Source organism: Pezoporus occidentalis, unplaced genomic scaffold (genome assembly GCF_034315485.1).
Source record: "Pezoporus occidentalis ecotype Australia unplaced genomic scaffold, CSIRO_AGI_Poc_V1 ctg322, whole genome shotgun sequence".
NCBI lineage: Eukaryota > Metazoa > Chordata > Aves > Psittaciformes > Psittacidae > Pezoporus > Pezoporus occidentalis.
This window is the reverse complement of record NW_026915181.1, coordinates 270,172-342,260: the sequence shown is the minus strand read 5'-3', so window position 1 is coordinate 342,260 and position 72,089 is coordinate 270,172. Positions and strand designations below refer to the sequence as shown.

The 72,089-nt window shown below is 38.4% G+C and overlaps 1 long non-coding RNA gene across 4 annotated transcripts; it reads right to left on the bottom strand.

Annotated features, from left to right (window-relative positions):
- Window positions 1-18,905: 18,905 nt before the first annotated feature.
- Window positions 18,906-69,016, bottom strand: LOC134168742 (uncharacterized). Of its 4 annotated transcripts, none has more exons than XR_009966653.1 (3): window positions 68,992-69,016; window positions 48,516-48,590; window positions 18,906-19,602 (listed from the first exon to the last, which is right to left on the bottom strand). It is a non-coding gene; the product is annotated as an uncharacterized LOC134168742 (long non-coding RNA). The 4 variants fall into 4 exon arrangements; XR_009966652.1 differs by lacking the exon at window positions 68,992-69,016 and adding an exon at window positions 63,024-63,134; XR_009966651.1 differs by lacking the exon at window positions 68,992-69,016 and adding an exon at window positions 56,515-56,665.
- Between the last annotated feature and the right edge of the window lie 3,073 nt (window positions 69,017-72,089).

Genomic DNA, 72,089 nt, shown 5'->3' with positions numbered 1-72,089 from the left:
AGTCTGGTATTTAAGTCACCAAGAACCACTTGTGCTCATGCGAGTGGCAGGATTCACAACATCCAGCCTGGTTCACAGGCACTTTAACATCACTGGATAGAAGTACAACTTTGTACATACAAGATGTATCATGGATATAACCATGAATCTCAACTCTCCTGAGCCATGCTGTGAAAAACACATTTGCACCTGTAGAGCTGTAAGTCAGCACAGAGATGAAACCTATTTTATGTTACAAAAGTTTTGTAAGCAGAAGCCTTTTTCCACCATTACCCTGCATACACACATACACAAATTTGATATAATTAGCAAGTGCCAGCCTACCTGCCGCCTGAATAAAGGCAATTCCCTTAATAAACATAAACTCCAATCAAACAGATAAATGTCAGCAAAAGGAAAGGGGGAATGTAATCCAGCGCAGACACACCACATCCTTGAGGAACACATCAGGTTACCTTCTGCAGTGAAGCTTCTCACAGTGGGCATACACAGCAGCATCTACGCAAACATGAGCATTAATAACTGAGGAGTACCAGCAGCATTAAGCCTCCAGAAGAGTTAACTTAGTTCAAATATACCTTGGATGAAGAATAGGAATCAAAATGAGTAAAAAAAAATATATATATACATATTTTAAATGGTGATTGCAAGAAGAAATTTATTCAAAGAGACTGTCTTTTCATGATCTGTAACACCAACTGAAATACAGCAAGAGGCTCTGCTTCTGAGAACCATTAACAGTCAATGAATACGACTGCACTTGAATGCTGACTGGAGAGATGCCAGTGATGCCAACGATACCCCAGAAGCAGCTACGGCAACATCTTTTCCTCCTTTACAGAAAGACTGTTTGCCTGACAGGATCTGTAAAAAGTCTTATAAAATAACGGAGTGAAATTTTTTTACCTCTGACCCCAGCATACACGTCAGGGACTATGTGCTTCATCTCTCTTACAGTAATTACACAGCATGATGATTCAGAACTAAGCTGATCTGTGCTTGGGAAACATTCATGTTGTTGTCCAAGAGTTCCAAAGTCTTTCCTACATCTATTTCATACAAATTAAAAAAAAGGTCAAGGCTAGTAATCAGTAAAAATCACTTAAGAATTAGGAGGCCAATGGCCTGGCTGTAGAATAACAGTCTGTCCTTTTGTCTGCTCACACAGGGTGTATTTGGGTTACATGGTTGTGCCTGTGCTACGTGGCAGGGAGTGAACTCTGACGTGCTATGTCACCCAGCCTGCACATTAAGGTTTCTTTGATGTGGGAACATGGACACAGAGGTGTGGAACAGGGGAATGAAGGGACTGCGTGCAGACAAATATAAATACGGAGAAGCAGGACACAGCCCCAAGAGAGAACTGGAAAATGTTCCTGGGGTTCTGCAGTTTAGAGGGATCCTTTTGTATCTCGTTATTCCTCAACTTCAAAGGGAGGGAGAAACACTTCTTTGTTTTAATGGTGCACATATAAAATAAATCATTCACTGAGAAAGAATTTCAAAGTACAGAAAGAAATCTTTAGATTCCAGGATCAGTTATGTGCTTGATCAGCCAACTTTTCTATCCTACTTAGGATATGAACACTCTGGTATTGTATCTGTCCAAAGCAGAGCAATGAGCCAAGTACTCAAAGCTTTCCACCCATGAATGTGGCCTGTACAAGACACATGCCTTGAATTTCAGACCAAGACCCAGCTGTAGAAGAAGGAAACATCCCATTCTCCTATCAGCTGAAATCTTCTCTCCATGTCTATAAGAATTCTTCTGCTTCCCTTCTCTTCTTGCCCCATGCAGGCATAATAAATCAACCACTGTGTCTCTTCTTTCAGCATACAATAGGATATATTCACCCAGAGCAATTTAAAAATGAGTGGTCTCCAAAAGTGAAATTAAGTATTTGTATTGCGTAGTTACTGCCTTAAAACACCTCCCCCTTTGGAGGGGGCTTTTGCATGTCTTTCATCAAATTGCTTTTATAGGCAAACACTGATAACTGTTAGCAAGCAAACTTTCAGCCTTGTGACTAGTACAGCCAGGTTGTTTTGGCAGTGAAGTCTAATGGAAATCAAAAGCAAACAAGCCAGATGTATAACCACTCTACCCTGGAAACAGGCTTTGTTTGAAATGGGTTGTGTATGGAGGAGCTGGCAATAAAGCGGCGGCTGTCAAGTTCTGCTGTTGAACTATTATTGCTAACTTAACCAACCATTCCAAACAGACTGGAAAGTTCTCAAGGAAAAACAAGAAAAAGCCCCAAGTAGTGGCAAATGATCAAATGAGCCCTTAGCCAAGTGAAATTGCATGTTACAGACAGCTGCTGTTTAAGGGTCTATGTCCATTTAACCATCTCACCTGACTGTCCCCAGTATCTTTCTTAAGATACACAGAGCTAGGGGCTCTACTACCAGCAAAACTGGAAATGTGTTGTCAGTATTTCACCTGTCAGATTAGAGCTCATATGCAGTCTGGCATCAGTTATTTTGACCTTCAAGTTTTCCAAAGAAAACCCTGTACAAACTCTCAAATGTCAACAGTTATTTCACATCTCCAAGTTTCCAGAACATGGTACTGACATAGTGATCATTACTAAACTTGCATGGTCTGGATTTTTCTAGTCCTTCCCTTCCATTTACAATTTTCTCCTTTGAGACTAATCTGTGAATATGAAAATGATTTAGGATATACTGAAGAGCTCACCTCTGTTCTTGGTTGTCTTTGTTATTTACAACACCGACAGGTCATGATCTTTCTGATATTTTTCCCAGAGTATTTAAAAATTCCCTTTGGGTATTTCAGAAAATCCATCCACAACATAGAAAATGCCTGCTTAACAATTTTACATCTGCTTTTTATTTTGTACAAGTTTCATTCTCTAGCACATAGGGTAATGTGCTGTTGATTTATCATACATTTTCATATGCCTTTGGGTTTGTTTTTTTTTAATGTTTTAAATCTGAAGCAAGATACTAACACACAGGACTCAAAATGATTAAGGAAAAAAAGGTAGATTCAGACAATAAAACTTCTTGTCTACGTGATAAAAAATTCTCACAGCAGGACACCAGGAAAACTGGCTGTGGTATATACCCTCTGCAAGGTAAGACAAATCAGAACAATTTTCCCATCTCTTCCTTGGGACCACAGTTATGCAGCATTTTGTTGCTAATTAACCACTTGCTTTTGGATTTACTATAAGATGTGTTTGCTCCATCAGGAGAAAATAAGATTGAGAAGGGAGAAATGTGTGTGGCTTTTACTCGGCAAGGATCATAAAGCACAGTTTGTAATAGGCTCTTCAGCATGTGATTAGTAAACCCATTAACAGTGGTGCAAAACTTACTTTGTGGTCTCTAAAATTTCTGAGTCAAAACCTGAGAATTCAGTGTCCAAGGCACCTACAGGAGTAGGCCTGTAAGTTGAATAAATATAACACTGATAGAAAGAAAAGAATATATGACAATGCATAAAGAATACCAAATCAAGTATCAAATTTACACACTCCCATTGCCAGCCTCTGGCACTCCAACAATGCAAACTCTAAAAAATGATGTGTTTCCCAAACAACGTTGCAGCCAACGATCATGGTCTATTCTACTGGGATGAGCTTGTAGAAGGAGAATATTACCAGGCTGTCCTACAGCATCAATGGTATTGTTTGTGTGAATGGTCCCTGTTAAAGACAACTTTGTTAGTGACCTGCTTTAAAGTAAAGCAGAGTTTTATGTCAAAACTTTAAAGTTGGGCAGAGTAATTCATCCCAAAGAGAGCACACTAAAATCTTGAATTCTCTGAAATGGTGCCTCAAACTGAGAATGCAGAGAGCATAATTATTTGCAAGGAAAAAACAAGCGTAAAAATATCTTAAGCTCAAAGCCACTCCTACCTACTTGACATCATGTACTTCTAACATAAAAATTGGTTTAGCCTTCATTGTAACCCATAATAAACTACTAAACTTCTACTGCAAGAGACTCTGCTTTGATAAAACCTAGACTTCGGCTGTCTTTTTAAGCAAAGTAACACAGGAAATTCACAGCAATCACTTTTCTTTGAAGAAACGTTTAATCTTTATACAGTTGAACAAAGATCTTGTTAAATGAAGTGGCTCTTTAAAGCCTAGGCTACAAATGTCTCCATCTATTTCATACAAATGAAGCTGGAAGCACCTGTCAGCCCGATTCGGCTGGATTAACAGGACTAAGGGACTCTGAAGCAGAGCAGGACATAATACAGAATAAAGCAGACAGCAGATGATAATGGGTTTTTCTGACCTAGTAAGGGCAAAAGGATAGGTGACAAACAAGATGCTTTACAACTCCTATCAGAGCAAAAATGTCTCTCAAAGTAGTAGCATCAGCAGGAAGAGCTAGTGAGGACAGATTCCAGACACAACAACAGGTCATATTTGTAATCTAAGACTGAGATGTATTCCCTTTCCTAAAAAGTTCAGACAAACCTGAAGCATAGATAAAAGGTATAAATACAGAAGTAAAAATGTGTTTCTTGGTCTGAAGATGGTAAACTGGCACCATCAATCTAATTAGCAGGGAGAAAGGGGGAGGCAGTAAAACTCTAACAAAAGGAGTACCAATATGAAGTATTGGAACCCATTTCAGTGGCTGAGAACTAACAATTTTGTTAAGGTTATACTCTTTTTAAAAAAGATTTTAATAGGGTGTGGACAGTGGACAAAAAAAAAATAAAATCAAACAATGTAAGCACCTGATCTGAATTTTAAAGGAATGCAATTTACCATGTTCTACTTTCATTATCGAGAAAGAAAAGATTAGGCAACATGAACATCTAAAACCACAGAATATACTTACATTTATTTATTCTACTACAGAACAGTAGTGGAATACTACTGCATAACTGTGCAACACTTGTGCATCACAGAAATAAATGTTTGTACACACATACACAACATCAGAAAATCTTGGCATTTTTCTTGGTTTTCAGATATAAAAAAAATTCAAACCCAGTATGAACTGATGCACTTAACATTTTTAGAAATTCTTAGGTTAGCCAATTCCTTTGCCTTTCAAACACACACATTCAACCAGGCAAAGTTTCTGAGTCAATGTTGATTCTGACTTAGGCCTCAAATCCGGTTAAAGACTCCCTGACTACAATGACTTCCATCAGAAGAACAGTATAATCTGCTAGAAGAAACTCTTCAGAGGAACCTTCTTTTTCAAGGACATCCTGTTGCAGAAGATGTCTCAAATCTTGACTTGAATTTGTTACTATAGCAGAAGGGCCACAACAGCCTCGATCAGTGCTATTAACCCATGTCATCTCACCAATATTTACTTGTGCAAAGTTGGAATATTCACTAGCACATGCCTTGCAGTGTCTCACACACTGCATATATCCTGTCAGTTTACTACAAATAAGGAAGGCATTTGTCTTTTTAAAAATCAAGAAGAAAAAATCTAAGTAACATTTCATTTGACCTTTCACATATGACCTTTTTTTTTCCCCTTTTTTCCGATGTTAGGGATACAAGAAGAGAGATGGACTAGCTAATACTCTGTAGTACAGTTGTAGTAACAACCAGATTAATAATCAAGAAGCTTGTCAGAAAGAGAACTTGGAGTGTCTGTGGGTAGAGTAGCTGCTAGAAAGCAGCTGAGGTAGATTATACTCCTGTCAGTAAAGGAGGATCATCAGAAGGAGGAGAAAGTAATGAAGAAAAGGAAGGAACCAACCAGATGGATGAATGCAAATGCAACTAAAGAAGGGAAGAAGAGCATAGGGGAAAGTCTGGTGGTAAGCCAAAAGCGGACAACAGCAGTAAAATAGCATAGTCACACACTGGTAACAAGTCACACTAAATAGGAAAAAGACTAGGCTGGAGAAATGACCCAGAGCATAAGAAAAAACACAGTCAGTGGTAGTACAGGTTCTTTTTACACCAGGGGGATTTTTAAACTGATTAATTCAAAGCAGGCAGGCCAGAAAAGGGACTGAAAAAAACCAAGCACCAGGCAGGTAACCTTATTTACAAAAATCTGTGTGAGAATACACAAATAATCTTGAACACTTGTATTCATATGCAGCAGCCTATTCCACTAATAGCAGAGACCTGGCAACAGATCACACTGCATTCCTTGACTGCTGAAGTGTTTCAATTTGAGAATGTAACAACAAGGTAACATACAAACTCTGACTTTCCTCCTCAGAAAGCATGGCAACCATAGATCCTATTGTGCTTTGTTGCTGCATAATTGTTAAAGAAATGCTTTCCGATGCCCTGTGAGAGGGGGTACTATCTCGAAAGCTCAAAGGGATTGTTCATTTGATCACTAAGCACAGTATTATTCTAACCACTCATGCACGCAGAGAATGCCTCTATTCTTATGTTCCCCTGAGAGTTGAGATCATCTGAGATATGTTGGCTATCACATATATAAAGGCTGAGGTAGAACTGCTGGCAGGACGTTTTAAGGGAAGGATTTTCACAAACGTAGAGTTTCTCCTCCACATTTCTGGACAACAGCTGAACTTACTGACCACTGGGCTAATTTAGAACATGCAAATATAAAAGCAAATCTTTAAAAGCTTTACAAATCTTTACAGGCAACTTTAAGAATGGTAAAAGATACAGAAGTATTTCTAATTCCAGACTCATGTCTCTTCCGCAAGGCTGAAAGTGAATTTGATCCAAGGCTCTCAGCATAGGCAAATACTAACACAAAATCAGAAAAAAAACCCACCATAACAACCAAACAAAACCACAAACCCCCCACAAATAACAAACAAACCCACCAAAGCAGGCCCACTCCAACACAGAAGGAAAACCCCTACACTCGCCCCCCACCAAAGACAATGCGATTAGCAAAGAACAAGGTTACTCGATGCTGTCCTGTCCTACCATCTCCTAAGAATATGTGAGTTTTTATTTCTGACAATATTCGAGTCACTCAGATATTCTTGTGATGCACTTTAATGATTCTTCAGTTGCCTTGTTGAAAACATTAATCTGCCTACCAGTAATCTCAAAAATGAAATGCCTAGCCTCTTACCCATACATATATTAATTAAAAACAAAAAATCACCTCTAATTCATGCCACTTTAGCACAAGTAGCATATAGGCAAGAACTCAAATCAGTATTACGTCCTAAAATCTACAGACTAGTGCACTTTTCCAATTTAGGCTTGAGAGGGACAAGGAAATTGCCTATGCATCTCTACAGCGTGCACAATACTATTCTCTGCATTAACACGATAATCACACAGGCTTTACTATGCATTAAAGATGCATGTACAGCCCACAAAAGGGCATAAATAAGCTGTATCAACTTCCTCCACTTAATCTGAGGTCTACAGTTTTTCTTCCCTTCTGTGGAAAAGATGGCTTATTAGCATGACTCCTTATTTCTGTGTGTGAATAATATCCTTAAAATAAATGCACAATTGTAACCACGATTTTTTTAAGGAGGTCTGAAGGATTCTAAAATCCTATACTTCATGCAAATAAAATGCAATTTTCAGAAAGTTCCACCACCAAGAAATGTTAGGACATTTCACTCAGCTGCAAATGTCACTAGATATTTTTAATTCTAGCATTGTAAGTAAAAAAAAAAAAATAAACAAATTACACCTTTACACATTCTGACTGAGATCCTCGAAATCAACCCCCTTTTTAGTCTCTACTTAAAAAAGAAAAAACACCTAAGTGAAATCATCATAAGGGGTCAAATATTTCTGTTCTTCCCTCATAAAATCTGTTAAAGGGGTTATATTTTTATTTAAATCAGACCAATTGAGTTATGAATCTGACCCTTAAAATACAAGTCTTTAGGCTGCAGTGCTGCATCACAACGATGTCAACATAAGCAAACTACTATAGGTGGTGGAGAAAATGCTCTAATTTTTAAATAGGGAGCTATTTCCAACTAGCTCATATTCAGCCTTTTCCCACATTTGATTCCTGATAAACAACATAATTAATATACTCCAAATAACACAATGAGTGGACTAGAAAAGTCAGGTATTTGTGTATGTCAGCAGTGCTTTATTACAAAGAGGTCGGAAGTCATGATGACTAACCAAAGCACTGTGCAATCTTGAATAACATGCTGATTTTAAGACATTCAATTCCATCTTCTTGTGAAGGCAGCAATTTTTCTTATTTTCTTTTTATTGGAATCTTGAAAATAACTTGGAAGAACATTAAGACTCAGGAATCCTATAACAGTTACCGTAACTTTAAGTAGAGCTAAAAAAGGTCCTTTTTTTTACATGAGAACTGAGAAAAATGCACTAGAAAAGGTCTCATGTTTTCACTGCAGGAGATATTTGTATCCAGCACATATGTTAAACAAAAAAAAAAACCAAACATGGGTGGGAGGAGTGTAACTCAGAAACTAGGATGACATTTGTCACGCCTTATAATTATTTAGGGGTGAAAGAAAATTTACAGGTCCATATAAAAAGATTGTTGATGAGAAGAGCTAGAAAGAGAAATAATTTAACTGCTTGCCTTCATGGAGCAGTCACTGACAGAGCTATATTGGTACAGGTGTGACATTTCAGCTCTCTGTCCAGAACAGAAATGGTATGCAGAGAAGGTGCTAATGAAGCACCCATCTACATAGAATAATTGTGGTATTGTGATTCTGATACAGAGTTTTCCCAAGCAGAACAGGCTTTAACATAAAACTGCAGTTTTATCTGCAAAAACTACAGCAATTTGGCTCTTGTTAGAGAGCAACAAAATGCTTGGTGCAAAAGTAGTCTGACTGGAAGTACTTACTTTGAGAAACAGGAATGAGATGGGCGCAGAGCAACTTTGTTACAGTATTCCCATTCTGTTTATAGATCAATATAAAGGAAAAATAAAATCCCAAGCACATAAGCATTTAAAAGTCTCACCTCCTGGACTTCTCAATTCCAGAAAATCCTGTTAATTAGATTCAATCCCACTTATCACTTCAACTCACACACTAAAATCAGGCCACATAATACAAGTTACTACAGTCAGGTGAGCGCTGATTCTGGAACAGAAGCCAGATTTATTGTTGCTGGCATATGGAAGCAGAGGTTAAGAGTTCTCTGCTGGAGCCCAGAACAGAATTTATTATGGAAAAAGGGGAAACCAGTTATTTTTCCCAATCTTCTGATTCTCACCTTAAACCCAGACCCATCAAAATATCTATGTCAAAATCTGGATAGTGCTTCAAAGTGTAAAAGCACATTACTAATTCTGCTGAAACCTAAGAAAGTTCCTCTATTAGTTCCATTTATCATTGTCGCTTTGTAGGCTGTGCAGTTCACGCTGATGTTGCCCAGGCACTTATCCCTTACAGCAAGAGCAGAGTAATTCGGTGGACAAAGAAGAAGAAAGCTTTAATTTTTCAGGGGTCTTGGCACTTTTTGATTGAGGGTTTTCTTTCAGCATGGATCTTGAAACAAATTTGCTTTCAGGTCTTTGTAACAGATTTATGTATTTTGAAATGGAACAGCAAAATTATTTCAAGAAATTTTGGCACATAAACTGAAATAAGTAAACTTTCAGAATTTATATTTAATGCCAAGTAAGAGATTCAGACTGAAATTAGGCTTGTTGTATAACAGGCATCCACACAGCTTCAGTTTTCCATTTCATCCTATTTTGTAATAGATTTCCTGTGTTGACAAATGCAGAGGATACTACAGCTATAAAATCTGCAGACCAAACAAGAGCTTCTTGTGGTCATTTTAAAGGATGCCTAGTTTATATACAAGACTGAAGATAACACACAAAACAGGGGCAAGAAAGAAAGTTAGAAGTTCAGAGAATACCACCACCGATCTGGCAAAGTCCTGTTCATGCCATAACCTTACCTTACAAAAATGAAATATTACAACATTTTAGACGTGATCAATAGGTAGAGCAAAAGGAGGCAAAAACATGCTAGAACTAATCCTGCCTGAAAAGGTTTTGCAAACAGTTCGCTCTGCTCATGACAGTGACTGTCAGAACTGTGTTTTGCATTTAAAACTTAGCCCTTCAGCTCAAGGATAAAATTCTCTACCTCTCCATTTGATTCTGCATTGCAAGACATCTACAGACAAGAAAATGGAAATGCTTCAGACAGTTTCTTCCTCAGTGGCGTGTGGGATGCCTGATGCAAAAGATAGCTTCCTCAAGCCTGTGAGCTGAGCCAAGGACTTCCTGTACCACAGACCTAAGATCAGCATCCTTCTTGATAGAAAACTTGGGCATCACATAGGTCTGTTAAAATCAGTAGAGCTACTGTGCTCTAGTAGGAGGTCCTGTGTAGATAAATCAAGGCAAGTAGAGTCACCACATCCTGATAAACATTCAGGGAAGGCCACTTATTTCAAGGAAGGAATACTTAAGTGTTACGTATATATTTTAGAGGTATCAAAATTTTCATCTTGTCTCCACTGAGTTTACTGAAACCCAGTCTATTTACAGTAATGTTGCGTGGAGGCTTAGTTAAGGGTCTAAAACCCACCACTTTTGTTTCAAGAGTGTAGTCAATCACTTTTCCACAAGAAAAGGTTCAAAAGAAAAACCTATCACAGATCTTTCAGAACAGAAATCAGAACTCTTGTGAATTTCTTTTATCTGTAGCCCATTTCTATTGAAATCACTTGAGATAAACAGAGATTTGGAAGTATTTTTGCAACAGCATCCTTAGATGTGTTTGTTTAAACACAGAGTTAAACCTTTAAAATGATTTCTGCTGCAATCCTCCTTGTCAGCACTACCAGGGACACTGATAGCTTTCCATGGTTAATATTGCACACAGCAGAAATTTTAAGTTGCTACAGCAAGGATCAAAAAGGAAAAAAGAAAAAAAGACATCACAGTGAATGACAGTTAATAGAAATCACTGAGACTAATTTAAAATTCCTGTTTTGATCGAGATATTTCACATCCAGTAGAAAAATGGTTCCTTCTAATTAAGTGGGAATATTAAAAAGCCGAGACAAAGCCAAGTTTTTCATTGGCAACAGGGAAGGGAACCATAGGGAAGGCTCTAAAGAGGGAGCCTGCTCTGAACAGCACTGAAAATAAAGAGCAGCATTATCATGGCTGTTCTCTGCTCCTTGCAAGGCTTGTAAGCGACTGCAGTCTTGTCGCCACCAGGATGTTTTTGTACAAGTACCAGTGTGTGCACACCAATAAATACTAGTCCTTTTCACTTCTATTTTCCTCATCAAAAATAAGATACCTCAGATGTGAATTTCTGCTCTGTGCCTCCTTGGTAGCACTTAAAGGGACACTGTCACACCCATAAAACTGAACTATTGCACAAGCTATGTATTTGAAGGAGTTAACCCAAACAACCGTTGGCCTTCTTGAACAAATGTGTAACAGAAAGCCATAGCTTCAAGTGTGGCTTGGATTTGCTGCATGACATGGTACTGAAGCCCTGGAGTTTCACAGAGCTCCAGGGTGCAGAGATGGGAGTGCCATGGGGAAGCTGACAGATGCCAAGTCCTGCAAATTTTCATTCACTCATTCAAAAGCTCTGCATTCCTTCTTGCAGCACCATTAGATTCATTTTCAGTCTTCAGGACACAGTTGCAAAAGTCATTTGTGCTGAAGCACAATTTAGATTAACTCAGCATAGAAATAAAAATATTTTGTCAGGGTCACCACCAGAGCAATGTGTGTGGTGTTTGCCATACACTGACATTCTCTACTGTCATAATTCTTTCACGGTGCACTTAGTGCTTGGCTCTCTCCTTCCAGAGATACACCCATCACATACCAAGTCTGGTATTTTTGCAGAAGAACTGCTGCTGGACGAGAGGATGCAGTTACAAGGACTTTCTTGCCACCTTTTCACGCTCTTCAGACAACTGGAACATAAGAAGATCCACAGCTCTTTTCATACTCCAGCCCAGCCATTTAATGCTGAAAGACAGGCTGATGGATTTTTTACTTTTAAGCTCTTTATAGTTCTGCCAAAGTAAACAGAACTACTTGGAATACTGCTGATGAATGAGGCTAAAATGGGGGCATAAGTGGGAAATACAACCAAGAAATCCAAGCCAGAATTTCTTAAGCCAATCTGATTCTGACAAGGAATTAAAATTTCACCTGATTGGTAGCATATTGGATGGTAAGCACCAATTTAATACTGACTCACTGTGTTTATGAGGGAAGGCTTTTACCTCTGTATCCCCTTTTCTTCCTGCTTTCTGTCTTCTGCATTCAGGTAAGTAAAAATCTGGGTTAGGATCTCTCTCTTATGATGTGTGCTATAAGCAACTGAATGGAGACCGATAAAACAGAGGTAATTAGGTGGGTTAAACCATCAGCAAAGGGCTTCTTTTTAACCAGGATAACTGACCACTGAGGAGAATCCACTGGGTTTATACAATTCTTTCAATAGGACATTATTTCAGCTGAAATCATGCATTATGGATTTGGTCCAGGAATTACCCAAATTCCATAATTCTGATTATGCAGAAAGCCAAAGTAGGGGACTTTCACTTCTTTTTTTTTCTTTTAAGCCACAAAAGGCTTATCAATCTCAGCTGGCATTTCTGTATTCTCCTAATAGCTTGCACTAAACCTCATTCCGGTTCTTTTCTAGCCAATGCATTAAGAAGTGAGTCACATCATAATAAAACTTTAATGACAACATCTGTTTCAGCAAACATGACAGAAGCGTTGCTGGCCCACGGAGGACTGTTCTGCTTCTTCACTCAAACAAGAGTTGAGCATTTATTCAGTCTTGGCAAAACTGGAAATAGGGCAACAGCAACAGATACTTTCCCCAAAATAAAGATCTTTCAGAAGCACTTCTAATTTAAAGATAAAACCCTGCCTTAGCCAAACTGGGTGGTACATAAAAAAATCAGTGACAACAGTAAGGACTCTGTTTCTTCTGTGCAATCAGAATATTTCCTTGGGCTGCAGCCTGCTAACAGGACAAAGATGACAAAATAAGCTGGGAAAGGAGTAACTTGTTTTCATGGCTAGCTAATTAGCCAAAGGCTAATATCACCACCCAGCAACATGTGACATTAGACCACCCTTAGCCATTCTCACTTTTACAGTCAGCTACAATGTGTGCTTTGGATAACAATAGGATAGCAAATGCCTATTGTGTTTCCCCCCATCTCCCACACTGACTGACTCTTACTGATTAAACAAGGAGAAAAAAAAAAAAAAAATCATCAGATCCTGTACACTGTATAGCAAGCATTAAAATAGTGAATAAGTCATTTCTTATACTGCCACTGTGCTGATTAATTACAGCAAGCACAGGCCTCTAGCCCTGCCCTGCCCCAGTAAAAATGCAGCAGGCAGCACATGATCAGGCTCATGTCTATGCTAACAAATCTAGTAACAACTCCAGTCCCTATGGAAGAAGGAAAACCCAAACCTCTGTTACACACACAGCTTGCATGTGGTACAGACAAGAAAAAAAGAAAAATTATACCACATCAAACTTGTTAAAATGAAAGGAATATATAAGGAAGATATAAGTTCTTTACTGTCAGGGTGGTGAGGCACTGCAATGGGTTGCCCAAGGAAGCTGTGAATGCTCCATCCCTGGCAGTGTTCAAGGCCAGGTTGGACAGAGCCTTGGGTGACATGGTTTAGTGTGAGGTGTCCCTGTCCATGGCAGGGGGTTTGGAACTAGATGATCTTAAGGTCCTGTCCAACCCTAACTGTTACATGATTCTATATCAACTAGGTAGACGTCCAAGAACTACTGTTACTGTTTAAAGCACCAGAAACCTGCCAGGAAAAAAAAAAAAGTTATTGCTATTGTTAAAGAAAATCCATAAAAATGAGCCATAATCAAAGAAAACACAGAATTAACATTAAAAAAATTGCTAATATCTCTATGTCAGAAAAAGCTTCAGACCCTAAAATAACAAAAAATCCCACCAGTTGGCCAACTGCTGCCTCTGAAATCCTGTGGGTCTCAGTTCTCCAGACTTCATCTTATCTTGTCCCTATGTAAACTACATATTGTTTGGAAAAAGCATTTTATGATAAAATACATGAAAAAGCAAAAGCTGCGAGCAGTACATCTGAGATCCAACAACTGCACAAAAAATGCCAAGCATTTTTTTTATTAAAATGTAAACCTATTCTTCCCATCTCAAAAAACTAATCCAGTCTTCTTGTCATTTTGATAAGCCAGTGGTCTCTGGCTGGAAGCAGACAGGCCAAGTCTTGCAGGAAATTGGGAAAAGGAGGAGACGGTGAAGGAAAGTGGATATATGTTAATAGTTAGAAAAACAGAATCACTACTTAGCTTATCATGAAAAATTACAGGAGGCTAAATTCCCCCATTTACCTCTCATGCAAGAGGGAATAACTACACTGTGGTAATAACATTCATTTTAAGACAATTTGCTGTCTCACCAGATTCATTATTTTGTGAAAATTTGCCATTATTTTGCATTAAAGTAATAGCTTGTGTTCCACAATCGATTGTGTTTACAAGGAGAGAAGCCTCCCAGTAAGGTCACTGAACTGCAGTAACCCTCAGCTTTTAGCAAAAGCCTGACTGGACCCCATCACCTCCTGATAAAGTCATTGCGCAGCCAAAAGCTGCTAAATGCCTTCCAGCTCCTTCTTTCGTATTCTCCCTCCACCCTTTTTTAAACACAAATCCAAAAGAAAAAATTGATGGAGAATGAAATCCATACAGATGTAACACACAGTGACACATATTCCTATGTTAACTTGTGAGAGATCAACACTGCCTATTATTTCAGGAGAATGGGTTCATGTATCATCATTAAATCCCCAACTGAACAAAAAACCCCAAGAACTGGTATCCAATACACAGCATCCAAAAATTCCTAGGTGTGGACAATGGGACTGCAGCAACTGCAGCTTCCCTTTCCTTACCATGTTAACGGAGGCCAACAGTGAGCATGACTATGTTTGTCAAACTATTAGAGATGGAAATCTCATGGAGACAGTATTTCTTCAACCTGTGTGGGATTATACAACTATCCACAGGACATTCTGCGTAGCACACAGCAAAACGCATCAGCATAAGCAATGAATTGCAGGGCTGCTGTCAAATTGTGCTGAATATACAGTTTCTAGTTACATCTCTGAGCTCTGCACACAAAGATACCTCCTGATGTACCAAGTGCTGCAATTAGAAATGGCAGAATGACGGACTGATGGATGGTGCTGTGTTGTGTCACTTTGCCATACATACCTTACCTCTTGCCCAGTGAAAGAAAAGAAAAACCTCCACAATTCTGATATTTTTTTCTTTCCTCTATAGGAAAGATTCACTTTCCCTTTTATAAAAAAACAAAACAAAACAACAAACCACCCCAAAAAAACCCAAAACCCAAACACAAACAAAAACCACCAAACCCAAAAAACAACAACAAAACCCAACACCCCACAGTACAGCTACAGCCACACAGCACATATCGCTGGAAAGCATTAAGCCATGAAGAACCGCAGCCACATGCACAGATACAATTCAGACCTGATCTGCTAAATAGATCTTCCTTCTTGAGAAGATCATAACTTACTGTGTCTTGAAAAGTTAGTACACTTTGATTTTGAATTGCTATCAAAAAAGGGAATATGCTTATTCAACCCTATGAGGGTGGGAAGTATCAATAAAAATCTTCATTTATCCTTTTTCCAAGTTAATGCAATATGGGACCAAACAAAGGTACAATCCTCCCAGGAGCCAGGATGACAGGAATTTTGCCACCTTGCTTGTGCCTCACAGATGCAGAGCAGTGATGGATCTAATAAACTTCTGGAAATAATCTCTGGAAGTAACACCAGCAGCCACCTCCTGATCCATTTCTTTAAACACACAGCACTTTACTCAGCAATTGTCTTCTCTCACTTGGACTGAGATGTCATTCATGATCCTTTTCTGACTACATACTGGTTGCAACAGAGACCATGTTGACTACGTGCAAGTTCAACAGAAGATTGTAGCAAGCAAGACATTCTAGTTCCACATCACAGATGCATATTCAGTATATATCACACAACAGAACTCTGTTGGGTGTCACAAGAAAATCCTTTCAAAAGACAAACAAAACTAACTCTTGTTAATTCAGAAATTCATAGTTATAAATACCATTACTGTGCAGACTAGATTTCTCTCTCATATTGTTACCCTTCTGCTCCATTTATCCACTCTATCCTCTTGTATAAAAAGTTCATGACCTTTGAGAATTACGTCTCTGAAACACAAGGCATACCTGATTTGTTTGTTTCATAAAGCCGCTGATACAACTTGCCTTCGTTGTTCGTAAGGACATTTCAGCTATACTATTTTTACTATTCAGTGTGAAAATAAACACAAATGCAAAAAGACCCTCCAGAATGGTAACTCTCAAATCCAAATCATATGAAGAAGAAAAGTAAGACATTAATGTTCACTCACCAGTGGCCCTCCACAGTAGTGGATCAGTCTTTGCTTCTATATACAAAGAATGCTGTTGGGTCTATCAGACCTGAAGGAGATATCCATACTTGGCTCCTTAGCACAATAACATTTTCTATCAGTGAGAACATGCTTGCCTCCAAAACTGTACCCAACTGATAGGGTAGTGTGCAGGCACCACACTTACTCTGGGAGCAAGTATTTTGAAAATAAAAAAATACACTGTATTCAAACAGCACAGCTTCCTCAGATATCTTCTGCATAACACCCTTGGATACCTTCTGTGTAACAATCTCCGACAACTGCACCTATTCCATGCTGTTCACAGTACAGGAAGTTTCCTTGTCCTAAAGGATCATACTGTCACCTGGTCCAAGACAATACACTAACCTTGGAGAGGGGGGAAACCAGAGCAAAAGAAGAGATTTCTGTCTCCTCTGCTGAAGAGCCTTTGCCCTGGCAGTCCAGGCACTCCAGTGGCTGCAAGGACTGGCAGTTGCTGCCACCAGGTGGCTCAGGAAAGAGGGACAGCCAAGGCTGTCAGGGGGACCGGACCTCCCCAGGCATCCACTGCACACCCATGCACCAGGACAGAAAGAGTAGGCAGCAATCAAGGGGTGCTGCCGCCTGCCCTGAAGGGGGCTCATTGGCTACATCAGGCAGCAATAAACTTCTCTGCTGCCTGGGCTAACCTTTCTGTAGGGGGTGGCACTGTCCAGAGAAAGCTGGGGAGAGTGATCTCTGTGAAAGAGAAGACAAGAGTTCTGTGTGAACAGGGGAGGCTGTGCTGCACCAGCTCAGAGAATGAAGGCTATTTAAAATTCTTCAGAAGAGGGATCTGAGTGGAAGCTGAAGCTATAAATTAACCAAGTGCTGGTGCATTCTTGAGACTCGTTATAATTAGCATCAATGTGGAAAAGAAAGCAAAAAGAAATGACGGACAGCTTGACATAGATTAAGCCAGAGGAAGAGTAACCGAGAAGGGTCTGCAACCTAATCATTTAAGTCACAAGAGAAAAAATAACTCGCCTATGGAAAACTGATTTCTCCCCTGAGATGGATTTAAACATCTTAAGAAATTGCCCAGAACTGCAGGGAAAGGTAGGTATTTACAAGTGTCATTCTCAGATTTATGAAAGTTGTGTCTGCCAAAATTTTCTCCCCAACTCTCAGGGAGTCTCACGCTGAAGTAGTTTCATTTGCACCTTCAATCCACTTTGATGTCCTCACTTGAGCAGGGTGAAAAGATTACAGACTCCATTTGAACTGTATTTTCTCCTCCCCCCCCGATTTTGATATAATCTTAAAAACAAACTTTCATTTGTAACATGTTAAAAGGGTTGATATAAGTTTGGTTTTGGAGTTGGAAAGACATTTTCCTCCTTGTGGTGCCAAGTTATCAAATGTTGATGATTGGCTTATCTTGGATAAAAAGTACAGTTCACAGATCTGGAACACGGAAATACTTAATCTGTTAGTAAATCATTAGCTTTAAAGAACAGATAGTACACTGTATGTTGACCTTAAATCGTAAAAGAATTCATAGTGAGGATACGGAACACTGGATGGCGAGTTTAAGCCTACCAACAGTTAACTTCATGGTGTATCATTTCCATTTTTAAGTTCACAGTCCCCATATGGACCACAGGATTGACTAACCACTGGTTTAGCTCACTGGGAGATGGTGCTAGTGACCAGAATAGACATAAAGTTTAAAAGCCTTCTTTGGCCTCCACTGTGCTGTGAGAGAGGCAGATGAAGATCTCTTTGCTTTGCTGTTTCTATCCTTCCCACTGAAAGAAAACCAGAGATCTGAGTTGAGAAAGATTAGTTTGAGATGCACATTACACAGTGCCACAGGGCTCTATAACCACTAACACTGGATCGACTGTGAGTAGCTGGTGGAGCAGATATGGAGGAAATGAGGTAATAGCTTCACCACTGAATTAATAAAGTTGAAAACTAGTTCTTAAGTCCACTTATGGATTCTTCAGACACTGGCATTCTGTGATCAGCACTGGAAACATTCATACCAGGAATACACACTCTTATGCCAATCACACTACATTATCTCACTGAGGAAAGCTGATTTTAAACAAAACCATTTTAAATGGTCACAGAATTGTTTCCATGTAGAGTAAGAAAGACTTAATTATTCATGCTCCATTCTTTTTTGTACCTCAAAAGAAAAAATTCCTTAGTATATTAAAAAATATTTGACTCATCCAAAAGTTTTCAAGCTAGTCAGACTTAATAAAATCCACATGACTTCTGCAGATTTTGAGTTTCCACTCCAGAACATAATGGAGCTAAATATTACACCCACTGATAATCTTCCAGCCTTGCTTTCACCTCTTCTGCATTAATGCTAGACTACTGCTTTTTTATTGAAGTCCTATTAGCATAAAATCAACATAAAGTGGGAATAATAAGGTTTCCCTGTCTCTTTTCCAAATCTTAATGCAGAAGAAAAGGCAAACCAGTTTTGAGATCAAGTAATAAAACTACCAGCAAAACCTACAGGGAAAGCAGAGAGGGATTCACTGAAAACCACCAAGAGGAGCTCATCTAAAAATCTAGGCCTTGAAGTATCCTCAAAGGTCACCTAGTCTATTCTTCTGCCACAAGCTGGACTACATTACATCAGTTTAGCCAGTTACTTGTCTAATCTGTTTTTAAAGGCCTACAATAATAAATCTCCACACTTTCCAGATGATCCCACTGTTTTAATATTTCTTTTCGGATTTCCCTTCCCAGCATTTATTCAAATCTTTTTTTTTGTACAAGTGAATTTAAAGAACTCACTGCTTGTTCTATCCATCATGGACAAAGAAAAGTTTATTTTCCCTCTTTCTTCATACATCTTTAATTTTGTTGAACACTTGGATTCAGCCTTTCTTCTCTGTGATAATGAACTGCAAAACTTTCTACAGATAGTATTAGTTTCAGATCTTTGGTCCCTCTGTATTTTCTACTTAGTCCTTTCCCCCACTTTTTCAGGTCTCTGTGGAACTGCACAGCCCACACTCAAATGCTATACACAAACATTAAGTAGATCACAAGGATTTTGTGGGAATTCTCTTTTCTCAACTTACAGATCAGATAATGTTTTGCAGCTGAGTTAACTCACCAAATACTTCGTTATCCTCTGAAGACTGCTGCGTTAGTCTGGCTGCTTTTGGACTCTCTTTAGCTGATTCCTCCACCTTGGTTTCAGCATTCTGTAAAGCAAGCGTTGCTTCAGATTAGGTCTTTTATAGTTATCAACCAGAAATATTCTTCAAACTTCTTAAATATGCACACATTATGTTCTTCATGAATACAGAATCATTAACACAGAGGGTCTTCGTATCTTTACTACATATATGTAGTTTTACAAAATACTGAGTGAAAATACTTTCAGAGACACAGTTGTGGGGGTTTGGTTTTTGGTTTTGTGTTTTTTTTGAGTCTGTTTAACTACAGGACATAAAATTGAGGGTTAGAGAAGACATCTAAGTAAGAGAGAGATCTTAAAAACCATGACAGACTTGTAAGTTTCCACCTTTCCTCCTCATATTTCATTTTCTTTCTATTGGCATCTTCCGTTGTTGACTTAGTGAACCAAGAGATCAGGAGATACTGCACAAATATTTCTCCTTGCAGAGCAAAGGCAAGTGAGCTAGAGAGAGCTTAGGAGCAACCACCTTCAAGTCTTTAACACCAACTCATGCACTTAACTGTTTAAAGCGCAGTTATCTATTTCTGAAACAAATCTGTCAGTTAGCTACCTGGTGTTGGACTGGGCCGAAAGATAATGCAACAGTTTCAGCACGTAAACTGACAAAAGTCAAAGCATTTCCTTCTTTAGCTAGAAAAGACTGAAGAAAATATAACCTGTGAAACACTGAATTTTTAATATTTATATTGCTAATAAAGAAAAAATAACTCACGTTTTACTTTGGTACTCAAGAGAAACGTACATGAAAGCTTTCAGCAATGCAGACAGTAAACTGCATATGCGGTCAGCTACTGAGCAATGGATATGAAGTGGCTGATGCATTAAATATTATTGGAAAGAAAGGACTACAAGTTGAAGAAGGAAAAAAGACAAATGTAGTTAGTATGCCTATGTTTTTTACAGGACAGATACTGCTCTATTCAAGTAGACAGTCCTTCAGAAGGCTTTGTGTGGAATTTTGGAGAAATCACGTTTGTACAATTTAAAAATTCTGACTTAGTTTAGAAAATGCTGCTATACAATATGTCCATCAAAACTACTGGTTCTGCCCTCAGAAACATAGCAGTATACTTCCAAACCATAAGCTGTCTCTTATTTCCCTTACTAATAACCATATATAAGAAGGCAGGTAGATTAAGTCTGTCCACCTCCCTATAGAACACAGGAGTACAAACATAGGGCATGTAAACTCAAGAGACTTTTAAGCAAGACAGCAAGCTTCGTCGGAAAAAAATGAAAGAAAAACCTAGGAAGCCTACTGGTGTCACACAGCAGCAAACAATTAAAGAAAACAGAACAGGAAAGAAGGAGAAACTGTGCTTCAGAGGAAGAAACACCTGCATGAGAGAAATGATTCTGCTGTTCCTCATGCTTTTGGGTAAAAGCTGAAAATCTGTGAACTGCTGCAAGGCATTCAAGAGCAGTAGCAACAAAATACTACCCAACAGATACTCAGTGGTGTCTATGAAACGAGTTGCCACTCCAAGTTCTTACTAGAGAGATATCTGCATTTCTTACTTTAAAAATACAGTTTTGGCAGTGTCAAGGAAATTAGAAAGACTGAACCATAAGAGATTTCGGTTTGAGTTAAATCACTGGGAAGAACTACACAGCAGCTGTGCTCTCTGCTCCACGGGTAAGACACAATGTTGGCATTGACAGGTACCAGCTCCAAGACATTGACAGGAAAGTTGTGTGATATATCAGCCTAAAACAAGACTGCGCATGGCTGGATGTAAATCCACTTGGCATGGCTTCTCACAAAATACAAACTTTTAAAAGATTTCTTTTGCTTTATTATTTGCAATAAAAAATTTACACGACACATTGTAACTGGCATTCCTAATATTCGTATTACCAAAACCAATACAAGAAAAATCACTGCAAAAGAACAGTCAATGGTCCAGATGTTCTAAAACTAATACTAATAATACAAATCAGCATTTTAAAAGACAAGATTTAGCCTGCTGCTTAATTATTTTTTCTAGTGCCCTAAAAAATTCTTGTGTGTCTCTATCCTTTCAATAAATTAACAGAAAATGTGAAAACACATTACCCTTTCACTGCCTGAGCTGTGCCAGGAGGGATTCTTCACCTACAGTTATAAAGTGCTTATGGTTGGTTATAAAATAAAAGTGGCTTGTACATAACACAGTAAACGTAATTCTGTCTAGCTCTTACTTTCAGGCTGTGCACTCAGAGCAATTTTGGAAGTGATGTGCAAAACAGGTTTATTTTATAGTATCAGTTCCCCAGAACTACAAATTACACCTGATTTTAGCAGGAAATATATATTACTTAGGCCTAAATTCACAAAACCTCTCTCTCTCTCCAGAAAGCATCTCCTCAACCACCACAAAAACAAGCGTTAAACTGGAACTCAAGCAGCTATGTTGCCAAGAAAATACAAGACTTGGAATGGAAAGTTGTACTCTGGGGTATCCAAGCCAGCTTTTTAACTATCTTGCCATTTTTGCATACTAGTAAGGAAGAGCTTGTTTCTTTTCCTTTAACCACAAAGCTTTTACTCAATGACTTCAGAAAAGTTAAAACTGCTCTTCAGAAAACCATTATTCAGAAGTGTTATACCTAAAAAGAGAATTAAAAAAATCCAGTGTGAAGCAGAGATTTGTATTGTCTGTGCTCTCATTCCTGCCCTTTACAATTTACTCTGTTTTCTAATTATGTAGCTAGAATGTTTATCTCCATCTCAATGGCACAAATGAAAACAGACTGCAATTGCAATTTCCTTTCCCCCCACACCCCCGAAAAGTCATAGCACAGCCATTTCTCCAGCTCCTTCTCTCATTCTCATTCACTCCCTGCACTTAAGTCATCAACATCTAGCAGAAATGGAGGGGACAGAGGGTGACAGACACACACATGGTAAAATACTTCATTCTTCCTCTATGCTGCAGCTAGGAAATTAATATAAAAAAACCAGACACCACCTCAAAAGACAGACAAGAGTTTCTAGTGGATAAAATCAGATTTGACTGGCAATAAATGTCCATTTTGGAATAACAGGAAAAGGGTAAATTGCTGCAGGCAGTAGCAATCTTGATAATCTATACTGTATCCATAGCAGGAGATCACGCAACACCAGACCTGGCTGAAGAACTCTGCAAAACATGCCTCACCTTCCGCTTCTGCACTGACACTCACCTAAATTCTATCATGCAAGGCTACCTTTTATCTATTATTCACAATGTGTGTATGATGTTCAAGTTACAGTATACCTTCAGGACATTGCATGTTACCTCTTCTCAGATCTAACTGATCTTCCACAAGGTTCCAGGGGGAAAAAAAAAAAAATAAGAAAAATCTTTAAATCATGGATATGTGTTCCTTCAAAAATGTGACAGTAACATGATTGAGAGCCATGTATCAGTAAGTCTGTCAAATGCATAACCGTTTCTCTAAATACCAAATACTGCTTCAATTGGCAGGACAGGCTGTAAGTCATACTTAACAATAACCATTTCCTTTTCACTTCCGTATTCTGCATCTGCAAATTAAGCACCTACAATGCTGTTTTCATGAAAACTGGAGATGTTCCTTGCTATTTTCTTCTCATAGACCTCCATCAGCTTCAAAGTTTTTATCTCTTGTTCACTGTAATGAATTTTACACACACAGCTTAACTCAAACAGATGAGATGCTGTGAACAACCCTTATTAGCAGCAACAATTCATGCAATGGCAGTCAACCCTCTTTGGATGAGCAGGTACCTCTTGTACCTGCATTACTTTGTTCAAACATCTTTCTAAACTCACTTGTTAATTCTTCTTAACTGGAGACTTTCCAAGCCTATTAATACAGAAACCCATACACATACTAGCAAGCACCAGGCTTCTTGCACAGAACATAAATGGCGAATTTTAACAATGCCATACTGGCTAATTCCTACTCCCAGGCAAGACTACTACCATCATTCAGAACAGGGTTATGCCAGACTGAAGCTGGGCTCATGTTATCTCTACAGCTTCAAGCTCTTGAAAATGCTATGTTAGTTCATTCTTTCATTCCCATCAGTTATGAAAAGGATTCAATTTTTCCCATCAATTTTCAGACAAATAAAATAACTTTTAAATAGCAAGCTAATCGCAATCATTATATCTGTTTTTCAGGTATGCCTCACATTCTCAGTTTAATTTTCACTTACACAGATTCAGCTTCTAAAATGCAACACTCAAAATATCCTCCACTCCGTAACTTCTATATAGAGTAATTATTCTTATGTTCCTGTGCATGTGTCAAAATTTTACTTAAGGCAAAAGAATGGCTAAAAAAAATAAATGATAGAGTGATGGAAAGAGAGAGGCCTGGAGTTTTCCAAGGATAGTTTTCTGCTCCTCTCAGCTTCAATGGTACAGTTACTGCTAATGTCACTGACAGATAATTTCAAAAGAAGTTTCAAACAAAAGGATCTCATCACTAACCCCCAAGGCAAGCAAAGGTCCTTTGAAAAATGGTTGCGATGCCTCAAACATAATATCCAGGTCTTTGAAGAAAAGCATTCAATCTATTTTAAAACCTTAAGATACTGAGGAATTGCAGTAAAAAAACCACTGAATTCCAACTCAAAAATTTGCTACATTCCCCATTATAAGTTCCACACTATTTTGTTACATGCTTCCCTCCATTTATGAAGGGCACTTTAAAACTGTTCTTGTTTGTGGAGAAGTTCTTACATACTGGGTTAATACACAGGACATCTTGCCTTATATAGCAATTCTGTTTCATTTTGAGAAAAGATTTCTGACCACAGTGGGGTTTACGTGTTTTATAACTGAACCAAAATATCTTCAGCTCAGAACGTAACACAAAGACAAGCAATGGTTCCACCATATGCCACTAATCAGCTTTTACTAGTCCATAACTTACTCTCACAATGCTGAGGAGGGAGGCTCAAGCATGCAACAGGTAGGAAACAAGTGATTATGTTACTGTGTCCATACCACTGGCAGAGGTTAATTGCATTTGGGAGCAAGGTGCCAAAATGACAGAGTTCATTTGGGAAACAAACCAAAATAAAAACCAGGACAGACAACCATGTGTAAGAATCAAGAATCATGAACTGAAAAAAAACCCAAACAAATCAACAAACCCAAACTCATGTACCCTATACACAGGGGCAGAGGGAGAGGAAGAGCCATGTGAGTGAGCAGTTACTCTGCAGGTACTCTTAGGACACTGCCAGAATCTTGAATTCTCATAAAACAGCAAGGAATTTGCAAAACAAGACAAGACACAAAAATATGCTGCAGGTCAACGTTTTCAACTTGAAGCTAGAATCCTGCCATGTGTTGTTCACTCTGTTCACATTAATCCTGAGACTGTACACAAGAAACCTGAATATGAATCACATAAAATTCAGACAAGTATGGACAGAGACATGACTTGCTATTTCCTCTACCAATCCCACCCTACAGAGCACAGCAACCACTGTATCAGCTGTACAAAGCAGGGCAGCAGCACACACAATACAAATCTGTGAAGATCAATGTAAGGATCTAAAATCGCACTTGGGAACACAGTGAGTTTTGACAGCCTCCAGAACACTTGACCTGAAACTAATGTTATTAAAGCACATGTGCTCCCTCCTTTAAACCCAGACAGTTCTTCTATAGTGTCACTGAAAACGGCATCTGGCAGGCATACTGTTGGATGCAACTCTTGTCCTCATGAATCGAACAGGAACTGTGACACCACTTGATGAGCAAAACCAAATATAGTCACTTTGAACATCAACATCAAATCTCTTTTACAAAAGGTGTGGAAGTAGATTTTCAGCATAACCTGAAGAGTGATAGCTATCAATAGTAGTGCTTTCACAGTCTGCTCTTTGCCTTTATCCTATCTAGACTGTTTGCTAATTTACTTTCCTTTGAGCACTCATTTAGCCACATGCTGAACAAGTATAAACATTCCACTTTTTTTTTCTTATTTAAGAAAAGGATATGGTTTATGTCATAAAAACAACATTGATGCTGCAGCCTTGACTCTCAGTGCATTTCCTTAAGGGCTTCATCAATAGATTGAACAATGGCAGTATCCAACCCCAGCAGACTAGCAATTTTCAAATGCATCACCTGAGGTCTTTCTGAAGCGTAATGAGTGTATAAAAGTAATCCTGCTTCCTTCTGCTAATGAAACCATGTTATATTCTAGCATAGTGATAAAATCTGAATTCATATAGATATCTGATACACCAGAAAAAGATAAAAAAGGTCATCTAAACATCTGAATACTTGATCTATGCTAAGACACAGCAGAGATGCAAAAACTAGCAACTAGTTAAAGAATAATGGAACAAAGGGGGGAAATGGGGAAACAACCAAAATGGTGACCAATAAAAAAAGTGAAAAAATAATCCACTGGTCAGGGAGAGAGGACTGCAAGTATCCTGGACTTCTTTTAGGCAAAAATTCCTTTTCAACCTTGTACACTGAACTTCTAATATCACAGGTTTGGGTTTGTTTTGCATTAATTTAAATGAATAAAATGCAAAACACTTGCCACTGCTCAAATAACTAGAGATCCTCAGCCTTGAATCCTCCTGGGGAGGCTATACAGGACTGTCTGTGGCAGTAAACCTGTTGACTTGCCCCTTGTTGATTTTAACCATAAGAGAGGTAAATGAGATGGCAGTTCTCTATGGGGAGCACAATGCAGTGGTACAGCATGGCACTCAGCAGCACTACAAACATGCCTCAAAGCAACACAGTGAGGATTTCTGCAGGGTGCACAGCCCCATGTGTGCACTTCTACAAAGCAGCACTGAAAAGCAAAAGAAGCAAAGGCACTGAGAGAGTACTTCAAACACTTCCCTGTGGGCAACATAGAATAGCTGGCCACAAAGGAGCATGTTTTGGAGACTTCACCATTCCAAACCATGATCCAGTGCAGAAGTTACCTGATGTCGTGATACTCAGAGGAGAGACTACAGCCCTTTCCCAGACTCCCACCAACCACTGGCTGTATGACGCTGCATCTGCCTGCTGCTTATGGAGGCTTACAAACAAACAAAATCACACAGACCCATACTCCCCTAATCCCCCCCACAAAACCCAACCGAACAAAAAAAAAACAACCAAACAAAAAAATCCCACCAAGCAATGTCTAAATCTGCTTCATCACATTAAAGGATGCCTGCAGTGGCCAAGGAACAAAAAGATATTTAGTGTCGTAGAGTAAAACCCCTGCATATTCAGTTAAATATTATTTTCTTCATTCTATTACCTAGAAGGTAATGAGTAAAATATGTTATAAAATGAAAGTTACTACAGAGCATCTCAGAAATATTCACTGGAAAAATGTCATGCCTAAGAATGATACAATACCATTAGCAATAAACCAATCTGCACCTTATCAGCAACAAGACATCGTTTCTGGTCTCCCTGCTGTGAAAACCTTCTGGCTTTTGCAGTACTCCAAATGACAGTGGACAGGTATTTTTGACAAAAACCCAACACAGCTGACATCCTGCTTCTGCAGCCAGCATTACCTTTGTTAAGAGAAAACAGGTTTCCCTTCTCAATATAAATTGTTGACCCTGCAGGCCTGTAGAAGCAAAGTGGAACTCATGTGACTGTGTGGGCTACAAAGAGCTGAAGCACAAGTGGGACAACAAAACATACAGAGAAGAGACCCAGCACCTGACATGACAGCTCTGCCCAGTTCCTCCACAGCAAACCAGACTGCAGGAAAGGCAGAATTTCACTTCTGGTATTTTATTCTTAATTCCATCACATGCAAAAATGAGTCCTTCAGCGTGCAAAATAAATACACCAGCATATATGTCTGGGTTGTTTCTATAGGTGGCTGAAAACTGACTTTTCTTAATAACAGAAGTATTTTTTTTTAGTGCTTGCTCTATGTTAAAAGAGTACCACCAAAAAAAAAAAAAAAAGGCTAAAAAGGGTAGACAACTTTAAGGGACTTTCTCACCATTCTACTCCCAGTCATGCATTAGGGTAATCCAAATTCCCTTTTTGTTTAACGAGTAGGAAACACACCCTGAATGGATTGCCACTGTGCATCTTTCAACTTCCTGCATTCAATTTTCACTTCCAAACTTTTCGCTCATGAGGAAACAAAGATCACAAGCTGCTATGTAAAAGCACTTTATTTCCAAAATTATATCCCTGCAACTCCCTAAAATCTACCAAAATACTTAAAGCACTTAAAAAGCAAAATTCACACTCACTTGCCAAGAATTAAAAGATTAAATTTAGCACAGAGCAGTTAATTTTGGAAGAGAATTTTTCCAACATACTGATTCAGAAGGAAGACCATGTTCACTTGGGAGTCTCTAGCCTTGTGAAGCGTATTTCCAAGCCAAAGCTAAGAAAAATTTTACACACAAAATGCCCAATATTAAAAAATATTACATTTACCTGCAAGACCTGTAGAAAATTATCAAACTATTAGGAAATCTTGCACAAAATCAGTTTGTTTGTTGTGTTTTTTTTTTTTTTTTTGGGGGGGGGGGGGGGGGGGATAAAGATGTCTTAGTCTTTGAAAAGCAGCATCATATTTTAACCCAGATATTTGAGCTCCTCATTAACATGCACTCTCCATGGCCCCAGCCTTGCCTCATACCCTAAGCATCTGTCCTTCCCTTTCATCAATCCCTCAAGCTGGGCTGCTCCCAACACTTGTTGGGCCCTCAAGGAGCTGGACAATGGGTGGAAGAAGGGCTACAAGTAATCTTTCTTAACAATGGGAGGGGAGAGACTGGGAGAGAGCTGAACTAGATTGGCTCTCCAATCCAATCCACCACACAGTTTCCCCCCAGTTTTAATGGGAGAAACAAGGTTTGCTATGTAACATTTGCTTGAAGGGGAAGCTGCCACAAACTCACCACCAGTCATGAAGCATGAAACTTTCATATAAATACTCCCATTTATCCACCCAAGACAGAAAATTGCCGTCTATGTAACAGCATGACAAGAGTGTTACTACATCTGTGTTTGTTTTAAATAGACCAATATTAAATTGACTTGGCCAGGCAGATTCAGTCTTTTCTGCATAGTTCTCGATACCCAAAGAGGGTTTACAACAAATGTGGCTGTAAATGCCAAATGCCTGCTGTCAACATCAGTTTTGCAACCAGTTGTTGACTTCCATCATCCATCCACTTCTCAAGCCCTACACCCCTACCACAAGGATCAAGAAGAAAACCCTTGGCCTCTATGCCCTTGTTCCTCAACCCCTGAGCCGTATAACCATGCTTGATAGGCATGTTATGTTAGTTTTTAGAACAATATTAAGTGACCTCAGCATGCTTAAAAAACAAAAGTTCCCTCCCTGCCCATACCTCACCAAAGACATTAAAAGAAGGTTCTTAGAAATGTTAGTCCCCTTTGCAAATCTTGAACAAAACCAGATTAAAAAAAAATAAACTATCGAGCTCTCTCACTTTTCTAACAACAAAATATGTTGCGTTTTAAGAACTTGGATTTAAACCCATTCATCATTAACTATTTCTTAAAAGAAGATATACAGGCAGACTGTACTCCAAAATAACAGCCAGCATAAGTAGATTTTTAGAATAATTATGTCAGCAAATACATATCTTCATTGTGTTTTTCTTTGACATAGAAGCAAAGTCAGAGATTTATGGCAGCAGTTAAATGAATACAGTACTGCAAAAAATTACAAAGGAAAGCCATAACATAAAGTACCATCTTTCCCTGCCCCAGTAAATCAGAAAGCTGCAACTCAGTAAAATGAAATGTTTCACCAATAACGGCTCCTGCAAAACATGTCCATACTTTTGTAGCATAAAAGATTTCCCCCTCCTTCAAAGAAATCCAGTAAATACAGACTCAACCATATTTCTCTGGAACTACTAAGCCACATTTTAAAACACACAATTTTATTATGACTTTGTCCATTTACTCTCAGCAATTTCAATTCTCACACAAGACAATTAGAAGAAAGCAACAGAAAACTCCATGCTAAATTTTAACATGAAAAATCACAGCAGGAACACCACCTTTTCAGAAAGCCACAGTACCATCCCAGGGATTTGTTCACCTCATGACCAACAATGGGCTGAAATTTGGCTGGCTTTCCTTTCAGCAGGCTACTGTAAATCTTTCAAGTATAATGCAAATGCTGATAGTAGATAGTCATCAATGATACATAAAAAAAATTACTTACTAGAGCACAAATACCTCAAACATACAGAAATACCTTCATGCTTAGAATAAAAGGCCATCCTAGACTTTTTTTTAAGACAGTGATTTCAGAACACTTCTTATAATCAACTTGTGCTTGTCTTCAAATGTCTTGAACAAAATCACAAGGACCCCTTTCTCACCATAGTTACCTTACCAACCACAAAATGCAAAATCTAAAGATTTAACTGATTTCTGCAATATTCTAGCTGTCATTCTCCAAAAAACTGTCTAAACTGAACCACAAAGACTGTTATAAAATACACAATAAATAACACAAACCAATATACCGAATTAACACTACAGCAATACAACACGAGCCAGGAGAATCTCAAAAAGCTATCCAAAAATAATGCACTCAAATAAGGAAAAAATTCCACGGCAATGTCTGTAACACAGATAGAAACTGCTCCCATTCACCACTTGCTTTGACTTCTGCATCTGTTATCAAGAACGGATGAGCAGACCCTTACTGGGATGATAGCTTCCCTTTCATAATGGTCACATGCACTAAAAAAGATCATGGTTCTTTATTAGCATTTTCAGAGAGAAGGCAATTTAAAAATCATTAGGAAGCCAATTCCTCTTCAGACATCATATACACTCTCTCCAGCCTTCAGCAAGTACCCATTCAGTATGCACACAGATCACTCACTATGCAAGAATGCTAAGGAGACAGGAAATCTGACATTACATAAAAATTGGTACTTCCTTCTTTGATGGCTTCTCCAGAAGCAATTTTGTGGCACTGCTAATACTGAGAACTGCAATTCCAAAGACTCCAAGCAAGAGGCTCTCACCATTAAAGCCTGCCTCTTTTTTCACAAAGGTGATGGCCTTCAAAGAGAAATTTTGTCAGCCACCTTTGTGTAACAGCCTTCGTGTTGATGATTTGTGTAAAAACAGATACTTCTTCCCATTATTTTGCTCCTTATTCTGTTATTTTGTTTTCTAAAATCAAAACAAGAGAACAATGCTTTCCTCCATGCTTTAAGTCAACACAGAGGCACTCTCACAAAAACTGCTGTGCAGAGCTACAATTGCACCAATATGATCAGAAGAAAAATGGACCATTGTAACACATGGACAAAGCTAGCAAGCTGAAATACTAACCTGCATGATCAGCGGCTGAACTTTCCCATCTCAGAAGGGAATAACAAAGTCTCAGAGGCAAAACATCTTGGAATAAATTATATAAATCCAGTTGTTTACCCAAACATGTACAGAAAGATGACATTTTAATTGTTTATTTTCAGGGAACTGTTCAGCCTGTGTTTAAAATGTCTAAATTGGCATTCAAAGTGTACTGACCACTGTGAAGGGGAAAACAACATCAACAGAAAAACCCCAAACCCTGAAGAGCTACTGCTGTTAATGAATGGCAGAGGCTGATTTCATTAGCTGCCCTTATAACTGGTATATGAATGTCCTCTAAAGCAAGAAGGAAGCTACAAGAAAACAGAGGATGCATTGTTTCATTCAGCAGCAGTAGTATCAGAATGTTTATGCAACTGGGAGATAAATGCACTTCAATAATCACATATTTTAAACCCAATGAGAGCACCTGATATCACTGGGGCTTCTCATCCTTGTAAAGGCCATAATTCAGAGCCTGACCTCACCAAGTTCTGGCTACCAACCAGGCCACGAAGTGGTTTGCTATACCAGTTCCACTGCCACCTTGAGATTTTGGTGCCCTCCTCTGGAAGCACACTTACACTCCATAATGCAGCCCAGGCTGTAATATGCAGATATGGATACTTACATTTGATTAACTGCAATCTGATTAATGTTTATGCAAATGTTGGTAGAGTGACATGGCTAGTTTCTAACATATCTTGGTGATTTCACAGGCAACAAGCATAGGTAAAATGCTGCACTTTTTCCTCATGTATCAAGAATGTAAAACAGTCCTAACTTTCAGAAATAGTCACCTATTCCTGAAACTATTAACTATTGTTCTTTAACTATTGTTCTGTACCACAACAAGCCAGTGGTAAGAGAAACCTTGAAATAATGAGGAAATGACTCACTTGGATCTCACACTTAGTGCTTCTTCAGTCCCAGGTGACACCTAATTCATCAGCAAATGCAAACACTATTATTCACCTGGAAATAGGGGAGGTTTTCCTGTAGAACTAAATGCTTCCATTTACATACACCATGGTAAAAAAAAAGAGAAAAAAATAAAGTAAAAGACTGCAATCACAAAGCATTTAGCAAAAGTGTCTTCAGTCATCCAATATGATACCTGTTCTGTAATATAAATGTTTCACAGCTGTTCTCATACCTTTTGAAAAGTATGAACAGATAATCTATCACTGGTGTCATCTGCACCAGATCTCCCAGAGCACTTTTTGTTTTGTTACTGTATTTAAAATGGAACAGTTCAGAGGGAGAGTATTGTTTTAAACAATTGTAGCTACCATTTTCCAAGCATATAAAGTCAAACAAAGAAACCAAACCTGAGAAAGACCATTTTCTCCACTACCAACATAAAGAAGTATCAGAAGTGATGACAATGAAAGACTCATGTGCATGTACAGACAGGAGGAACGGTAATACCGGAAATACAAACTGTGAGCAGCCACCTTATCACACAGTGAGCCAAAAGCAAATAGAAACTGACATTTAAAAAGATAATTTAGTTTACCAGAGTTTGATTCATTACTGTGGTTCTAGTAAAAATCCTACACACCTTCAGGAAAAGAAACGTATCATGGCAGAGACAAAGACTTCCCTGTATCATGTTGAAATTTGAGAGTCACAGGTTTAAAAAAAATAAATAAATGAAGTGATTTAAATAAGTGCTACTTTTCCACCGTCTAGTCATCATCTGTGCAAGCCCCAAGGTCTGTAGGGAAGAATGAAGCATTACCAGCTAGCTTTTCTATTCATAGCCTGGGTCTGTCTCAAACTTCAGGCAGTAAAAAATGTTCTTGTCTTCTGCAGCTTCCACATTTTCCTTCATTACCTAATTTTTAGAACTTTCATCTTTTTATCTACTTAAAACCAAACAAACCCCCACAAAATACACCCCCCTAAAAGAGCCAACCAGCCAACCAACCACCTTAGCACAGCCAGTGAGAATTGCCTTTCTTCTGTGACCCCTCCACACTACCTCTGTACTGTTGTTGAGTTACCATATAGAGGCTGGCATTAATTTGCCAGGTCTTTGTGAATCTGTGACCAGTGTCCATCTTTCTAGCTAGATTTCAGGCAAGCAAGGATCATTATCCAACTAGAAAGTGCACTTCACGCCTCTTCCCTCTTCCTCTTATTTTTATCTTGAAAGAAAAAGTCTTCATCTCCAGTCAATTATCCCAAAGTGCAATACTTTATTGAAGTATAAAAGACTATTGAAGGTAAGGCACATTCCGTGCTCAAAAGAAACCTCTGTGTCTACAGTGTAGGAGTGATAATCCATTGGCAAAGTGAGAGATATACTTAATATATAGCATGTCAAATGTTTGCCCATTTTTATCTTTTTATTAAAGGCAGATGACCTAACAGTTTTAACAGAAATGGTTCACCGTGGAGAGAAAGTGCATGGGAACAGCCTACACAGATTTACCAAGTACAAATGGTATGTGACCAACCTGATAGCTTCCAGTGATGAAATGACTGGTTCTGTGTAGGAGGGGAGAAGCATAATGTCATATCCCCTATCTTTAGCATGGTCTGTGACACAGCCTGCCTCAGTCTGCCACTCTACCCCTACAATCAAACTGAGAAGAGAAAGTTTGGGTAGATGGAATAAAAGGGGGTGGGTGACGGTTTGGACTACGTGGCTCAGAGGATTGTGATCAACAGCACAAAGTCCAGCTGGCAGTCAGGCAGTAGCTGTATCCCTTAGGAATCAACACTAAGGCAAATATAATTTCATGTCTTATTAAAGACCCAAGTGAGACTGGGGGACTGTTCAGTAAGTACACTGAAAAGCAGAGCTGCTATTCAGAGAGAACTTGACAGGCTACAGAAATAAACTGACAAGAATCTCATGAAGTTCAATAAAAGGAAAGCCATGCATCTGAAATGGGATAACTCCATTCACTAGGTTTCACTGGGAGCCAACTGGCCAGAAAGTGGCTTTGCAGAAAAGGATTCACTTTTTGCATCCATGTTAGTTAAGTTAATATAAATGATTGTTTACAGGTGTTTCAAAATGATAAGCAGCCCCTGAAGTACATCGGAAAGGCAGGCACTATTAGCAAAAAGCTTAACCCCATTTCTCCTGAACTTGGAGATTTGAGAGAAAAAAGACACACATGAGTCCCTATGGAACAACAAGAAAAAGGCATGGAAGGACAGATATGTACCTGTTTTTTGTGCTGACAATTTTTCTCTCCTTGTTCTGCTTTGCTGCTTCTATAGACAAAGATACTTAGCTTGGACTCAGTACTTGTCACCAGAGATGACAGCTTCCTAAGGGAAAAGCTGTGGCTAATACACCATTTTAAAACCATTTGAACAGTCACAGATGGTCACAGAGAGTTACAGAAAAACAGGGGCCTGAGTAATGAAGAACTCAGGACCAGTTTCTCCCCAGAGGAAAAGGTTTCTGTTTTCAAAACCCAAATGGGTGGACTGTATGAGAGACTATAAAAAATCCTCAGATACTACGCTGTCTCAAACAGAGACAAAAATGCAGTCAGACAGTACTTCAGATTTATAACCCAAGTCAAGAGACTCTACAATGCCAGGAACAAAAAATAAAATAAAATAAGAAACATCAAAAAAAAACCCCAAGTATCAACATACAGAGCTTTTCCAGGTTTGGCTTTGGTTTGAGTTTTTTTCATAAACCACCCATAACAAGGAAAAAGAAAAAAATTAAAAATCAATTGCCATGAGTGAACAGATGAAGTGAATTTTGCAAAGTTTACAAGTTACAATACTATTTACATGAGAGCGGCAATGTTGGCTACTGAAGAGCACAGGTAGATAATATGAGGTCAACTCCCACCTATGATACATTTGTCAGTGATTAGGAAATAACATTCCTGGATTCAGCTAAAGCAATGTTATAAAAATCCAAGAAACTAACAACTAAATATGCCTGATAAATATTTATGCCACGTTTATAAAACGACTGTGGTTACTTACCAACATTTATTTTGAACATCTTTTACGTACACTGACATGATATAATTAATAAAAGAACCTCACTAAGTTCTACATAGTCCATGATAAGCAAATCATACAGCCTAATAAGCTCATGTTACTTTCCACTGCAATAATTACTCATATACACACATCTTCCAAGTATTTACAGACAAAAAGCAGCTTTGTAACAGAGAAATGAGTTAAAACCTGCACAACTTGTGACAGCTCATTTTCATCACATACAAAGGTCTCCAGCTCAAAGCATGTATGTTATACTAGGTATAATTTAAAGGACACTCCATCTCAAGGCTAGGCACATAGCCCTTCCAAAGTAACATTCCTTGAAAAAGAATCATTAGGAAAAGAACAAAAAACAAAGCAAACAATAAAAAAAAAAAACAACCTTTATAACCTCTGTGCAAAATTAGAAGTAAGCACAGTTACTAGAGAAGACACAGCTCAAGGCAAACTTCTCCTTGTATTATCAACACCCAAATCTATCCCCGTGTCACAACAGTCTTTGTTTGCCATTCAGCCTTCTTCCCCCGGAAGGAAGATACACACCTTTTTATCTACTGTTAGATACAGATATAAATACTAATACACACGCAAATACATCAAGGTCCATAATTATGGTGTGGTACGGAGAGGATGAGGTAGAAGGGAAAAACTGGGTTTCATCTGCCGTCCACAAGACCAGGCTGCCGAGAGATTCCAGCTCTTCAAACTACACTCCTCATATTTTTCCCAAGGTTTTGCTCACACATAGCCCACAGCAAATCCCGTTACATTCATGTGCAAAATCTGTTAATGCACTACATGGCTGGCAATGTTAAGTGCACAGGCATCATGCAGTTAAAGTCTGCATTTCCCTCAGCAACTGTTACTTAGTAACCCCTCTGCACATAAATAGAATTTCACATTACCACATATGTGTTGTGAAGGCTAAAATCCATGCCTCAATTCTGTAGGCAAGCAGGAACTAAAGGAGTCACGCAGGAAACCGTGTATCAAACTCGCACCAGCTAACATTCAACTGCTTCTCTAGGCAGAGAATTTAACTGGAGAGGGAAAAACCGTGCATGAACAAGGAGGCATTTCCTCTACTTTTCTCTTGCTAGTATTTTAATCATAAAAAAGGGGCACATACAACTTCAAAGAAGTCTATCTCAGACAGACTTTTTGGTATTATCCATATACTGTGGAGTGGAGACTTCAGACATAAGCACAACAGACTTTGCAAAGCTCTTCACCTTCTCCTCTAGAGGTAGTATAATCCACTAGCTATGTAACTTCTACCTAGAATTAGCACTGTCAGAGCCACTGTCAAAACATTACTTAAAAAAGACATGCAAAACAGATCCAAGGCTGGCTGAAGAAAACAGGTGGAGTATGATGTATGCACAACACCACCACATCACACTGCCACCACCACCAGAACAACAACAAATAATAAATAAAATTCATCAACTCTAAATACAAAAACTTAAATAGCTGTTTTATATTAATTCATATATTTGATGATTCCCATATACAGGCTACTTAAATTAACTGACAGCCTATGCAAGCTGCTTGAGTAACTATTAACATGGAACTTCAGAATCACTTTAGATCAAGAGATTGACTTTTTTGGATTGAACAAAATAAGTGGCCTGCTGGAAACACCTAGGCATCTTTTAAATTCAATTCCCTACCATTGCAAAGGAAATATTACCATTACTCTGGTTCGTCCCATTCTTTACCGCTAGCATTCCAAGGTTTTAACTCCTAAAATGATTTATTGTAACAGAAGTGGATTGTCTTGACACAAAAGCAACTCAGTTACATATATTGCATTTCATGAACAAATACATTCATATGAAGCAGTTACACATAAACTACAGCTGCAATTATTACACCGGGTGATTAAGTATGAGCATATAGATAAGCAGACGCACTTCATCGGCAATTCTATTAGCCAGTTTACAACCTCTTGCAGCCTAGCACATCTCCTTAAATGCAGCATTCAAGTAATAATTTCCAATCTCCTCCTAACAATGAAAAATAATTACCCTAAAAAAGGATTCCAGAGACTCTAGCAAACCAAATTACTCTTTCCCTCAAAATTCCTCAACCACAAGTCTTGTCTTGTAATGGGCAACTCAACAGATACAGAAGTTCTCCTTGCAAAATCCCAGAGAACCAATCCTTCAAACTATGGATTCCGACTTTAGTTTTTTCTTCAGCATAGCATAACCATACCTCAATACTAATGATGTTGCAACAAGCAAGACGTCCTAACTCAGACCAAGAAGCCTTTACTCCTGTTAAGCGTCAAGGCAATTTTTTTCTTTTCAGGGAACAACAACCAGCTAGGAACCATTTAAAGATTTGAAACTAACCACACTATATATTGTGACTAAAAGAAGGCCAGATGCTCAGAGATGTCCCTGAGCCCCGATTTTCTTAAAGCCACAAGTCCCAAGTTGGCAGCACAGCAGCACAATGGAGAACTGAGCAAGAGACCTGGCCAAATCTAACTCCGTGATTGGGGCAATTAACTGGCCATCAGGCTCTCTGCAGGAAGAAAGCAGCTCTGCACCTGCTCTGCCAGCCCACACTTCCTAGCCTAATTGGTTAAAGCAAGCTGATCAGGGCAAAAACCAGAATAACTTGTCAACTGCTGAGACCAGAGCTCAGACACTGGGATCAAAGCCAAGGCCCCCTGCTCCTGGTGGAGCCATCTCCCTTGTGGGCCATCTCTAAACACATTCAGGGGGTCTCCTGTCCTTACACACAAGCAGCAGAAGGCTGAATTGGACTTGATCAATGATAGGTAATTTAGTTGATGCAAAGTCTGTGTGTCAAGCCCCATAAGCTTCCAAAACACCACAAACCTTTTACTGTCCCATAAGCAGGTGACTCAACAGCTGCAACATGGTGTTATTACAGCATTAATTGCATTATAAACTCTTTCTGCAAAATCTTAGAGTAGCATCTGATGCCTGAAAGATCTCAGCATTCCTTTTCAAAGGCAGACATAGCACACGTTCCCCTGGGTGTTTGTGTAGTTGGAGCTAAAGGTCACTGGCCAGAACACTGAGACAATCTGCTATTAGACCCCAGGGCTCCCCATCCCACCTGAATGCATCCAGTGACAGACACCTTCTGCCTTCCTTTCCCCAAATCTCCATAAATTTTTCTATTTTTAGATGGTTTTACTGATCCTTTATAGGGCCCATATAGCATAGCATAACATAATAATGATAAAATAATAAACAACAGACAAAGTGCCAAAGGAAAGGAAAAGGCTGCAACAGGCAGAAGAGGTACACTGAAGAAATTCCAGAATGGAGTTATGTCTCCTCTCCTCCTGAGAGGGCTGAAGGGAAGTAAAACACAAGCACTGAGGTCAAAACAAGAGGAAAAAGAATTAAATAGATATTACATCTATTTTTTCTACTTACAAATACCTTTACTTATAAAGCAAGAAATGAGCTGAAGGAAATGTAAAATAAAATTTTTAGTAAGAATTATATTTTTGAAAAAAACTAAGTTGCAGGAAAAAAGCAATTTGTCAAGTAGATGAACCTACGAGAAACCTAAAGCTAAATGTTCAGGTTCACATTGTTAGTGAAAAAGGAGAAAAGGGAAATCAAGGCCTCTGCTTATGTAGTGCTGGGCCTCCTGGTCCATGTGGTATGCAAGGACTTCCAGGTACTCAAGGAAAGAAAGGGCATATGGGATACCCTGGAAGAGATGGAGAAAAGGGTGACCCAAGCTTATCTGGTGCAACGGGGTCATCCAGGCTCCTTGGGCCACCTGGCTCTGCTGGGTTTCCTGGACAACCTGCCTACTCAGGCATACAGGGGGATCCAGGAGAAAAAGGCCCCCCAGGTCCTCCAAGAGCTGTTGAAACTCCACTGCTTCCTATAAAAGGTCCACAAGGAGACCCTGGATTTCTGAGTCCCGCTAGTGAGACAGGGTTAGTTGGACCTCCTGGAGCTCAGCTCTTCAAAGATAAAGGGGCAGCGAGAAGGGGGCCTGATGCCATTGTCAACACTGTCAACAGCTACAAATAAACATCATCATTTAAGCCAATCTGAATCTCCAAACACAGATCTGATTCAGAAAGAGAGGATTAGCACCACACTATAGGAAAGAACCTCTTTGCATCAGCAAGTATCCTGCAGCATAAAGCAAGTTATTTCTTTCAGCAGAGAAAACTAAGTTTTATTCTTATTATGTACAGCTTGTGATCTCAAATCTCATCTCATGTAACCAAGCTCCAGAAGGAACATCAATCATCCCAAACACACTGAGTTTTCTGTGTAGCAGTGCACCAAAGACAAAAAACAGTTGTTACTTTACGCAGTGGGTTTTACCTACTGTGGGCTTTGAAGCCTTTCCTAGAACATTATGATATATTTATCTATATTAGTACTTTGGATTTGTTAAGTGTATTACAAACATATTTAGCTTTTTTAATCAACACATAGTATAAGTATTGAAATATCTTTAATATACTTCATGAGATGTAAACATTCCTCAACTGTTACAGGCACAGACTTAAGATTCTCAGAGTCTCACATTCACCAACCTTTCATCTGCCAAGCCTCAGAAAAACAGGATTGTCTGGAATTTCAGACACTGGGTTTAAAAAAAAATATAAAAATATATAAAAAAGAAAGACTGTGGTTATCAAGGCTTTATCACCGCACACCATAAGGCCAGTTTCATCTGCAGTAGAAAGCTCTGCCTCAACATGAAGAAAACATTTAGCCTGTAGCCCAGAGGGAAGATAGCCAGGCTCCCCAGGGTGGAAGGCTACTGGTCTTGCCTTTTGAAACTCATATAGTGAGCACATTTGCAGCCCTATAGGGACATGAATAGAGTATCTACACTGGAAGATACGGTTGCATTTATATATACTTCTAAATATACACGTGTAATTTTTTATATATGGACACATGCACAGATATATACACAGGCACACAAGGAACTGAGGTGGGATTTAGAGTTTTTGCACACAATTTCACTTCACACTGAAAAATTTCAGCCATGTTTCCCCAAAAGAACTCAACAGCAATTCTCTGTTTTCTCCATAAAACAAATCTTTACAGGTACAAGGTAGAAAACCAAGAAAGCAACACAACTTTATGACAAAACAGTATATAAATATTTATGATAGTTGGTCATAAAAGTAACAGGAGATGGTTTTGATTTTCAGCTTTCAAGTATTTGCAATGGCAGTAGTGGACTGCTTTGTAAAGCAATGTAGTGTCATAGGCTGGGATAGCCGCTGAAAGTTGTATGTCTAAATAGGGAGAGAGAGCTGGATGGAGAGCAAATTTTTCAAGCGGAGGTGTGTTGTCAAAAAAGTGCAAACTTTCTCTTTTCTTCTACAGTGTTCCCATCTTCCTGACCAGACTGCCTGTTAGCTGGCTCTCTCTTCACTGCTTCTAAGCAAGCAACTGAACTGTCAGCTCTTAAGTATTGTTTCCAATGCCTCAGAAAAATCAAAACATGGCACTGAATTTGGATGGCATCAGAGATGGAAATGCTGGCAGAAAGTAGTGTGCAGGAAGAAACCGTGTGTAAGAGGCTGTAGAAGGAAGATAAACGAAGCAGCTAGACATGCAAGTCAGTTATGACCACAAAAACGAAACAACAACAACAACAAAAAATAAATCACTCGGATCTCAACATACCAGTCTCGGATAGTGCCTTGTAACCAATATGCTTCTAGTATACTGCAATTTGCATAACTCATCTGAAAACCTCAGCACTACCAGACAGTGCATCCAATCCCAAAGCTCTTACACAGAATGGGAATAACCAAGGACTCCAAAATTAGGCCTTTTCTGTGGCTTTCTGGCTGCACAAGGTTCATGAGCAAGCCTAGAGCCCTTACGCCTCCTGGAAGTTCATCTTTCAGTTCCAGCTAAGTGCAGCTACACCAACATAAATGTCACTCTGTGCCACTGTGACAAAGCCACATGACTTCCATTATTGCCTCTTCTTGATTCTAACTAACGCTCAGAAGTCCCTTTAATTACCCAGGGAATATGGCATGCATTTTGTGGCCTCCAGCTCTAGGCAAATCTTGGTATTTTCATGGCCACATCCACGGGATGCTACACTGAAAGATCAGATTGTTTTTAAGAGTGAATCTTATCTCAGCAATCAAAAATAACATCGTATTTCTCTGCTTAAAAGTTTTTCAATTTCCTCTTGCAAAAAAACTTTTTTTCCTCTTCTGTAAATGCTACCTAAGTATTTCCATCAACTTAAAGCAGAGGGCATGAGAAAGTTAAGTAAAAAGGAAAAAAATTCCATGACATTTTAGTTCAAAGTGGAAAAATCAGTTTACGAACTGCAGCAGCAGATGAGTTAAACTTAGTGTTTAAATAACTGTAATTAAGTAAGAAATTCAGCTTCTGAAGTGCAAAAGGAAGCCACTGCTAAACTGATACTTGGTCTGCAGAAGCCCTGTGTCTTTTCAGATGTCCATTTCACAATTGCTGAGTTCAGAAATGAGAACAAAATTCAACTCGCCTTAGTGATATGGAGCTCCTTCCTCATAGCAGAACATTTTGCATCAGGTCTGAACAGAGCTGGGGTATTGGTTTTGTACCAATGCCAAGTGTAAAACCGCATCTTACAAGTAGTTACACTGATGTATCTGCACAGTCAGTTACACTACCAGAAATGCAAATGTGCTGGAGCAGTGTTTTATTTTTCTTCTGTTTCACGCTAGTCTTCCCAGCTGCTGCCCAGGATCATCAAAGACAACTAGCATTAGTGGAAAAGGATGAGGACAAACTTCAAAACGCATTTTTTTTGCAGGTTTAATACTTTAAGTGCTAGAGGAGAGATTTACCAGTCACCGTCTTAGATACTGGAGATTCTGCTGTAGTTTGGCCCAGGTACCCAAAGGTAAAGCTTGTCAATCTCTCTAATAAAGGGAATGCACTTACCACGACCCATTTTACAGCTATACCTGCATTCTAAAGTAATACATCACTGCAAAAGTTTTTTTTAGGCTCTTCTCAAACATAACGGAAATTCTAGTTTGTTACTTTGACCTATCTGACCCAATTTCAGAGCAGGTGGTAGAATATCGTCACATACTGATCTACGACCACTACAACACGGGAGGTACAAAAGGGTTATGTGACAAAGGAAGATACTGCTCTTTTTCAGGCTCTCCACATCACTTACTGCTTCCTCAAGATTAAAAACATAAACAACTTTTTTTTTTCTGGTGTGAAGATGCTGAAGCACTGACCAACATGTTCCCAGGCTGAAGTATGGGCTGACTTATTAAAGTAATTTCAGCAGCTGTTAACAGTTCACAGAGAGTTCACAAAGAATGGGTGGTGTATTACACCTCTTTTCTTCCAACTCATACCCGATTTAAGTGGTACTTTCATTTAACTTATTTCACAGTACATTTATCTACTTCTATATCAAAGCTAACAAGAAGGGAACTATAGGAAACTATACCACAATAGCATGGCATCTGAAGCACAAGACCTTAAAAAGTACAGAGTGTACTTCCCTCTTTTTCTAGTCAGTTCTGCAGAATAAGGGTGGGAGAACAAAGCCTAAGACCCTACCTCCTCCCCAGCCAAAACCACAGTGACTGCACCTCTTCCTTTTGCACTCATGCAAGCTCAAACAGCTTGAGACCTAAATCAAGAAACACTGTTACTTGTGTGCACAACAGAAAAACATGCTCTCTACTTACGAAGGTAACGGTTATGCGAAATATTTAGTCGCATTTCCATTGAAACACAGATCTAGTTACATACTGCCAAGATTATACAATTTAGGCAACTCTTTAAACATTAGTAGCAGGCATTCTGGCAGGGATCAGAACTTGCTCCTCACTTGTATCTGCCCTGTGTCCAACCTTTAGGTCTTCCACCAACTGCTCTGCACAGCAGAGCACTGCATCAGTGTCCTTCACATACGCACAGCAAAGGGAAAGGTGGAAGTGTAGAAGTACCAGCTCTGATCCAGTGACAGTTTCTGTTCCACACAGACTTATAATGAGGTTACTATATTTTAGACATTAGAAACATAAACCATTATAACTAGAACTGACCCTTCAGTGCCTGAAGAATTTAATGAACAGTCAAGTATTCAAACACATGACTTCAATTTAGACACATAAACTGTTCCCTTTAACTTTACAGGAGCTGCTTGCCTACTTAAACTTGGACTTGCAATACCATACTGAATGATGGTCTCCAGGTCAATTTTTGAGGACAGATGTCATAACTACTGCATACTTTGCATTCTCAGACATTTCAACCGAAAAGTCATTTCCGTTTTGTTATCATCTTTCTACCTGAAGCACATTAGTGCCAGAAGGCTCCACCTGAAGTCTCCAAGCACTAGTACTAGTACAGAATGATACTGCATCTGTTCCAACAAGCAATCCAGTTAGACAGTACTATGGTTAAGAAATTAAACAGGACAGAGCAAGCACAAAAGGATATATACTCAATGCCAACTGTAGGTCAATGGCAGAATTTAACCAAAGAAACATATGTCAAATTGAACTAGTTTTGCTTAACCTGACAGCCCAGAACTTCCCTTCACACCCTGGAAGAGGGATTTGCCTCTTCCAAAAGCAGTACTTCCTTGTACCAGAAACTGGCTTAACCAGGAACTGGTTGGTCATGAGAATTTCTACAGGGTGCAACCTGTAAAACTCACTGGTAAAAATGTGCATCAAATCTCACAGCAAACATTGGCAGTTTCAACATCTTAAAAGTATTTCTCTCTGCTTTGCCTTCAAAAAGGTATTGGTTTGAGAGGGAGTGTTATAATCAATATATCAAATCACAAAAAATACGCCCCTATAGCACCTGTGCTCTTTATTGTTTTACAGCAACCCTGAGATCACACAGCTGTACTAGAAAATAAAAACTGTTATACAGCTTTGATAGGGGGAAAAAGCGGAAAGGCTTCACTCTGATTAATTTATGCATGGTAGTAAGACTATCTATTTAAACGTAATTAAAAAAAATATCAAATGCCATGTTTGTTTTTAGGCTTGTTTTGTTTTTGTTTTTGTTTTTGTTTTTTTTTACAGAAAAGCATATCCCAGATTTCAAAATCCACATAATCTGTATGTTACATATCTTTCAACCTGTAAGTATTGAAAAATAAACTTCGGTGTTACAAAAGTAACACTTCAGAGCAATTAACAAAGCAAATAAAAATCACTTCATCTGTTGGTTTTTTTCCTTTCTTGATACTTCATGATACATACCAAAGGGAAGCACCTGTAAAAACCACACATATGGCTCAGGCCTGTTAGAAACCTCAACCATGAGAGGTAGGGCACCAGATGAGATTAGTGTGAAAACTCTTGGCTTGCAGATCATTGAGCATCTATGAAGTGAACAATACAACAACTGTGCCAGCCATCTTCAGAATTTCAACTCTCTCTCATCAGTGAGAGCCAGAAAACTTTTTGCCAACGTTACTAGGAGTAATGCTGTCCAGGGTGCAAATTCCTTAACATTAACAAAATGATTGGGGAAAAAAAGAGGAGAGAAAATAGCATCTCCTCAGAAGCAGCACAGAAACCTTCTGATTTATTCATGAGTGCTCACTCTAGCAATTTACCTTGAACTAATTACACTCAGCTCTCCTTAAAACACTGAGAACCTGTCAGTTTATTATCAGATCGACAACTGCAAAACACATTATAAAATGGGCAATTAAAAGCAAATTTTTTCATAAGTTTACAACATAGGAAGACTTGGTCACTGTTAACAGATAGCTTTTAGTCCAAACAAAACACTAAATTGTAGACTGAGTGTCTTACGATCACTACATCTGTTTTCAGTTTTGGCCTGTGAGAAAGCAATATACTGTGGCAATTACATTTCCCAAAGTTTTCAATTAGGTACCAGAAGTAGCAACTAGATTTTATTCCTTGGTGTTTATTTTCAGCACACCCCAAGTACGTCAAGGTCATGAAATAGGTAGTTGATTCAGTATTTCCAATAATCTAACATGTTCCAGGCCTGTGTAAGTTGCTTGAGCAATCCCTTGGCATGGCAGAACCATGGATTTTGATCTTTTACTATAGGTCACAAGCCTGGGTTCCAGCTCCCACAGTACTATCTGACCTGAGACACATGAAAACCAGGCTCCAAGGACTCAGTGCATTTGGTAGTTGCTGTGGAATAGATGGGACAATGCCAGAAACCTTCCTTCCAACTCCATCATCCTAAACAACCAATGACGTTAAGGGCCAGTTTGACAGGTACCAAGAAGGCTCAAAGATTTTGGGATGGCAATGTATGTGCTGTACAGAATTCTCAGAGACAATAAAAATGGAGAGCAGCAGACAACTGTGCTGTTGTAATATTTAAAATCAGCATCAGTCATTACAAAAGAGCACATGGCACCTCATAGCTTAATGATGCCAAATTCACACAGAACAACTACAACCCTAAAAAAAAGAAAAAAAAAAAAGGCCAATAAAACTTTAGTCATCTACTCCATCTACTCCTCTACATTCAGCTCTTGGAGAACTGTTAAGTTCTCTGAGAACTTTAAGAAAAACAAGGCATGAAAGCCCATTCTTTTCATTATCATTGCTCTTAGATACATTCATTTCAGTTTAAACCCAAGTATTAACACTAAGAAACTTAAACAAAATAAGTACTTGCACATTTACTAATGCATCAAGTAGACTGCAAAGTCTATTATAATCCAAGGTAAAAAGAAAGAAGATGAATAGCTGGGTTCACTGAATAGTTTTTATGCATCTTACAAAACCATAAAACTATTAAAAAAAAGCAGATCCATTAAATACAAGAAAAAAATCTGACTAAAATGGAGTATGCTATTGTTCTGCATAAAACATGACAGTTTTGTAAATAGTTTTACATTATTTAGGTCAAATAGACCAACTGCTTTTCAAAGCATTCAATTAATTTCACAGTACCTCATTATTTATTAAATAATCGCTGTAGCTTGGCACACTTACAAATCAAGAAAAGGGCAATATTTTGAAAGAAGTAGCGCAGCATAGGAAACCATTTTTTTGTCTTCTGTAAATTTCTCAATTTGAAAGCATCTTGGTGTCATGTTAGACATTTGATTAAATAATTACTTTCCAGATCATTATTTCTAAGTTTGTAATTCAAGTACTCACGTTTGCTCAAAGAAAAGCAAAGCCAGATGCCTACTAAAAAAAAAAACAAAAACACAAAACCCAACAAAACCCAACAAACTAAACCCAACCCATAGTAATTGCTGTATCACAGGACACTTACTGAACAACCAAGAATTATGATTGCTACAGTTTGGCAACAGTCTCTCTAATGTCACATGAAACAGCTGCCTGGAGAACTTGCCTATCAGTTCAGGAGCCAGTACGGCATTTGAGACTCAAATTTGACATCACATGTTCAGTTCTTTGGTACTATATTTTTGGGAAAGGAAATACAGTTAAGAGCCTGAAGTTAAAAGTAACGAATTTCAGAACGACCCATAATGAGATGGTAGCCTCTTTCATTGAAGTTCTGTTGCTAAGAGCAAGGAGAGGCATTTCCACTGTAGTCTCTGCAAGCCTTCAGCAATTGTTTCCCATACCACTCTAGAAGCCTGGTGGGAAAATACTTCTTATTTAGAGCTATATTGAACAGCAACAATTAAAAAAACCCAAGAAGCTATTTTAACCAAAAAAGAAATAAGATCAAAAAAAAAGAAAAAGGAAAAAGTATGACATGGTTATCACTTTCACTGAGAACTTCAATGATGCCTGTAAGAACTAAATCAAGACTGACATTACATGGAATGCATAGCTGCACCTTAACCATGCATTTCCTGATTTTAAATCTGTGGCCTTATTTCTTGTGACATGATTACTGTCTTACGTGCATAAAGGGAAATTTTGTAAAACATTGCCTATTTTAAAGTTCAGGGGTTTGGTGGCTTAGGGTTTTGTTACTCTAGAAGGATGAGTGAGGGACAGAAGATACTTTAGGTAAATGAACATTATTTTGATTGGAGAATCAAGTATTTGCCATTAACTAATTAGGAAAAGAAGGAATTGAAAAATACTGCAGCAATCCATTTCCTTGTAGACATGTCTCACACACAAAGCGCAACACTCACAGCCACCTGACTCTTGCTCACAACTGCTTGCACTTATGGTATAGGCTTATTCAGTTGGAAGAATCTTTTCCTTTTTGAGGGCACATGTGCCCCACATCTCACTCACCTGCCACCCAGATGCATCAGACACAGGTAATCTCAGAGCAGGAGAAAAGTTATGATTTTCTAGGCAAATGTCTTCAAAAACCAAAGATGGGGATATATGGCACAAACAGACCATCGAGTTCCATAACCTGCAGTATCTCACACCCTTGGTCAGAAAGGATCAAAATAGTTGGCTAAGTACATCTGTTTGATGCATGTGACTTTGCTGGATCTGCACAACAGTTTTGTAGAGAGGAGGTCTACAAAACTGGTCATTACAAGACCACAACTTGGGACTCCTACTTTTCTTTGTTCTGGAACTGAAACTTTGGGCCACAAAACTATTTTGCAAAATACTGCACAAACACAAACCAAAAACCATACGTACCCAGTTGTCCTCACTTCCTCCTGATTTTGCCCTATTCCTTCCAGCTTGCTTATGTATCTTCCAGAAGGAGATGGAAGTACTAACAACTGTATGAATTCTAGTGTGTATACCTTTTGGGGATAGCTGCTTGCCTGTCACAGCAATGCAAACTACCCCCATTCCTCCAGACAAAGCATAGAACTACCTGTTTACAACATCTGTCCAATGCAAAAGGCAAAGCTTTATACAGTGTAGGCTCAGACTGTAAACTTACTTTTGGGTGGGGATGGGTGGAGGGAAGTTAGCAATAGCTAGCAACAAGAAGCAAATTTTTTTATAGACATAGATATACACACACAAAGATGCCTTTTTTAAAAATATGTGTGAATTCTTTTCCGGTACAATGTAGAAAACAAATAAACAAGATATTATCACAAGGCAAACAGATTTAACACTATGTGCAAAATAAACAACAGTGTCAGCAGAGGCTAAGAAAACAAGTACTAACTTCTAATTAACATTTTAACATTTTGTCCCTTTTTTTTCTGGGGATGAAATTTTTAAAGCTGTATCTCCACAGACTGAGTATCTTTTCCTTTGGAATTCTCTTATGTGCTTCTCTCATTTTACGTGTTTCTATATAGCTTCTTTCCTATGGATAAAGCCAATGACTGCCCAAATGGAGAGCTGTCAACATGCAGAATATAATTAGATCACTGGCTCTTTAAAAAATTTTTACAGTATTACGTGTCTAAGGCTCATTTAATTCATTTCTACCATAACTGAGAAACATTCCTTCTGACGCAGGAAAACACCACATCCCTCATAAATCCAGCACAGAAAAATCCTGGTCTGGCCACATCTCATAGGAAGTTTTTTTTTTTTAAAAAAAGGTGGTCATTTTACAGTGACAACTCCAAAACAGTAATGGTGAAAGTGATCTGGTAAATACACTGCTGTGCTAAAAAAAAATATGTATTTCATAACACACATTTCTAAAGTGGCCTTGCCTCCACAGTTTTCTGCACTTACCTTGGTTGACTTGTCAGCACTATGTTCTCGTTTTCCTACATGGTTCCCCATGATGGATCACCAGAACTTCAAATTCTGAAAAGATAAAACCAATACAGCATTTTTGAAGCCAATACATTTGTACTGAAATACAAATTAATTTTTCATCTGACACAGAACAAAGAGACTGTTCCCATAAAATAAGCATTTTTACAGTCCAAGGTAAGAGGTATGAAAGATCCTAAGGGGAAAAAAAAAAAAAAAAGAAAAAGCTTATCTGGTCTATTTTGCAAATCTAAACAATACTAGAAAGCTTTCCTTCTTAGAAAATAAAACAAAAATAGCCCCACATATACAGAGCAGGAAAAATAAAGCATTTCTTGTGAAATCTGCACATAAACCAAGACCAGATGAGACATCAGGTAGAGGCTATGTCTTTTGATATTATGTTTATAATAAAAGTGTAATATATATCAAATGATCTGTAACTATGAATTCCCATAAAAGATCAAATTCTTTCACATTTGCCATTATAAAAACAGAAGTTACTGCAAGAAAGCACCACACTAAATTGCTAACAATTTGCTGTGGAGGTGAGAATGGATCTGTTCCTTACAGCCCATACTTTTCCTGACAAGTAAGAAAGGAATGCCAGCTCTTTGAATTTTCTGGCTCATCCTGTTGTAGCTCAGCCTTAACAGAGTTTATGTAGGTTAAACCACAACACTTGAATTTCAGCTTTTTAGAGTATACACGTGGTTCCTCTACATATTTCTTCTCATAGAAGCATGTGTTTGTAGAGGTTCTTACATACCACTGCTGCTTTCAGCCAACCTGAATGCAGTGCAAGGTCACATTTGAAGTCTTGAAACTTAAAACTCTATGCAAAAGATGAAACTCAAGTGGACTTTTTCCTCTCAGAATTCTGAACTTTCAGTAATAAAGGTCAGTTTCTTCTGGTAACAGTAATACTTCATTATTCTGCAATAAGCAGAGCTATATACCATAAAACCTTATCATCAGAAATCCTGGCACAAGGCTCTCGTTATTAGTGTTGTTATTTCCACCGTGATCTTATGAAAAGGCTTGGGAGAAAAGGACGAGGCCTTTGCTATGATACAAAAGAGATGAATAGATTTATTTCCCCCTCCTGTGCTAATAAATTTTCAAATTAGTTTGGTTCTGCAGTGCTCATTTGACTATTTGCTCTAAAATCAAAATGCCACATATTGCTGTATCTGATTAAATAATTTCTCACAAATACCCACTTCAAAGGTCTCACAAAGGAAAAAGTTACAGAACATCCAAACTCAGTAAATGCAGTCAAGGTAGAGTTTATTAGGAATTTGGAAACAGATATTTAGTTTTAAATAGCGCTATGTATTCCATAAAACATTAAAAGAAAAAGCCCTAGCCTTTCAAATTGTGAAACCAGCAGAACCAATTCACATTTTTTTGTGAAACAATGAACATTTTCAAGGAAAAATACAAAAAATCATATACACTGGGTTTCAGAGCTGAACTGTCTCAAACTGGCCTTTACCCTACAAGTTAAGAGCAGGAGTTCACTCTCATCACTTACTTCACAACATAAGGAAAATATAGTGGAATACAAAACTGTAAGAAATGTTTGCAGCGGAATACAAAGGCATAATGTTCCAAGTGTTAATCTTCCAGTCCTTTATCAAAAGATTAACTGAACTTTATCTGTAACACACACACGTTTAAGCAAACGGATTATGGAGTTGAGATAGTACTTGCAAACCAGAACTCTGATCAGCATCCTCCTGCCTCCCCTTAGTCTCCCTGGTGTCTTTGGAGTAATGCTCCAGCAGTGACCAGCCTGTTGCATGAAATGCTAAGCACTGCAGAGTCGCAGTCCTGCAATGCCAAGTTAGAAAAAGATGGCAGATGCAGATGAGCTGTACTGTGAAACTGACAGATAGATATTTAAAAATTGTTTGTTGCCCAGTGAAAAGAAAAGCCATAAAAACTTCCATGCTGCCACACCACAGATACCTGACAATGATAAGGTCAGTTTTCTGCTCGAGAGTCTGCACAAAGCAAGCAAACAGAACAAAAACCGAGCAAACGGAGGAGTGTAGGAAACAGCTGATCAATGCACTCCCTGATTCCCACGTGTATAATTCCTTCCACAAGATGCTAAAAATTACACACAGAAAGGAATGAAAGAGGAAAAAAAAAAAAAAAGGCTTGGAGAAATGAAAATGCATAGTACAATTAGAAGTTTGGGAGTGTGTTTCGAGAGTACACCTACATCTGGGTTGAGTGTTACATTTCTCTATAGAGAAAATCTGAAAACTAACAACATTAGTTAAGTTTGTAAATTTGCACTTCTGCTTCCTTTATTGTTTTGAATGCATCAGAGGGACAGCACGTGGTCTAAATTCACATGATCAACCCCTTCTTATTCTCACCAGAAACTAACACTAATATGATTAAATTTTACTTCATCCTTTTTACACATAAACAAATGCAGATGTTTAAATTCAAGATAAGTTAGCTTAACGAATTTATAACAATACCTAATGTAGAGAAAAGGCTACTTTTTAGCCAAAAGGCTAAAGCAACCAGATGGTAGCAAGAGTATCCTAGAAGTTACAGAATTCTTCGTGCTACCTATTAAATGGAGAAAACTCTTAAGTAATCCTTTGGGGAAAAAAAGGCTTCCAAAAAATCTGACATGAATTAGGAAAGGAAATACATAGTTCCAACTGTTCTGTAGTTATCTGATCAGGAAGCAAAACCATACATACATACATGCCTTGTAAACATGAAAATCATTTACAGCAACAAAAAAAACTAAGTTTTCAATTTAGCCTCAAGCAGAAGTCTGCTTTACTTGGTTAAAAACTGAGTACATCAGTAATTTTCACTTCAGGATACAAGTACACCCTGAAGCATTAAGACTTGAACACCGATTTGGGTTCTTACTGTCGGGAGGAGACCACACTGCACAGTTTCTACCTGTGTCAATTTTTATGCAATGAGTTGAGTCACTGATTGCAATAGGATTACTCATTCTACGATCTTCGCAGGAACTTGCAGCTAATTATTCAAAAAATCAGAGCTGGAACAAGATTTGTGTTTTCTTTTTAGTCACCTTCATAACACACAGGTTGCCAGACTAAGCAGCTCTGTAGAAAGGAAAGCAGCAGCTTCCTGCACTTACTAACAAATGTCTGTCAACTGATCAACATTCTTGTTTGCAGAGGAATCTGTACATGCCTTAGCACTGATAAACAGCCACAGGACAGTCATGAAGCTCCAGAACAATGCAAAACCAGAAGTCCTGTAGAAATGCAGTAACCTTCTTTGAATCTACCATGAATCACATCTAACAATAAGCTGCCAAAATAGGCCTGAGCACGAGACTGAGTTTATGACTGCAACAGCATTTTCCCAAAACCTTCCTGGAGAAACCCTGCAAGTTTTGTAATTCCTGTGAGATGAAAGATTTGGCACGAGTTTAAGTCACGGAATGAGAGGGGACACTGCAGGTCTGCAGCAATCGGAGTACATCACCAGCTCCGCTATAAAACTCTCCATCAAGGCTGTATGTTTCAGCATATTAAAACTGAGAGGCTCAGGAAAAAACGGGCCATGTGAGCAAACTGACTTAATATGACTAGAAGTTCAAAACATTTCAACTACCTAACAAGTCTATTGGGTGCAGTGAGTGAATTACAGCAGGAAGCCATGAACTGTTGCTGCAGACACTGCCAGCAGAGTCACCCAGACACCTCAGTACTACGCCACAACCACGTACTGAGCTGAATCAGCTCTGCTGCCAAGACCCAGGCACTTCCCTATCCATGACTGATACAAAAATAACTTCAGCTATCCAGCCTGCCTCCAGTAATTCCAAAACCAGCCCTGGGATTTTGCCTGGGGTAATAAAATAAAGTGTATCCTCTCATCAATTTACCTTCTTATGGAGTCAGTCTAACAGGTAACCTGATGGAAGCCTACACCAAGCCGCTTTCCTGCTCTCCTCATGATAGGAAGCCATATTCCACCTAGCAACAACTACAGAAATGCAACTGCCTTACCTGAGAAGAGAAAGTTCTCCTCCCTCTCTGCCAAATACAAAATAAAAACTGAAACCAATACAAAAAATGACAGGAAAACTCAGGTATGAATCCTGTACGTCACAGACCCATAAAAATACACATATGTTGGAATCATGTAACTTATTTCTCTTCATCTGAACACTTGATTAAAAACAGGAGCTTATGCATCATGTATCATCATACCACAATTTTTCTAGCCCATTCTAGTCTGCCTATTAAAATTAAATGGGTATTTGTAGTTAAGAAGAGGTTCTAATGATCCTCCCATACACATATGCTGTCTGATAAAGGACTTTATGATTTAGAATTTTCACTGAAAGGCAGAAAAATACTTTTCTAAACTTTCTGAACGTACCAAGAAATGCAGTGGTATCACTTTCTGCAGGCTATGCTGTTTAAAGTGCAAAACAGCATTTTCTTACTCATGGGAACCTGAGAAAAGTTCACTCTTTGTGATCATCAGACTCCCTTTAGAACGTTCTTCCCCTGTAATAGCTCATAGAACATTGTAGGTTTTGTATATACTAAATACAAATTATAAACTTCAGTTCAGGAGCTGGTTTACAGTGATAGGTCACCAACTGTAATTCAAGAGTTACAAGAGGCTATAAGCCAATGTATCTGGAGAACCTTTACTGAACATTAATGGTTACTTCATATTAAACTACATAAACTACTAAATGTAAATCACAGGATGCTGCAAATGGTCTGTTAAATATGATCCTTGAAGAGTAATTTAGTTACATAAAATAAGCGTTCAATCTTGCGTCTTCCCACACACTTAACTATGACTCAACAGAACTACACATAATAATAAAGGTATGCAAGTACTTACATATTTACAAGTATCAGAACATAATTATTGCCTTGTCTAGGAATACATATTCACCACAGACTGATGTTGTCAGATAATAGTGCAGAGCTACAACTCTAGATACATTTAGCAAGTGCGCCTTGCCTTACTCACGCATGTGAAGGGTAACCATAGAACATAAAAATATCTGAGGCATTTACTTAAAAATTCCTGCTAAATAAGTGACTATTCTCATCCAAGTAAATATTACATTTTAGTTACTACATCCAGATCTTATTAGACAAAATAAAAAAGTGTAATTACTTTTAGGAAATGTGCAAGATCTCTCTGATTTCAGCAGCCCTCTAATGTATATTCTTAATTACAAACCCAGCAAAACAACATGCAAAAGATTTTTTCTTCTACTGTCAGGTCCAGGTTACGTAGCTTCTTGGGAAGCAACCACCTTATTTCCAGCACTGGCTCTCAGCTAGATGGAAAACTTTTGAGTGGGAATTTTCGGGCGCTCCTTCATCCCTCTTTCGAAACAAACTGAGACACTCAGTATGCCTCATCTGTCCCTTGGGAATTCCCTCATCATGGTAACCTAGTACTGCAGTGCACCAAGAAAGAAAACCTCCAGCAGGCACAGGCGAGTGTGACCTGCAGCTAATTCCACCAGCAGCCAGAGTCAGCTGCTTCAGACTCGGATGCGAGCAGCTACAGAACAGAAATAACCTGCTCCACAGGCAAACTTCTTCCTAGGAATCCTACCCTCTTAATTCAAGTGTTAAATTATTTCATAAAATATAGTGCCTTATATCCTTTACAAGTTTCAGTGTTATTTAATGCAGATTTAGTTTTCCATTATCTGTGAAGGTGTGCAATCCTTGCTAGATCAAACCTTATTTCACTTTTGACTTCCACAATGATATTTCTCTGAGGACCCCTTCCTGAAAGAAAAATACATTATTCCAGGCACATTTCTGTCATGAATTATCTAAACCAGTATTTCGGTGCTGACCATAATATTTAAATGAGAGAAGTCACCAGGAGCTTAATACCAAAAGGTGTATTTAATCTTGCTTGTGCAGTGCCTTGCTCTTGTCCTGCTCTTCCCGGTCTATTTAGACATTAACATTAATTTCCATGCTTACATACAACTGTACGTGCCTTAGCAACACTCCTTGGGGTGATGGGCCAAGTTCTGCCACGCTGTTTACCTGAGAAAGTACTCCCCAGTGTACTGAGCACAGTTGCTCAATAATTGACACACTCCTTGCATATTATAGTAAAGGACACCAAAATTATTTTTCACTACAATTTTGTGCAAACAGTACAACACAGAAGGGCTACACCACTGAGATAAAATACACTCTGGGAAAGAATGCTTTGCAAGGCAAGCTATTTCCTAAAATTGCCATAGGGTAAGCATAACAGACAGGACCCAATGTTTAACATGTTTTCTGACTGCTTTAATCACAATTGTCCTCTGTTGATTGCCAAGAAGAAGGATATTGCATATTATTTTTTTGAAAAGCATGATTTTCAGGAATCTCACCTCAGTATAGCTAAGGGTATTTCAAACTTGATTACAGACAACAGTCTGTAAAAAAATATACTCAAATTGCCACACCACATATATTATTTTCTGTAGTTTATGTTTCTCTTGCTTTTCTCCTCTTTCTTCCTTCAACCTTCTCCACTCTCTGCTGTAACACCATCCATCTCATCCACCCATTAAGATACAATTTTAAACCGAATTGTCTTAATAGAGCTTTTCACCTTCCCTTCATGAAGGGAAAAATGCTCACATAACATCACTTAGCACACTGATACTCTGTCAGTGATTATAAACAAATTTATATAGCATTAGCTACATGTTTACTCTCTGTCTTCAAAACACTGTTAGGGGAGCCCTGGGAACTGTATGTCAATCCATTTGCAGGGTCATAAGGAAATTCCCTTAATCACCTCCACTTTAAAAGATAGGACAGTGCATTTGACAGGGAAGGTGGGCACCAGCCCAAAGACCTGGGGCAAGGTACAGGATCCCAGCATATCCACATTATTCCTTCTGGCTGCTACACTTTTACCACAGCATCTTCACCTCAGGCTTGACAAATCATGGATCTCCTCACTGCCCTCCATGCCTGTGACAAGATATGTACGCCTCACAGCTATTCCCAGTCCAGAGAACAGAGTACAGCATGCATGCCTAACACACGCATCCCTTCAACGTATACCAAAAAGGAAACGTTGCCCTCCTATGAAATTAAGTTTAATTCGGCTATTTTTATCTCAGTCATTAATATCAATGGGTTCATTTAATTTGCTACATAGTGTCTTTTATAGACACCACTACAACAACACAGGCTGATTTCCCCTTCACCCACACACACACTGGAGGACTGCTTAGGTCTGCATGGCATACAAAACCTAGGACCAAGGACCAATTTTTCCCACCCCTCTAAAAAGGATCTGACACATAATCATGGGTGATTTTTTTCCAGCACCTGTGTGCTCCAGAGAAAGTAATTTGACATTGACATTGTATAAATTCTCTAAGGAAAAAAAAAAGGGGGGGGGGGGGGGAGAGAAAGCTATAGAGAGAACGGCTAAGAACAGAAACACAACATAACCTCACTCTATAAATTGTAAAGATATGCATTAGACTGTTATGACCACCACTTTCCACTATCATTGCTTCTAAAGTACCATATTTCCTTTAGCGGTACACCTCTGCAGCTGTGGACTTCACCTCTCGGCCTCAATGAGTCAACAACTAGAAGGTATACACTTGTCTGAATGCTAAAATATTTGTTAAAAAGATAAACCAGCATACAAGAATATACGAGTGCAGTATCAACCAATAAAATGAAAAAAAAAGAATTAAATCCAAACTCAAATCACAGAAAATTTCAGGCCAAAGTAATAATCTTACCAGTACCAGCAAGGAAAAAGCACAGCACAATCAAGACACTGTACATACAAGTACCATTATTTGTTAATTGGAGATGTTCAGCTTTTGAGATTAAGGTGCTCTGAAATCAGACAAGACCTAACAGCTGTTTTCCCATAAAAATAAAAATATACCATGAGAACAAACAACAACATATATTTAAAGACTCACGGTTTTTCCTGTTCACAGCTTAGAAAAACAAGTTCTCTCCAAATGGTGAACGGTATGGTCTCCCTTTTAAAGTGAGGTAGGCCACCTAGGCTTCCCAGTGAACAGAGCCACTTTGATGGTCACCGTTTCATTAACACACTGCAGAGACTGATGACAAAATGCACACCTGCAGCTCTAAAAGCATATGAATCAAAGGCACTGTATGCTGGCTCTTATCTTCTCATATTCAACTGACTGACAGACGGGACAAGAAGATGATTCACCCTCTCCAGACACCGTTAACTTCACTGTGAGAAAACACTGAACCACTAAATCCTTCTCAATTAAATACCTCAAGGAAAATTTAAAAGTAAATAAATAAAAAGGAAAAAGCCTCTCTTTCTGCCTTTTCCCCCTTTCTGTTCTGACTTCACATATAATCTTACCTATACTGTAAATGTACCAACCAAGAGATGGATTTCCTGTACATGCTCCTTTGTTACGCTGTCATAAATACTGATATTACAAAAAAGATGCAACTTTCACTGTACTCCAAGTTGACGCCCTCTTGGCTCAAACTAGTATTGTGAAGTCATGTCCCTTCCCACAAACACACTGCCAAGGAAATACAAACTCCAATCATCCTTTTCTGACATGAAAAAAAATGCACCCTTAACTATATACTTGCATTTCTCACTTTTTGTGCATTATGTTTCTCATTTTTTTTACTACTTTGATTTCCTGAGGGTTCATGCATGAGAATATGTTCTAAAAGCAATTTCCAAAGTAATTTGATGGAGACTTAGTCCTCGGTATTTTCATTTGTGAGTCTGCTTAAGACATATAACAAGGTTCAAGGTTCATGTGACAGCTTTCCAACAGGTTACTATTACCTGCAGCCCACTAGCACAAACACAAACAATACAGTTCTATGGCTTGAAATGGTTTCCTATGCAAGTTGCAAGTGACACCTTATCAAACTTTAGGATTTGTAAATTTCTCTGCTTCTAAATCAATAAATAAATTTAAGACCAAAGTGACTTACAAAGCAGTAGAGAAGTATTTTTTCTGTGCTTGTGAATGCTTACATGGAAACACAGATATTATCACATCTGTTTGGGATTTTCTCTGGAAATGATTCAATGGTTTGCTTTCCCTTCCGAACAGAGAATGCAAAATTACTTTTTGCCAAGGATAACTGTGTGCCTGAGAAACAAATAAATAAATCTATCTCCTTTTCAAATTGAGTTTTAATCCAGGCATTTTGGGCTTTAGTTGTTTATGTCAGAGGCTCAGCACGTTACAGTCACTAAGCTGTGAGCTGCTGCACTTGGAATTTTAAATAGTTAATGAGTAACAGCAGCAACTCTGGCACTGAAATCTGCATGAGAAACCACTTAAGTCTTTACATCATCCCGATACAATTATTGCACTTTTATGCTTCTTCAAATATGCTTTCAAGTACTCATGCCTCATACCTAGCATTGTTTTATTTTACCTAAATCTTAAATTTCATGTACTATTGTTGCTTTCCAATCCTTTAAGCAGGCGACGTACAAAGATAGTACAGAAATAGTCACTACCAAATTACTGTTGAAAAGAATGACAGACACAGGGCAAAATTTCTACTTGAACATCAGAATGTATGAAGTGTACAAGATTATTCCTCCTTCTTCATTGAAAAGAAAACAGACTGCTTATTTCATGTTAAAAGGAAGACAAAAAGACCACGACATGCCAAACACTCATTTCTTCAGCATAGTTTTCCAATACAGATCACATTCAGCGCACAAAAAAATGAAAAGATAACAAAACCTGGCACCCCATCAAAATAATGGCATAAGAAAACGTGTTTTAGTAAAAAAATTAGCACTGTATTCTCTTTCAAAGATGCTTACAAAAATATACCTAAAATCCACTATATGATTCAAAGTTAAGAAGCTTATATATAATATTCGCAGCTCCCATTACAAGAATGTCTTGTTCTTGAACAGGCTGCACTTGTAAACTGTTTTACTTTGTTAACTGAATGTTTTCAAAAGAAGAAAACATTTCAAATACCATTGTTAAATCTTGACAGGCTCCACAGCCTTCAAGCAAGAGAAGCAAGCAGGGGGGGGTTCTCATTCCAGACAGTATGCAAAGACAACAAAGTTACTCCCCTAAAGGTCTTGCAACATAAGTATACAAAACACATGAGTAGGAGGTAAACCCTTTGCCCATATGAGAGATATAGAATAGAGACAGAGATTAGTTAAGGGCATTGCATGAAAAATTACTTACGACCAGCTTATGAGCAGCTTAGGGAGACATTAGAAACTTAAATCCAGATCTGTAATTCCAAAACCTCATTCTCAGCTACTACATAATGCTGGGGGTTGTAATCACAACAGATACATCCTTTCTTATTTTAAAAGTGCTTCATAGACTTCAAGTTCTGCAATCAATCATAGGAAAACAACACTCCAGCCACGATGACACGGTCGAGCAGTTTCACATGATTTTACACCAGAATCCCATCAATGTACAATGAGGTTATTGCTCTGCCATCCTAGGTCTTAATTCAGCAGACTTTGTCTCAGACCCTGAAAATGCTAACTGTCAGGCTCACGCTTATCACAAGACAGAGTGGAAACCACCATAATAACCCCCTCTCTGCCTTCTTTTCTTTACAACAGCTACAGCAGGAGGTCACCCACACCATTATATAATAAGCTTGTGATTAACATACACAGGATGTGGGAAACCAGGGATCATTTTAGAAGATACTTAGGGGAAAGATCAGTCTGTCTGACTTGATCACAGGGTAACTGAATCACCAATGTGATCTGGCAGGGGAAAATTTAAAACACCAGACAGACAGACAGACCTACCTTGTATCATGAGGGAGTATTTCAGTCAAGATAGGGAAGAAGTAATGTCATCATACAAGCCTCTAGCATAACCTCAGCTGAATACAAGCTACAATTCTGGTCAGCCATATTTAACAACATGAATTTTTTACTAGAACAGATGTGAAGACTATGAAAGCAGTCAGAGCCTGTTACACAGCGAAAAGATTAAAAGCCTATGACATGTCAAGCCTAAGCAAAGCAAAGGTAAATAAGTGTTAGAAGAGGACAAAATACATGCTGCCCACATATAAATCTAAGCTGAGAGTCAAGGTGTTTCTAAACATCAGGAGAGCAGGGCTCTGGAAGAGAGTACAAAACCTAGCCATGTTCAAAACAGAAAGCAAGAGTCTGATCACTGTATTTCAGAGACTGTGTGAATGGAGTGGTTGTAGCAGAACAGCCCAAAATGACACAGGTGACTCCTTTTGTTTGAGGATATTCTAGTCCACAGTTCTAGACAGTGTACCTGGGGCATTGCACAGTAGAGGAAGGAGCAGAAAGGGACTACCTTTTGCTGAACCTGTTCACATACTGACAACTGGCTTTTAAAAAAAGGTAAAATAATCAAAAGTCCAGACAACATAAAAATCACAAACCCATCAGCATCCTGGAAAGGGAGAGCAAAAATGGAAAGTGCCAGCTTTTAGCCAGCTGGGTTTCACCAGAGTATAGGATACTGGACAAATAGACTTTATCCCCCACTCCGAGTTTATTGATGAATTCCTGCTCATCCATTTTATCCTGTAAGTGATCAGTGTAAATACAAGAAAGCTGTAACTCTCTCTGCACAGACACACCTACTGAAGAAAGGGACCATCAGTCCTGCCCTACAGCCTCTACCTCTTCCTTTGCAGCCTGCTCCTTAAAGTGGGAAACGCAGGTCTGAACCCCTTGGGGAAGAAACTGAGCTGATCTCCATGCCAAACACAACATAGCAGTCTTGGCTAACCAGCTCTTCAACAAGTCTGTGGGTATCTCCCCTCAGGAAAGGGTTGCGAGACACATACAATGCTTATCTCTGGCCCTCACAGCTCTGGGAACAGGATCAGCTCCGTAACATGCTTTGTTTGGACAGATACTGACTTTAAGGAGCCTTCCACTCGGCTTGGTGGCTAGGTTGGATAATAATCTGAGACATTTAATTCTCAGCACGAAACAGACTGGGTGCTTTATACGAGGCTCTTCAAAACACTCTAACCCTCATTTCCCAAATTATTTACAAACACTTCTCCAAGATTATATTCCAAAATAGTCCCTAAAATCCCTTGCTCAAGCACCCTGTGGTAAACACTCCACCATGAGAAGTCAGTAACAAATAATATTTCTATGGTCAATGACTGAAACTTTGTATCACATATATATAACAAACTCTCAGCAACAGACATCTCAAACCTGTGTATCATATCACTGATTCAATTGTTCAAGGTGCCTCTCATCCCAATCCTTAAAGGAGTTTAAAGATTTGAGAAAATAAGATACCGTGTTGCTGGTTTAGCTGAATTCTTTACTTTCCCACCTCAAACAACACCTCTACCCAACCTGTTTACTATCAACTCTTAATTCACCTTTAGCATTCTCAAGCAACAGTTCACAGCAATAAAAGTGCAGTCATGAATACAGTTTACTTTCTGAAGTACAGATTACACCATAACTGAAAAAAAAAACCTGTCATTTAACACTGACATGAGTTATCTACAAGTGAAAACAATAGGTCTTTTGTTTAATGTAGCATCTTGCTTAAACCAGCTTTTATTGAGATTATGGGATCAATCAGTTTGCAAGCAACTAAGTTACACCGAGAGCTTTTAACTGTTCTGCAACTCCTTTTTTTTTTTTAGTGGAAATCTAGCTGTTCTAAGTTAGTGGTTTTAATCAGTTTGAGATACTGTAACTGGGGCCTTTCACTCTCAAATAAACTGACAATGACCCATTTAAAGTGCCAGGCCTTTATGCCAACATTGCCAAGCTGTGGTCCCTAATCTAATTAGTAAACCTATTTCCAGTTTGGTATTAATTAATTAATGTGAATATACAAAACAAAAACAAAGCAATGCTGGGGGGGGAGAGAGACAGACACACAGGGACACAACACATAAAATATTCCCCCATTTATTATCCTGAAGCACACAATATTCAATGAGAAAAAAAACCACCCTGATCAAAACCACAGCCACACCCCCAAACCACAGGCTTCGTCGTCCCTGGCAAGGATGTTTAAAAACATAAGATAAAAGCACTTTGTATGTATGTACTAAAAGCAGACTTCATACGTTAAGTGAAAAGCAGTTACCAACAGAACGGTTTTTTCTTTGTCTTGTTTGTGTTTTGGTTTTTGTTTTTAACATAACTACGTGTAATCATTTCAGCAGTTTGGATATGTCAGAGTTGACCTGTATTGACTCTTAAATTCAGTTAGTAATGCTCATAAATTTCACTGTATCACTGTGGCAGCTGTATCATATTCTGAAGCGCTTAAAATTACACTATACATGGACTGTCTGCTAAAATGGAGATTTGCAAGTGATACCACAAATGCTCAAAGGCCACATGTGGAAAAGGTATAAGCAGAGAATAACAGAATCAGATGCAAAGTGATGCACAGATTGGTAAAAGAATGGTATCACGACACAGCAGAAACAAGGGTGCCTAATGATTTTGGCACCAATTACTATTTTTCTTATTTTGCATCATAACACTCCTGCAATACCAGTTTCTTGCTCATCACTTGTTTACCCCCTTGCACACTGCAGCCTGTCCTTACCCAAACACAATCCTGAAGATATAATTTTTCCACAAAGGAGACAGTTTTTTCATACCTTATATTATAAATAAGGTATTGCAAGCAGAAGGAAATCTCTCTCCAACAGAAACATGCTATGGATGTCCCATAGCAATGCTGCTCAGCATTCTGTTCGTCTGAACTCTAATTTCATGCCTCCGTATCCCCTGAACATTTTTATTTTCCCTTTCATGTGAACTGGTACCACTTTTGTCACTTGCCTATTTCAGTTCCTTCGTTATGAATTTCTGCTAAGAAAGCAATCATGAGAAACTCTTTGATGAGGAGCTGGACTTGTTCTCTCTGACAGGGGTTGAAGTGAAATAATTTAAGTGTATCTTTTAGTTTCATCTAATAATAGCTAAATTTTCAGGAACTTTAGTGATACCAGACCTCAAAAATTGGTATTCTGTGTAAACCTGGACCATTAAATCATAAACCATTATTATAAAAAAATGGTCTCATAAGAGTGGTAAATTTTAGTTACAACAAAGATGAAAATCTGTTCAGTAATTTCAAAGTTCTTGACCAAATACAAGAAAGAACCATTTCAAACATTTCTGAATTGCAGCAACCTTTAAATAGAGAATACTCAAAATGCTTAAAACAGTAAATGACAGGCAACTTATTCCACTGACACTACAGGAGGAATTTTTATACAAACAGAATGTAATTACAAGCTGGAATTGAATCAACTAAGTCACTGTCTCCCTCAAAAAGAAAATCATCACACGATGATTCAATCCCATAAAAAGATATATGCAGAATAACTATTTTATCTATTTATTATCTATTTAAAATAATTGTGACAACAAACACTAAAGTCTTAAAATCATCTTGCATTCATTTGGTCTTACTTATTTGGGTGGCCTTTTCTTACACAATCAAGCTCACTGAAGACAATCACATTGTTTTCCATTAGGAAGACACCGCAAAAGCAGCTCTCATGCTTGCATGTGCCATTATCATTACTGTAATGCAAGCCTCATTATGAAATTATTTAATTGCTCTCTTTCCAAAGCTGTGGATTTTGCTCCCAGGTTAAAGTACAGAGCTGGCTGATTGTGAAATACCTTTAATCATTTGGTCACCTTCAAATGTAATATTCTACCAATGTTACATCTGCATGTTACTCTTTTATTTGCAGGCATCAATCTACTGAACTGGACAGAAGGGAAATGTGATTTTGCATTTCACAAATAATTAAAGCATAAAAACAGATTCCCAAAATGTAAGACATTGACATTAAATATAAAAGAACTTATGCATCTGAAACTTACTATGCAGGTACTATTTACCTTTTAGCATCTGACTTTTCCCCTGAATGCATTTTTCAGTCTCAAATAAAAAAAAAAAATCATCAACATCATTTTGGGGTACACGTAAGATTGAGTTAAAATACTGATAATGACTTGCAGTCTACTGTATTAAAGTCTTACTGCAATTAAACACTATTGGAAGCATTAAAATCGTGAGTTAATTACACATGCCATTCAAAACATTATGAAAGCTGTATTTCTGATTCATTCACTGCACAGAGGATTGTTACTAGAACATTTCTAAACTGGAAAATGTAACTCTTACAATTAGTTCTGCTACTGGTCCTGGATAAATGTTTCATTAAACATATTTACAACCTTACTCCCAAGAGGTTTTTCAGATCCTAAATAATTATGCAATGAATAAAAATTAATACCTAAACCATAATGTATTAGTTCTGTACAAGAAACTACGGACAACTATCATCACATGACAAAATTATTTTGATACATGATGGACTACAGAGTACTCATTGTTCGTCAGTAACAGAAAAAGTCGGAAACTTAAACATCTGTACCAGTAAGGCATAGAGTGCAAATCAGAAGACCCAAGAAACACTAAATTCTCCACTAACTCATTGTGAACTTGGTGCCTCAGATTAAATTTATCTGCTTCTTATCACATGCAAATCAAGCAAGTCTCAGTTTTACCGTGGGTCTTACTGCATTTGAGGGTTGATGATGTCTTCCAAAAATTATGAGTAATAAGGGAATATCAGTGGTGGTTAGAAGAAAGAAAGACACCACATAACTGGAAAAGTTTTAACAACAACAAATCCCCTTCTCTCCCCAAACAGACAAGAAACCCCACCCACATCACAACCAATCACCAAAATAAAGAAGCTTTAAATGCATATAAGGATGCAAATAAAGTTTTTTGACATGCCCTCTCATTGGCACCTGCAGATACATTTCTTATTATTATCAAGCTAGTATCATTATGGACCAAAATCAACACAAAAGAGAAAAAAAAAGCCCAATGGCTACAAGCAGATCACCAATACAATTATCAAACCTATATAATTATTAAAGATACTGTCACTTTTGCTGTCACCTTCCTTTCTTGCAAACTGCTCAGGAAGCCAGAATCACTCTAGGAGCAGCATCACGTTCCTAAGAAGCCTGTTCCTCAAGGTCACATGAAGTCCCAACTCATTCATGACCACATTCCCAAGATCCAGGTGCTCCATTCTGTGACCAGCATGTACTTAATCACCTACAGATGGGCAACAACTGGGCATCTAGAGAAGAGCAGGAAAGAGATTATGCACAGGTTGCCACATCTGAGGGATCACTGGGGAAGAAAGCCTCACAGTCTTACCTACTTTCATTGTTTGTTAGTCTACCTACTCCCACAGTATGTTCAGACATATGCCCACCTGAATGTCATTTCAGGGCACATGAAGGAGAAGCTGGTGATTTGGAATCCCCAGCATGGATTTATCATGGCTAAATCATGCATGATCAATGTGATTGTTCCCTCTCATAAAATGATGGGATTTGTGGATGAAAGGAGATCAGTGGTATCACCTACCTGAATTTTATCAAGTCTCAACAATGTCTCCCACAGATATTTGCACCTAATGTAAGTTACAGTCTAGATAACAAAAACCTTGTCTCTATCTAGGCTTGAACAGTAGCTGTTAATGGTTCATAATCTGCCCATAACCTGGTTACAAGCGGCTAGGTTAGGGACCGCATCCCATTTAATCTCTTTAACAGCAACCTGGCAGAGTGTACAGTACAATCAGTAAGCCTGCAAACAACACCAGGCTTCGGGGTGCAGCTGATAGACTGGAAGGTAAGGTTGCCATTCAGAATGACTTAAATATGGCTGACAGAAACATCATGAGAGCACAGCCTGAACTCCAACTGGTGAATAGCTCTGCTGAAAACAACCTGGGAGCCCTGAAAGATGGTAGGCAAGACATTAATCAGCAGCCCACCCAGCAGCAATGGGAGCTAGCAGCATCCTGGGCAACAGAAGCACAGCCAGCAGACTAAGGGAAGCAACTGTTCTGCTTCATGTATGATCTACTGGTCTGGTATCTGGGCTACCGAGTCTAGTTTTGGATCCCCATTATGAAGCACCAGCCACCTGGAGCAAGTTCAGCGAAAAGCCACAAAGACATCTGACGGCTGCAGCACCTGCCCTGCGAGGAGAGGCTGAAGACATTGGGGTTGTTCAGCCTGGAAAAAGCTTTGAGGCACCCAACAGCAAATTTCCAATATTAGTAAATTACTAAAAAAGTGCAGCCAGGCTTTTTACCAAGGTGCATGGGGGCAGAACAAGTCAACAGAAACCAGGGAAGCTACAAATTTTTATTAGATATGGGGAAAAAAAATCATATGAGGGTAGTCAAGTATCGGAACAGGTGCCCTGAAACATAGTGGAATCTCTGTCCTTGGAGCTTTTAAAGACACAACTAAACAAAGCCCTGTGCTGCTTGTTCTGATCTAATGAGTCATGACACTGCTTTGGGCAGAAGGATGGACTGGAGACCTCAAAGTCTCTTCCAAAATTAATGAGTCTACAAATACATATTCGAATTGCGTACATACGCACATTTAGGCTCAATGTCCAGGAAGACAAGAGAAACTTCAGGCATACTCAAAAAATGCTGTAAAAATTACCTATGTACATGCAGTACACTAACTGCCTAAACAATTCTCTGAATTGTATGCACTTATGCAGATCAAAAGAATTGCATATGCATGTATTTATTTCATCATGTGACTGAGAAGGGCCCAACAGAACACGTCCTTCAAAAGCCTCTACAAAGTTACTTGACTTACTGAGCCAGGAAAACTGAACAACCTTAACCACAATTAATCCTAATTCACTTCTTAGCACTGCAGCTGTGAGGGTGGAAGCCACCAAAACCAAAAGCTAATTATAATTAGGAAGAGACTACAGGTACAGCATACACTTCATGGCTAATACAGCAGTCCCTAATGCAGTTAAAGAATTCTGAATACAATGCTGCTCAATGCTGTACCAGGTAATTCCGTTAAGTCAAGGAGCATACTTCCATTGTTGCTATATGCTGTTTGCGGCTTCACTAAGGCCTAATAGTCAGACAAAATATTACTCAGAAATATAAGCCGCAAACCGCTTACAATAAAAGGACCATCAGTTTGCAAAACAGTTTTCATTACTTCTTTCTCCGGCTTTCCAGGGGCACAAAGAATTATTACTTGTGGCTACAATCCAGCCTTTAGTTGGAACCAAATTTCTTTCTGCAGGGCTTTCATGAATAGAAAAGGTTGTAGCATTCAGGAGTTGGAATTAAGGGTGAAAAAAAAAAAACAAACAACCCAAAACAGAAATCCAGGCCAAATAACCACATACAAACACCACACACAAACCTTTTTACCACAGGAGGAGGAGAAGAATAGAGTATTTCACAACTCTACAAGTCAGCCAAAATTTAAGGTGAATTTCTCAATTCCAACAGTCCTGCTTTCAGTTGAAGAGCAGCTACTAAAATTCAACACTTTTTCCTTGTGAGGCTGTTATAGGTTCTTTCCCACTTGACAAGAGTATCTTTCCGAAAAACAACAACAAAAAAGCCAAACTACTGCCTACCCTCCAGGTGAACAGTGCTGAGTCAGATGACGCTGATGAAAGCTGTGCAGGTCTATACTTATCTCTTTTCCACAAACAAGTCAGGGCAAAGTTATAGTACAGACAAAAGATCATGAAAAAACAAGCTATGGAGTTTCTATTTGTAGAAGCCACACACTTTTTCTAGTTAAGACGTCCCTCAATACAGTAATTCCACCATTTGCGGAAAGAGTCTAAGAGTAAAAGGCCCAACAAGAGCCAAAGTAAAAAATAACTGGAATTATTTTCAAGTCAGTCCCAATTATTTAAGCACATATATTAAGTTAAAAACCAATTATGAATAAAACATCACTGTTTTGTTTTCTTTGCACTCTCACAAGAGGAGAATTAACACCAAGGCTGACCTAAGAAATGTGAAAAGGTTCTGCTTACCTTTGCTACCACCAATTTTGCTAATATATGAAGGACACCAGCCAACCATTTCCACAAGAGTCCACCACTGTCTTTTGGTTAACCTTTCAGGCATTGTGCTTTCTTCCTTTGAACTTAAGCAATGTAGGGATGAAAATGTCTGGAATCAAATTGCTGACCATTTCATTAAAGAGCCAAACTAAGATGGGATCACTGACCACCACCCTAAGATGGGTAACCTGACAGTGAATCTTAGTACTTTAGGGGATTATGGGTTTTGTTCCTATTTTAGCTCTCTAGAATGGTGTGAGCTGTCAAAACACTACAAATGCAACACAACAGTCAGAAAGCTTCCTATTATAATGATTCTTTATGGATAAAGCTTCGGGAGATGTCAATCTCCATAGTTACTGCTTTGCTTTGTTTTACCAGTATTTTATTACATAGAGTGTATCTACTGAAAACATTGGTCGGTTATTTCCTTTGGTTTGGCTTCAGCTTTGCTGCCATTGTTTTCACTGTAACAGGTTGTTTCTGGACACAAAGTTGTACAGCTGTCCTTCACACAAAAAAAAAACACCGATGCACAAATGTGTCCTAACTCCTTCTGTACCTTTTTAACACTCAAAGGGACAAGTGTATGATTTTACTGTAATCACTGCAAGCTCTGCCTATGTTAGCTTTTCAGATTATATTCCACACTACTTTTCAGCCAGATAATTAACAAGGTTTGACAAGAAAGTTTAACTGAAAGACTGATTTCGGTTTAGAATCAGAAGAGGGATGCTGACATCTGGGAAATAATGACAGAGAAAGGTAAGCGAAAAGCATTACAACACATTACATAACATCATAAAGTAATGTTTTGATATTAACCATGAGATGTTGTGGATTTAACTGCGATCCCAGAAGCTGACGAATCTCTTCCGAGACGAGCTGAGAGTCTAGGTTACTCAAGGAATTTGTCATGAAATCCAGGAACTCTTCCTGGGAGTGGGTACTCTGGAAAGCCAACAGAAGTTCTAAATACATCTATTATTAAATATATTAGTCAGAAGAAAATAGCTGTGAGCTAACACTCAGCTTTAAGACTTTAAGGCACAGAGGACAATAGCAGCTGTCACTGCGATCTGCAGAATTGCTGCATTAAAAACAAAAACCACAAAAAAAAACAACAAAACAAAACAAAAAAAAACAAAAACAAAAACACAAAACAAAAGTCTAGGCTGTATCTTCACCAAGACACTAACGCAGCCTATACAAAGCCTGAGGAATGAGCAAGATTTGGTCAGTGGTAGTGGGCAAGGTGAAAAAGATACTGTTAGGTTGGCGAGAAAGATTTGAGGAGGCAGCAAAAGACTATCTCTACCACTTAATGCACCCAACCAGTATCACCAACCTGAAGCCACTCTACCTTTGTCTATCTGAAATCTATCAAGGAAAACTAGGAATGTAAATACATGGAAAATACAATCTTACTGTGACAGTTTTATCAGTGAAATACCTTGTGCCCAAAGGTGAACCTACCTCATGGTTGGCTTCTTACCACCATACCACACTTTCATAGAATCATAGAATAATTAGGGTTGGAAAGGACCTTAAGATCATCAAGTTCCAGCCCCCCTGCCATGGGCAGGGACACCTCACACTAAACCGTATCACCCAAGGCCTCATCCAACCTGGTCTTGAACACTGCCAGGGATGGAGCAGTCACAACCTCCCTGGGCAACCTATTCCAGTGCCTCACTACCATGTCCAGAAAGAGCTGTCAAGAGATCCCTAGACACAACAGAAGAAACAGGTTCTACACTGCAGATACATATAAATATACTGCTTACACACTATGCTCTGAAACACCTTTGGATACCCAGAATATGCAGTTGCCTTCTAAACCAGAAAATATCATGGCCTAATTTATAACAAAAAACTCCTCCAAAAAACGGGAAGGGCACTGACAACTATAGAACAACCATCTTTCAGGGTTTTCTGAATCTCTGGAGGACAAATATATTCCCCTTGAGATAACTTCACAAGTCCAAGATCAAACCTAATCCATTGCACGTAACCATTATTTTTCATGGGCTTGCAATGCATTCACAAGACCACAATCAAGAAAACACTCAAAAATGCAACCAGGTGTGATGAACATATCAATACCTTTAATAACAACATTCCCTGTCCTGTATTCTTGAAAAATCTCTTTCAGAAGGTCGAGGATTAAAAGCAAACATTAAGACTACACTACACACTGCTAAGCTGCTTTTTTCAAGTGTCTGAATTCCAAAGATAGCTATAACCTGTCCAACTGCATTGTTTTACCTGAATTTTGTGACTCATAAGTAAGAAGTAGCGTAAGAACCAACATATTTTCACTTGTAATCCAGAGATTTCAACTCTTTAGCAAAAGACAAAGATAATGCACCAGGTAAATACATAAAAAAAACATTACATGCCTGAATTAATTTCAGGAATATATTCTGGTATGCATTTGCTTTGATTTTCCTTTCCCTCTCACTTCCAAACCATAACATATGCTAGATTCTCTCAGTTCTTAACTTCATTAATCTTGAAAGGCTTGAATTTAAACATTCCCAAATGTTCAAGCTTTCCCAAAAGCTTAAGAAACTAGGTATTAAGAATTGCAATTATACACTAAGAAACTTTCCAAGTGCTGGAACAAAATAAAGCAAAAAAAAAGTAAGATTTAAAAACCATCTTCCCTTCCAATGTGCAAAACCAATCTTAGCACAGCTGATACACTGAGTAAAAACTGTTGAAATTTATAAATTATTAATGTAAAAATCATTATTGTACCTTCAGTCACAGTCTACTAAAAAAGATAAAGTCTGATTTAATCAATCTTTTCAGATCTATTGCTTTGCTTGTTTCTCCCCTTTGAAAGGCCTTACAAAAGCTTGGGGAGGAAAAAAAAAAAAGCAATAGTGAAGTAAAGATTTAGAAAACTAACTTCCCTACTGAGTTATTTCAAAATCACTTCAGGACAGAAGAAAAAATCATGGCTGGAAATTTCCATGTTATTTCTTGGTTTTCTCTCACGTGCCCTTTGCGTGGGCTTTCCTGGGACATGTCCAACATTCACAGCTATTCCAAGCAACAGAGCTGGGATTTCACAGTTACTGCAACTGATGCAAGAAGCCTCGTAGGAATTATCTCACTTTATATTAACCAATTATTTTTAACTGAGCATTTAAGACCCATAAAGCTTTTTTTCCAAATATGAGAAACCCAGAATGTTAAAATCTAAACAATGTTGTCAGGAACTGTTTAAGTACCTACTACTTAGAATTTCTTTAGCCACAAGAAATTATTCATAATTGTTTCTGAATCCTTTAAAGGAAATATCAGGAAGTTGTATGTCAAGCACTACAGAAAAGTTAAGCCAGGATGACCAAACTTTTACAGAACGTCAGTCTATGCAAACCTCTCAAAAAAAACTGAGATGACAACGAGTGATATCTCCTGAACATCAAAGAAAATTTTTTCAAAAAAAAGGCAACCCCTCCACCCTCCCCAGAAAAACAAAACAAAAAAACAACAAAAAAAAAAATCCCCAAACAAGCAAAAACAAACCACACAACAAAAAACAACCAAAAGCCAAATGCTGAAAACAGCTGGCAAAAACATGAGTACAATCTGTACTTCAGAAAAGTCAATAAAATCGTTACTCATCTATATGACTTAACATCAAAGTTACTGCTGCTATACCTAAAAGCCTATGTGACAAAAGAATTAAACCAGGATTACATTTGATATTTGCACGGTGATTAGGTGGTAAGAGAGAGTAATTTCTTCACGTGCTACTAACACATGAAAATAACCAGAGAAACAAATACAGAAAATCCACAGTGACTTGAACAAAATTATTAAGTAAAGAAAATCTAAACCTGAGTGTGACACAGGCTTTATTTAACCTCACTGATTATGCAAGATTAGACACTATAATTGTCCTGCTAGGGGAGAGCCACCAATGAAGTTTCATGCAACTCTTTCCAACCACAGCTAATTCGATGGTGCTTAACATAACTAAGAACATTTATGAAACCCCTAGAGAACCAGATTTCAACTGTGTCATTTTAATTAATGACCTACCAGGCATCACCATACCATACTCCTTCAGCTCAAATGCAGCACTTGCAAGTTGCCTCATCAGGCTGAGAACAACCTGCCTGCAGAATGATTAGCACAGCGAGACTCAGGACTACAACCAAAGGCTACAGTAATACAGCTCTAATCTCCACAGAAGTCAGACGCTGCCTTTGGCAACTGGATCGGTCTCTTGGAGACCAACTTGTTTACTTTATATTGATTATCTAATTAAGTCCAAATTAAGCAGTTTGTGCTTAATTTCTGCGTGCCCCAGAAAACAGGTGTTAACACAAACAATATGCAAATAAAGTACTGGAGCCTAGTTTTACGTCTCTGAAACTCAGTTTGTACAAGTTATTTGAGCATCCAAGCTCTAAAGCATGTATCCTTTTTCTGATTCTTCCTCCACTGGTTGCTAATTTATTTTTTTTTTTATATATATATAAAGGCTTCTTCAGAAATTATAGCATCCTGCTGATTTTTTCTTGAAAGCACCTAACAATTCTGGACAACTGTAA